This window comes from Centropristis striata, chromosome 24 (assembly GCF_030273125.1).
Source record: "Centropristis striata isolate RG_2023a ecotype Rhode Island chromosome 24, C.striata_1.0, whole genome shotgun sequence".
NCBI lineage: Eukaryota > Metazoa > Chordata > Actinopteri > Perciformes > Serranidae > Centropristis > Centropristis striata.
In genome coordinates, this window is record NC_081540.1 from 15096161 (window position 1) to 15168249 (window position 72089).

General features: G+C 35.4%; 3 protein-coding genes across 3 annotated transcripts in view; 2 read left to right on the forward strand and 1 right to left on the reverse strand.

Moving 5' to 3' along the window:
• Positions 1-3837: 3837 nt before the first annotated feature.
• Positions 3838-28113, forward strand: LOC131962834 (protein EFR3 homolog B-like). Its single transcript, XM_059327923.1, has 22 exons — positions 3838-4174; positions 12663-12739; positions 13759-13886; positions 13969-14119; positions 15028-15149; positions 15652-15822; positions 17244-17339; positions 17414-17492; positions 18959-19094; positions 19181-19333; positions 20130-20241; positions 20328-20379; positions 21089-21261; positions 21426-21501; positions 22134-22295; positions 22378-22509; positions 24212-24279; positions 24480-24613; positions 25236-25327; positions 25464-25512; positions 26352-26458; positions 27721-28113. Exons 1-22 carry the CDS (start codon positions 3925-3927, stop codon positions 27853-27855), a joined length of 2655 nt encoding a protein of 884 aa, XP_059183906.1. The 5' UTR covers positions 3838-3924; the 3' UTR covers positions 27856-28113.
• A 1263-nt stretch (positions 28114-29376) lies between these two features.
• LOC131962835 (pro-opiomelanocortin-like) lies at positions 29377-31022 on the reverse strand. The gene is made up of 2 exons (XM_059327924.1): positions 30909-31022; positions 29377-29778 (listed from the first exon to the last, which is right to left on the reverse strand). Exons 1-2 carry the CDS (start codon positions 31020-31022, stop codon positions 29377-29379), a joined length of 516 nt encoding a protein of 171 aa, XP_059183907.1.
• Positions 31023-71011: 39989 nt separating this feature from the next.
• The window catches only part of gbx2 (gastrulation brain homeobox 2), a 3610-nt gene continuing 2532 nt past the window's right edge, over positions 71012-72089 (forward strand). The window contains exon 1 of the mRNA XM_059328152.1: positions 71012-71600. Coding sequence (XP_059184135.1) covers positions 71081-71600 — 520 coding nt within the window. The 5' untranslated portion in view covers positions 71012-71080. The remainder of the gene's footprint in view (positions 71601-72089) is intronic.

Here is a 72089-nt window from a genome sequence, read left to right on the forward strand (position 1 = left end):
AACACATGTGACACCCTGGACATCATTCATTCATTGGTATCATTTGTATCATTATTGTATTGGTATTATTTATGTAATTAACTGGGACACCCCCTTAAATGTGTGAAGACATATCAGGCTGACAATAGCATAATGTAAACAACACTGCCAGAGCCGCAATGAGTTTGTAGTAGGTGTGTGAATGATCAACAATCTATATCATTGGCAGAAATAGAGGGCCCCGAAATTGAATGTTGCTTAGGGCCCCATGGAGGCTTGGGCTGGCTCTGTACACACACACAAAAGAGGCACATATCACACATCATTCAATTTAAGACAGTGGGAGTTAATAAAGGGCAAATTAAATAAAAATTAAATTTAATTAAAAGTTCTTACAGGTCCAGACTATACTTAGATATTGATGTGAACTAAAATACAAATAGCAAAAAAAAGAACAAATAAAAAAATGAAAAAATAAATACAACTACTACTACTACTACTACTACTACTAATAATAATAATAGTAAAACAGCAAAAAATCCTGATACACGCCACAATAGCAGTGTCGTCGGAGTACTTCTGGATGTGGCAGGACTCAGAGTTGTATTTGAAGTCCGCTGTGTACAGTATGAACAGGAATGGAGCCAGAACAGTGCCTTGTGGAGCCCCTGTGCTGCTCATTAATGTCCCAGAAACACAGTTCCCCAACCTGACATACTGTGGTCTTCCTGTCAGGTAATCTGTGATCCAGGAGATGAAGGAAAGATCCACTCCATCTCTGGCAGCTTGTTTTTGAGTATGTTGGGTCGGATAGTGTTGAACGCGCTTGAAAAATCAAACTCTTGTGCAACTAAGTAAATGTTCATTTATATTATATGAACTGGTAACGTGTGCTCGTATATGTTCAATGAAAAAAGCAGCCTGAGTTTAACTGTGGACTCAGCAAATATTATATACAACTCTGGTTGTAATTGTGGTTGCTGTATTATTGTAACTAATTTTAAATGTTTCCTGCCTTTTTTATATTTTTATTTAAGTTTTTTTATTTTGCTTGTGTATTTATGGAAACGATAATTAGACTTTCAAATAGAAAAAAAAAAGATTTTATCGGTTCCCATATTCATTAACTTTGCTATTTTTATGTTTTGTTTTTTTAAATAAATATTTTTTTTTATTTAGCATTTCTTTTATTATTTATTTATAATGTCATTTTAGGCGTAGGAAAAATAATACAAAAATAAACTGATACGTTTAAAAATACATGCGAAATAAAAACAAAATAAAAGCAGTAGTAAGTTTGGAAAATTATTTTAAAAATATGTGAAAGAAGTAATTAAGATCATTAATACAAAAGTGGGGAAAAAAGAAGCACGTTAGACATAAAGATCAATTTATGTCACTTTCTCAATTGATTAATGCTTACATTTATTTTTAATCCTATTATTGGTATATTTCATTTATTTATTGAGTCTTTTTTTGGCAGCTTTAATAAAAATTAAATAGGAAAGTAAATGAATAGGGGAATTAATATGTTTTATTAACTTAAAGAAGAAAATTAAAACAGAGATGTAAATTTAATCAATTCATCTTTCACTTTAATATCATTTTTGTACATTTAATGGCATATTAATGTATTCATGCCGTCACTTTTATTATTTTTTTCCATCCAACCTCCATCCCTAACTTGCATCCACATGTGAGATGATTATTATTAATGAACATTTCTATAAACGTAAAGAATGTTTTTGCTCCAACAACATGTGCAGTGGTATGATGTGAGAGAGTTCAGTATCTATCACATGTATTGATTATTGATCTGCGCTGGCAGGACAGGCCAGGCTCAGCAGATGTTACATAAGCAGCTGTCTGTCTGTCTGTCTGTCCGACTGTCTGTCTGTCTGACTGTCTGTCTGCTGGAAGGGAAACAGCTGTAAGAGAGCAACACTGGAGTCGAGCAGGTAGGACATCTGTTTTATTCTCTGATGCAAAGATTTTCTGCTATTTCCTTTTTTTCTTTTAATGTATGTTCATTTCAGCATTTTATTCAATAGCTTTAAAAACAAGTTACAGATTAATTATTATTAAAACATTTTTGCATCATCTAATGAGCAAACTTACTCTGCAGTAAGTTCACTAAGTTCAATTAAATAAATAAAAATGAAAATTAAACAGCAGAATTAATACAATGGTAAATTAATGTCAATTTTTTTCATTAATAAATTATGCCTACATTTTTTTTTAATATAATTTAGGTACATTTTATGGAATATTTATTTAGTTTTATTTTGGCATCTTATATTTCCTCTTTAGTATGGAGGATGGAAGCTGCCAAAATAAAAAATAAACGCCAAAAAATAATACAAAGTAAATGTTGGCATAATGAAATGCTGAAGTGTGATACAAATGTATATTTTGTTTTTATTTCCTTTGTTTTGTTATTTTCCTTAGTTTTAATTCCCCTATTTATTTATTTATTTATTTTATTTATTTTTGAATAATTTGAAAATGTATTTGTTCATTTTTTTTAAAGTATGTGTTTATTTCTTTATTATTTTCCCATTCTTCCCTAAAACTATTTATTTCTGTATTTTCTTTATGCTGTCATTCAAAGTGCATTTAAAAATGAAATAAAATAAATAATATTGCAAATATATATTAAAAAAATATATTACTGAAATAATAAAAATACATGAAGGAATAAAAAAGGAATATTAATTTATGTTTCATTTTAATCAATTAATTATTGCTTACATTCACTTATTTATTTTATTAATTATTTTTTATTATCTTAAATTAAGTATTTTATTTGGCTTTTTAAATTTTTTAGATGAAAGGGAAAATAACATATTCATATATGAATATATTTAGAAATATATTAGAAATATGTACAAAATAATGCAGAAATAAGTAAATTTAACAAATGATTAAAATAAATGAATAGAAAATAATTATTGTAATTTTATCAATTATTTAATGACTTCATTTATTTATTTATTTTTGGTATATTTAATGGCATATTAATTAATTTATTGAGTTTTTTTGGCAGCTCATGTCCTCTATATACTTAAGTAAAATACCCTAATATTTTTTTGCTGGTTAACATGTTTTGTGTCATTCTTGACTTGAAAAAAAATGAATTTAGCTGCTGGTGTGAAGCTGTTGATCACACCACATGACTTTCATCAGCAGACGGAGTTGGCTCGGGACTTTTTCCTCCAAGTTGGATTAAAAGTTAAGCTTCAAAGTTCATTCTTGACCTTTGGAATGGCAAAACAATCTTTTGTCTTTTGTGCAGAAAGCCACACTTATAATGACATAATTCATGCAACAAAAAAATTGAATTGCTCTGATACATTTTATTTTTTAATTTTAATAAAATAGAATCAATATATACAACTCTTGAATGTTGAAAAAAAAGTTTGCTTCACATATTCTACATATTGAACTATTTCCATGTTTCCAGCCTCTCCTGTCCTCTCCTCTCTGCTCTGTGTAAACAGATTTTCAGTAAATATTTGTCACATGACCGTTGGTCTCAGCAGAATCAGGAGAAGCAGAATTTTATATTTTTAACAGGAGCTGGTTGGTACAAAAACTTTATTTTTGGACATGTTTTAAATGACACACTTTAAATTATAATTTTGGTGGATTTTTGGTGATTTTTTAAAAGAAAACATATGTACTGGAGTATTATATTGTCATATGTATGCAGTGGCAGTCATTTTACTACATTCTACGCAGTTTAATGTATCTTTTTTGTACTTCGAGTAGTACTTGTAGGAGTATAAGGGGTTAAGATGGAGGAATGTGCAGTCAGGAGGCTTTTCCGTCCTGCTACTTATTTCACCCCCTCTCACTTCTTCTTCTTCTTCTCCTCTCAGTTTGTTGGCGGTGTGAACTCCTCGTCCGTCCATCCCATCATCTGTCGCCCAGGTTGCTACAGAGATGCCAGGGACTCTCCCGAGGTTTCCCAGCATGCCCCGAGGCATCAACCCTCCCAGTTTACCCAGAGGCCTCACCATGCCCACTCTACCCAGCTTGTCCAGTTTACCCAGCATGCCCCGGGGCATCACAATGCCCAACCTGCCCAGGGGGATGTCACTGCCGAGGGTCGTGGCCATGTCCACCGTGTCCCGAGCTCCTCGGAGGCTGCTGCAGGACTGCTGCTCTGTGCTGGACCACCAGACACCCGGAGGTACGACTAGTTAACACCAGTTAACACCAGTAGTGTGGGGGAAAGTTACTTTAAGACTAACTAGTTTCTTGACTAAGTTATTCCCCCAACTTAAAAAGTAGTTACTTAACTAAGTTGCAAACCATGACAAGCACATCCAAAAATGTTTACTAGCCTTTCTGACCTTAAAAGTTAACTTGTGATGCCCAAATTGTGTACTAGTTAACTTGTCATGACCTTTTGAGCTTACTAGTTGTTTGGCAATGTTGAATATGTTTACTAGTTCAACTTTTGAAAGCCAAAATACTCACTAGTCAAGGCAAAAAAGTTGAGTAGCTAGCTAGTTCCAGCTTATTTTGAAATTACAAGTTACACTAGCAAGGCTCAAAGTGTGTGTACCTGTTAACTAGTTAAAGCCTTTTTGACCTTACTAGTTAAATTGTCTGTTTACCAGATAACTAGTAAGAGCCATTTTGATCTTACTAGCTAACTTGTGAGGCCCAAATTGGTTACTAATTAACTAGTCAAAGCCATTTTGACCTTACTTGTCTAATTACTGAGTCTCAAAATGTTTTTTGTTATATTGTCAAAGCCTTTTTCAATCGTTTGCGCCTGTTTTCCAGTAAACTGGTTAACTGACAATTTTGAATATGTTTGTAGTTTAACTCGTCAATAGTCAAGGCAAAAAGCTGACTAGGTAAGTAGCTAAAGCCTATTTGTTAAGGGTGTTTCCACTACCGCCCAATACACGGAATGAGGCGGGTCTCACTCACCAAAACGCCCCTAATATGAATATGAGCCGTCCTGGGGGGTCTTTTAACAGGACTTTTTTTGTCCCTGTAGAAGAGCAGGGCCGTTTTTCTCCCCTCAAAAAAGCCTGGTTGCTGATTGGATAGAACACTAAGCAGGATGTAGTAGTAGTACTCGATGACACAACAACACGCGCCATTTGTAAAAGCAGGCAAAGTAGTGTTGCCAACTTAGCGACTTTGTTGCTATATTTAGGGACTTTTCGACCCCCTTAGCGACTATTTTTCAAAAAAGCGACTGGCGACAAATCATGAGACTTTTTCTGGTGTTATTGGAGACTTTTGGAGACTCGTTCTTACTCTTCTTAACTTGCGGCCCGTTAAGAAGAGTAAGAACGAGTCGAAGCGGCACAGTCCTCCTGCAGCAGTCTCTCTCAGCTGCAGCTGCAGAGCTGGAGGGAATGTTAACCCCTTAGCATCCAGTCTACAAATTGCTAATAGGCTAACACTTAGCTCTGTAGCAGTACAGTGTGTATGTGCTGCTGCTTCAGGAGGTGTTCACTTAGCGATCTCTGTTTGTTTACAACAAGCACCAGACACTCTGCACAGTTAGTGATACCAGTTAATTCACTATCACTATGTTTATGATCAGCGGAGACGCTGTGCATAATTAGCCATGCTGCTTTGTTTATGATCAGCTGATGACGTTGTGCACAGTTAGCGTTGGCGGCCACAGTTGCGTCTCCCGTGTTTAATTCGTAGCGATGATTGAAAACCATACGTCACCTCCAGAGTCTCTAAATCCCTCTGGGGGCCTTTTTGTAATGGAGACACGCAGAGTGAGTGAATATTTGAGAGGGCGTGGCCTGAGACTTTCCTGGTGGACACTCTTCCCCCTAAAGGAAACACAGCTTTAGATGTTAATAGTTACACTTGTGCCGCTTAAAACGTTTACTAGTAAGTCAGTCAAAGCCTTTTGACCTCACTAGTTAACTCGTGAGGTTCCAATTGTTTGCTAGTTAACTAGTGGTGTTCATAATATCCGATAGTTATAATAGTGAGACACACATTCAATAAACTAGATAACTAGTTTAGTTTGTCACGACTGCTGCTAGAACTACTGCTGCTCCTTTTGTTTCTAAAAGAAAAAAAAGTTAAAATATTCAGTTTTTCTGCAATCCTACAATGTTATTTAGCAGACGCTTTTATCCAAAGCGAGTCTGAGTCCATTTAGGTCACTGAGCAGTCAGTTTGATACTTGTCGTAGTCGTCAGTGTAGATCAAGAGTGAAGGTGTTCAGTTAAGAGTTGGTCTTCAGTCTCTTCTTAAAGATTGAGAAGGACTCAGCAGAACGGATGGAGTTTGGAAGTTCCTTCCACCACTATAGAGGAGGAGAGTCTGGTTTAGAGGTGGTACAAATTGAGAAGAGAAGGGAGCCGGGCACTGATCCTTGAGGCACCCCAGTGGAAAGGTTCTCCCTTCCAAGATCTCCCTGCTAGGTAGAGGATTGATTTTTCAAATGATTTAAAAACTATTAATTAATCATCCAGTCCAATAGCGATTAATTTCTGCGAATTGATACATCTGTAATAATACTGCTGGTTGAAGTAAATGTAGTATTTCCCCCTGAGTACTTTTGCTGCATTAAGTACTACTGAATCAGAGCCTCAGGGCTGCAGGTTGCTGATATGTTTTTTTTTCTGTTTCTGCTGGAATGATGAATAAATCCAGAGCAGATTATAGAGCGCTGAGCTGCTGCACATGTCCGGGCTCACACACTCACACACACACACACACACACACACACACACACACACACACACAGGTTTCAGATTATTAATACTTCTCCTTCATGCTTTTTTGTTTTAACGACAACGAAGATGAAAAATAGAATCTTCATAATGTTTTTATTCTGACATTTAATCAGAACATGTTGAACTGATGGTAAATGAAAGGAGGTTGGCTCAGTGTGTGTGTGTGTGTGTGTGTGTGTGTGTGTGTGTGTGTGTGTGTGCAGAGGATTAACCACAAACCTCGGTGTGTGTGTGTATGTATGTGTGTGTGATGAGGTGACAGTGTGGATGTGAGCTGCAGGAGTCGTCCTCATGTACGGTGAGAAATATGAATGTTTATTATTATTTATTTATAATTTTTGGTATTTTTCCGAATGTTGCAGCTAAAATAATGTAAATATTTCAAACAGATTTAAAAGATATAAAATGGTTTTAACTTTTTGTACAACTAATACAGTCAGTATAAAGAAAGGTCTGTGGTTTTCTCGTGCAATTGTGTTTACAGATTAGAAATATTAAAATAATGTATTATTACTATTTCACTTATGTAAATATAATAAATTATTATTATTATTTTATAAAATGGTAAATACAATTATCAATAATAAATAAAATATTGCTTTTAGCGCTTCAAGTAATGAACGATGGAAGATGCCAAAATAAATAAATAGATGAATGAGTTTGTGGATTAATTATTATTCCATTAAATGTTTAAAAAAACATATTAAAATAAATGTAAGCATTGATTTATTGAAAAAATATGGCATATTTTTAAAAAAAATTAATTTACTCCCTTATCTATTTAATTACTAATACATTTAAAAATATATTTACTTTGATTTTTTAAAAATTCTTTACTATATTTATAACTTTTATTTAGTTATTTTTTAAATAAAATAAAAATATAGAAAAATATGGGAATAAATAAGTGGAAAATGTAAATTGTATGGAGGATTGAAACTGCCAAAATGAAAAACTATGAGTGGATAACTAATGACTTCATACTTCAATAAATATGCTGTTAAATGTACCAAAAATATATGTAGGAATTAATTGATTGATTAAATGTGAAATAAATTTTAACTTTTAACTTTTAGTCAACTATTTATTGATGTATTCTTTTTTGTTTTTGCATATTTCCTTTATTTTGTCCCACAAATTTAGAATTGTATGTATGCATTATTTTCTTGAAATCTATTTTAACTGTTAGATGTTTTTAAAGGGGTAGTATAGAAATAAATAGCCTCAGCTCTTTCTTTCTTTCTTTCTTTCTTTCTTTCTTTCTTTCTTTCTTTCTTTCTTTCTTTCTTTCTTTCTTTCTTTCTTTCTTTCTTTCTTTCCGGGTAATGTGCTGCCCACTGCTCCTTGCATGGTGTGTTCACTTGTGTGTAAAAAGGATGGGTTAAATGCAGAGGTTGAATTTCCCCATTGTGGGATTAATAAAGAAATCTTCTTCTTCTTCTTCTTCTTCTTCTTCTTCTTCTTCTTCTTCCTTCTTTCTTTCTTTCTTTCTTTCTTTCTTTCTTTCTTTCTTTCTTTCGTTCTTTCTTTCTTTCTTTCTTTCTTATTTTACCTTTATTTTTATTATTATTATGTTTTAATTTTTTTATTTAATTTTTGTTATTTCTGTATTTTTTATTTGCTCGTTCATTTACTTACCTTTTTAAATTTATTTACTTCCTTTTTTTACTTTTACTTTTAATTTTTAATTTTGGTACATTTACTGGCATCGTCATTTATGTATTGAGTTATTTATTTTGTATTTGTTTTTTTATTTTTGCAGATTCCATCTTCAAAACAATTTTTTTCTATATTATTTTTATTTATTTATTAATATAATTTTTCTTTAACAAATAATTAAACAAAATGAAATAGGATTTTTGTTATTATTGTTTTGTTATTTTTCTAATTTAGCAAATTCAGCTAATTTATTTATTTATTTAGTCATTTGTTTATCTTTTTTTAATTTACTTTTTGGCAGCTTCCATTGAACTGTTGAATTATTATTATTATTATTATTATTATTATTTTACCTTTATTATTATTATTATTTTGTTTTAATTTCTTTATTTAATTTTTGTTATTTCTGTATTTTTTATTTGCTCGTTCATTTACTTACCTTTATGAATTTATTTACTTCCTTTTTTTAGTTTTCCTTTTAATTTTAATTTTGGTACATTTACTGGCATCGTCATTTATGTATTGCGTTATTTATTTTGTATTTGTTGTTTTTAAGTTTTGCAGATTCCATCTTCCAAACAATTTTTCTATAATATTCTTATATATTTTTTAATATAATTTTTCTTTAAAAAATAATTAAACAAAAAGAAAATATTTTTTTTTTTTAATAAATGAATGAAGGAGCAAATTCAGCTAATTTGTTTATTTAGTACTTTATTTACCTTTTTTTCAATTTAGTTTTTGGCAGCTTCCATTGAACTGTCAAATTATTATTATTATTATTATTATTATTATTATTTTACCGTATTATTATTATGTTTTAATTTTTTTCATTTATTCTTGTCATTTCTGTATTTGAATGGGATTTGAACCTGAATTTTTTAAGCCCCCGCTAACTAAACAACAACAATATAAACACGTTATGCAACATGCCACCAGAGGATTAATGCTTAAGACGTAGTATTACTGCTGCTGCTGCATTGTAGTGTGTGTGTGTGTGTGTGTGTGTGTGTGTGTTGGCAGTGGACCATTGGTAGATCTCCTTTAATCTCCAGAATCCATCACACTGAACATGGAGATGAAAAATTGAAGAAAATTGAGCAGAAACCAGATGAAAAGCTCAAGGACTCACTGCTGCCCCTGTGTGGCAGAAACACTCATTAATTTATTCATTTATTTTAAACTTTTCCTTTGAAATTCCCTACCTTTGTTATCATTTAATGTACCAAAAATAAAAAATAAAAATATATAATAATTATTGACAATTATTAATTCAATAATAATTAACATGTCTAACCATTTTATTACTTCCCCGAATTAGTTCCTTCCTGATTTCCCCATTTTATTCGCAGAAAAAACCCCATCAAAAAACAGTAAAAAAAACAAAAAATCTATCACAAAAAGATATATCAATAAAGAAGCTTAATAAAACAGGAATATTAATTTATTTCCCATTTTATCAATTAATTAATGCCTAAATGTATTTTATTATTATTTATGGTACATTTAACGGCAAACATATTAATGTATCCAGTCATGTATTTGATTATTTGTTTATTTTATAAAACTCCCCCCATTATTAATGTATTTATTGAGTTATTCATTTAACTATTTTGGATTTTTATTTATATATGTAGCTTTTTAATTCATGTATAACTTATTTTTAACCCTCTGCGCCCGCTTTTAATTTACTACCCTTTCAGACCCTTCAGGATGAAAATGCTCACTTCCAAAAAAACGCGATAAAAACTTTACAGATTAATATTTTTTTCTACTTTTTTTCTGCAGAAACCTCTTTAACAACTTCTGCCCTGCTCAAAACTACCAAATGTTTAAACATTTTTGGCATTTTAACCCTTTAAATGCCAGTTTGATTGCATGGTGTCACTGATGTTTTTTATGGGGAAAAAACACCAAAATGTAGTTATTTTCCACATAATAAATCATTTTTGGCTGATGGTTTTGATCAGGACTGAAGTTGATTTAAAGATTTAATCCAAAAAAGTTGAAATATATATCTATATCAGTATTGATTTTATAGCGTTATCTAGAAGTGGACATGTCTGCCATCTAGTGGCCAAAAAGAGGTTTTTACATTTTAAATCTGACACTACACAAAAGCTAAAAATGTATGGAGTAAGACCGCTGTCAAAAAGATGTGTCCATGTTATAAGCATTCGTATTTGTAATGATAAACATTTGTGTGTAAATAAAAAAGTTGTACCCAAAATTCTGCTGTCACACACATGAGTCTGATAAATTATTAGGGTTAGGATTGTTTTTATGTGAGTATGAATCTAAAAGCTGTGAGTGCAAAGTCTTGTGAATACAACTCTAATTTCTACGACTACGAGTCTTCACTGTGAACACAAATTCAAGTTTGTGGGTACGAGTCGAAAAACTGTTGAAATGACGTCACAGGCAGGTCACAGGCAGGTCACAGGGGAAAGCAATCGAACCCCGAAAAATGCGCCGAAGGATGGCTGACAACATGGACACCGTCGGGGAAGCATCATCATCATCATCACAGGTAAAGTAAATAACACATCCAACATTTATTTATTTTTATTTAGTTGTTTATTTCATGAAATTGTACTGTTTTAAATAATATGAAGTTTATGGACGTTAAGACATTCTGCTTTAACTTACAAGCTAACCACATGTCAGTTGCTGCTTGTGTAACCAAACAATAGAATTAGTCAGAGTCCTGACAGCAGTTTACTATCAATCCAGAATTTATTTATTATATACGTGTATATCTGAGATCAGACACACAAGTGTGGTTTGCATGGGCCCAGACTAGTAATATTAATTAATAATTTAATAATTGATATTTGTTGTATTAACTTGCATGCTAATGATTGGCATACATTATTTTGCTAAAAATACAAAATTATTTTTTATGTCTGTCCAGCCTATGTGGGATAGAGTACTGTATGTTGGTAAATTACTATGTTAACAGTGGCATTTAGCCTAATGCATCAAACTTGTTGTTTACAGGGACCAGTAGCTGCTCGGTTATTGGAACGTCTGAAATCGAGGATTACAGATGTGTTGAATCAACCACACTTGAATTTGGACTATTTACAATACATTATAAATCAAGAAACATTCATTGTGACGGCTGCCTCCAGTACTTTAAACATCCCAGCTGAAATTGTGGAGTGTCTTTTATCCCTGCAAAGTAAGATCCACGTAGATCCTCCGGTCGTTAGCTTGTAAGCTAAAGCAGAATGTCTTAACGTCCATAAACTTCATATTATCTAAAACAGTACAATTTCATGAAATAAACAACTAAATAAAAATAAATAAATGTTGGATGTGTTATTTACTTTACCTGTGATGATGATGATGATGATGCTTCCCCGACGGTGTCCATGTTGTCAGCCATCCTTCGGCGCATTTTTCGGGGTTCGATTGGTTTCCCCTGTGACCTGCCTGTGACCTGCCTGTGACGTCATTTCAACAGTTTTTCGACTCGTACCCACAAACTTGAATTCGTGTTCACAGTGAAGACTCGTAGTCGTAGAAATTAGAGTTGTATTCACAAGACTTTGCACTCACAGCTTTTAGATTCATACTCACATAAAAACAATCCTAACCCTAATAATTTATCAGACTCGTGTGTGACAGCAGAATTTTGGGTACAACTTTTTTATTTACACACAAATGTTTATCATTACAAATACGAATGCTTATAACATGGACACATCTTTTTGACAGCGGTCTTACTCCATAAAAATGCATCAAAATCAATTTTGTCACTAATCTTTGACATATCCAAGGCTGTGATAAAAACCAATGCCCTAGCCAAAAATTATTTATTCTATGGAAAATAACTAAATTTTTGTGTTTTTTCTTTGAAAAACAGTGACATCATTTCATCAAACTGGTATTTAAAGGGTTAAAATCATCAATATCTTTGAATGTTTGGTAGTTTTGCGCAGGGCAGAAGTTTTTTAAGAGGTTTATGCAGAAAAAAAGTGGAAAAAATATTGATCTGTAAAGTTTTTATAGCATTTTTTGGAAGTGGACATTTTCAGCCTGAAGGGTGTAATATAGAGCCATTAGAAAAAATAAAATCTGAATTTCAAAATATATCAAGAAAAAAAACCTTCTTCCAAAAATCATGTCATTTGCAGTATCACAGCCAAAATTATTGCCAAAACAAAAGTGAAAAATGACAAATATGGCTGAAAATGTCCACAGTGGACCCAGAGGGTTAATATGATGAATTAATAGAAATAAATATGAAGTGTGTGTGTGTATGTGTGTGTGTATGTGCAGGTCTGTGCGGTTGCTGCTGGGCGTTGCGTCCTCGCTACAAGCGGCTCGTTGATAATATTTTCCCAGAAGACCCTGAGGTGAACACACACACACACACACACACACACACGCACGCACGCACGCACGCACACACACACACACACACACACACACACACACACACAAAGCAAAAGGGAAAATAATAAGCAAAGGATTACAAATGAATAAGTAATTTATATTTTGTTTATTGTATCTATGTTTCCACATTTATTCATTTTATTGGCTTTTCTGAATATATACACTTTTTAAATATTTTTATTCTTCTATTTATGTCTTTATATTTCCACATTTATTAATTTTTTTTTGTCTTTATGGTTCAACATTTTTAATTTATTTTTAATTTATTGGCCTTTATATTTCAAAATTCCTAAATGCATTCTTCTTATTTCCACATTAAAACATTTTTTTCCTTTTCTTTGTTTTTCCACATTTTATAAATGTATTTTTTTTTTCTTTTTTTTTCTTTATATTTACATATTTTATAATTTTATTTATCTTTATATTTCCACATTTCTTAAATGAATGTATTATTTTATATATATATGTCTTCATATTTCCACATTATTTTTCTGAATCTTTTCTTAAGTTTTCCACATGTATCATTTTTGTTTATATTTAATATATTTACACATTTTTTTATTCATTCTTTATATTTCCACAGTTATTTTATTTTGTTTGTCTTCATACTCATATTTCTATTTCTATATTTTCCATGTTTTAATTTACTTTTTTATTAGTTTGTTTGTTTTTATTCTGGTTTAGGTTGTGTTTCTTTTACAGATATTTTTATTTATGGCACTACTTTCACACCATAGATGTTCAGATAATAATTATAATTTGATCAGACTAGAAAGGAACATTAACATAAAATATGTTAGAACTGATACATTTGTGAAATTTAGAGATTTTCTGAAACATAGAAATTTGAATTTGTGGTTGGTGGCTAGATTAATCAATTTACATCTTATTTACTTCACTGTGTGTGTGTGTGTGTGTGTGTTTGTGTGTGTTTGTGTATGTGTGTGTGTGTGTGTGTGTGTGTGTTTTTTTTTTTCAGGATGGCTTGGTGAAAGCTAACATGGAGAAGCTGACGTTCTTTGCTCTGTCAGCTCCGGAGAAACTCGACCGGATTGCTGCATACCTGTCAGAGCGGCTGACTCGAGAGCTGAACCGCCACCGCTACGGGTCAGTACGCACAACGTCATGACAACACACACACACACACACACAGTCATTTGACCTCCTGCTGACCTCAGCGTGTCTCCAGGTATGTGTGTATTGCGATGGAGGCGATGGAGCAGCTGTTGCTGGCCTGCCACTGTCAGAGCATCAACCTGCTGGTGGAGAGTTTCCTCAGCACGCTGCGTCTGCTGCTGGAGGCCGACAGGCCACACCTCCACATCCTCGCCACCAGCGCCGTACGTACTACACACTAAATGTATCAAAATATATTTAGACTGTAAATATTCTCTGCACATATTTGCACAATTTGAATATGAGCCGTCCTGAGCGGTCTTTTGACGAGACTTTTTTGTCCCTGTAGAAGAGCAGGGCCGTTTTCCTCCCCTGAAAAAAGCCTGGTTGCTGATTGGATAGAACGCTAAGCAGGATGTGACATAGTACTCAACGGCACAACAACACACGCCATTTGTAAAAGCTGGCGAAGCAGTGTTGCCAACTTAGCGACTTTGTTGCTAAATTTAGGACTTTTCAGACCCCCTTAGTGACTATCTTGCAAAAAAGCGACTGGTGACAAATCCAGCGACTTTTTCTGGTGTTATTGGAGACTTTAGGAGACTCGTTCTTACTCTTCACAACGAGCCGCGGGGCCAGCGGCTCTTTTTTAAGGAGCTGCGGGGGGCGGTGGCTCGTTAAGAAGAGTAAGAACGAGTCGAAGCAGTCTCTTCCAGCTGCAGTCACAGAGCCGGAGGGGATGTTAACCCCTTAGCATCCAGTCTGCAAATGGCTAACAGTTAGCTCTGTAGCAGTACAGTGTGTATGTGCTGCTGCTGCAGGAGGTGTTCACTTAGCGATCTCTGTTTGTTTACAACAAGCACCGGACACTCTGCACAGTTAGTGTTGCCGGTTAATTCACCATCACTATGTTTATGATCAGTGGAGACGCTGTGCATAATTAGCCATGCTGCTTTGTTTATGATCAGCTGCTGACATTGTGCACAGTTAGCGACGGCGAACACAGTTGCGTCTCCTGTGTTTAATCCGTCGCTTATTTTTTTTTTTATTGCAGTTATCATATGTTAAACTCAGATTACTTTAACAGTTTCCACCTGGATTCATGATTAAGTCACTGTTTCCCTTTGTGCAGTTTGTGAAGTTTGCAAACATCGAGGAGGACACGCCGTCGTACCATCGTAGCTACGACTTCTTCGTGTCCCGCTTCAGCCAGATGTGTCACTCTGAACACGAAGACATTGACACGCAGAACAAGTCAGTCTGCTCTCAAACCGACAGTTGTAACACAAGAAAATACACAACTTGAATTTCCCTGATCAATTATATTTTTCAAAATTGGAAAAAAATTGAATTTATATGTACAACACTTTTCAAAGTGCCCACAAGTGTCACAAATGTTGGTGGAAAAAAAGTTTGCTCCACATATTCTACATATTTAACTATTTGCATGTTTCCAGCCCCTCCTGTCCCCTCCTCTCTGCTCTGTGTAAACAGCCTCTCCTGTCCTGTCCTCTCCTCTCGGCTCTGTGTAAACAGCCTCTCCTGTCCTCTCCTCTCTGCTCTGTGTAAACAGCCTCTCCTGTCCTCTCCTCTCTGCTCTGTGGAAACAGCCTCTCCTGTCCTCTCCTCTCTGCTCTGTGGAAACAGAGTTTCAGTGAATATTTGTCAGTGTTCGTCTCAGCAGAATCAATCATGTCTTCACAGTCGAGCGCGATATGAACGTTTTTGTTTTTTGTGTGTGTGTGTGTGTGTTTAGGATCCGTGTGTCGGGGATCCGTGGTCTTCAGGGCGTGGTCAGGAAGACGGTGGACGATGAGCTGCAAGTAAACATCTGGGAACCTCGTCACATGGAGCAGATCGTCCCAGCTCTGCTGGTCAACCTGCAGCAGCGCACACACACTGACAGGTACACAAAATTCTTTTGTTTGTGCTGTTCTAAACATATTCAACGCAAGAGAAAATAATGCATACATTTCAAGGAGAGTTCAAATTCTGAAGACAATGCCTGTTTTTACAGTTTCATTCCATGATAAATTAGCCTGGTATTCCCATGCTGCCTTGCACGCTCGATTTCGTTTTGGAACTGCGAGGCGGCATGGTGTCCATGGCTGAGTCTTCGCCCTGCTTTTGGTATCCAATCACAGAATGGGGAGGGACGGCAAGACGATGACGCGTACTATTGGACAGATGGAAGCTTGTAGTTTGCTTACGGATCCAACATGGCTGCAGCAGACGCCAAGCTCTCTTTGGATCTAGCCTTAGACAGAGTTCTAGATAGTTTAGAGCCAAAGTTTATTATGAAAGAAGAACAACGTTTGGCTTTACACTCCTTTATCACCACCAAAAAGGATGTTTTAGCCTTGCTGAGAAACAGGATTTAGCAAAAGCCTAATCTACCAACTAGCCCCGTTAGTTGCTAAGCTAATGGGGTTTAGCGATTGGCTAAGAGCTACGTTCAGACGCTTATGATAGACATTCGTAGCACCCAATAAACGGCTCTGGACGATCGTTAACCACGCCTCCTCTACGGAAAAATTAATAGGTGGTCTCCAGACTAGATCTCATTTGTGATATAGTCTGGTGTTAGATAAATAATGAATTTTTGGCAATTTCTTTAAAGAAAACATACTTTTCAAATCCACTGGCGGGATAACTCATTATTACACATGTTAGATATTTATGTTTCTGATGTTTTTAAATTAAATTGATGATTTTTCTTAAATGATGTGTATGGAGTTTGGTTGGTGACTGGTGTGTGGATTCCAACATGGTCTCACAGGAATCCGAAATAGCCACGATTTGCTTAACTCAAAATCCGTGGAATAGCCACGGAATCACTCAAATTTCCGTGAAACTGACACGGATTTCGCTACAATGCAAGTTAATGACAGTCATATCCCGTGGCTATTCCAACATACAAAGTGATTATGTACATTCACTGAGTGAATATTTAGAAAATAAAACATATATTTCTCGCTAGAAATGTGATCAAAATCCATTTTTATGCAGAAACTAAGTCAAAATATTGATTTTTTTTCACTAAAAAATGAGAGAACTGTCCGCCATGTTTTTTGTTCTGACCACCGGGACCTTGAAAGTCTCGTGACTTGGAACAAACCAATAAGAAAAAATATTCATGGAATAGCCACGGGATATGACTGTCATAAACTTGCATTGTAGCGAAATTTGTGTGAGTTTCACGGAAATTTGAGTTATTCCGTGGCTATTCCACGAATTTTGAGTTAATCGAATCCATGACTATTTCACAGATTCCTGTGGGACCAGGTTCGTGGATTCACGTGTTTGAGTGTCACTAAGGTGTGTAATGGTGTGTGTTTGTGTTTGCAGTGAGTCTCCAGCAGAGCAGACTGAGGTGTGTTTCAGGGAGCTGTTGGGACGAGCTGCTTACGGACACATTACCAACGCTATCAGACCTGTGCTGATGTAAGACACACAGCTGGTGGTAGAGCAGGATCAGTGTGTGTAGATATAGCAGCTGATCCTCTGTGTGTTTTCAGGCACCTGGACACTCACAGTCTGTGGGAAGGACGGGTCTTTGCTGTCCAGTGTTTTCAGATCATCATGTACTCCATCCAGGTGAGTACAGGTACATCTCAAAACATTAGAATATTGTGAAAAACTTCAATATTTTTTGTCAATTATTTCAGAAAGTGAAACTTGTACATTATATAGATTCATTACACACAGAGTGAAATATTTCAAGCCTTTATTTCTTGTAATTTTGATGATTCTGGCTTAGAGATAATGAAAACACAAAACTCAGTGTCTCAGAAAATTAGAATATAACATAAGATCAAAAGACATTTTAAACACAAATGCCAAGCTTCTGAAAAGTCTGTTCATTTCTATACATCAACACTTGATTGGGCTCCTTTTGCATGAATTACTGCATTAATATGTTACAGGCCTCAAGCATGAGTAACCTGTTTACAGATAAATATGCCTGTAAAGATTCAGGAGTTCAGTAGTTGTTGTCATTCAGCAGGCTGTCCTCTGTCTTTATTAACAGAATATATAACTTTCGTCGTCTTCTCATTTTTAACAAATTTCACATCTTTTTCATTTAAACTTCTTACTCAGTTAATTCACAAATTTGCCCTTCACATTACAACACAAAAGGATGTTTTTAACCACTGAAATGACATATATTATCATATGAATTACCAATCTGTTTTAAGTCACACAGTACTATTACCAACATGGTTGTAATCTTCAGGTCTTTTATGGCGTTTACCTGCTCTAGTTAGGGCCTCGGGGCAATCGCACCGAGCACTGGTCCCATACAGCATGACTTGGCAACGAGTGTAATCCTGAACTCGATGCTTCCAAAGGGCATTCCATAAACCAATGGGTGACGTCACTGTGACTACGTCCATTATTCATACAGTCTATGGTAGGATGTCAGCAACCAGCACAGATTTCTCTACAATCTGCCCTAAAACTGATTCATGAAGAGTGAACCTTGTGGGAAATAGCACAGATTTTTCAGGAAAATTTCAGCCTCTCTCCACTCTAGCTGTGATGTCACCCACTCTAATATGCACCAATCATAAAACAAAGAAGCACAAAATGGAAGTTGATTATTAAAGTCCCAAGTCTTGTGACCTGTTTAAACTTTAAATACTTTTCCTACGTTAAAGTATACCCAAACTGAGGTGTTTCTGAGCTCTTTTCACGTCGATCTCCCATTCATTTCAATGGGACTTTTTATCAGACCTCTGTTGTTGTCGCATCCTCTGTGTAAGATACATTTTTACTTTAGTTAAGTTGTATTTATTTATGATTTGCTGTCTTTGCATTTATATTGTATGGTATATTTTGTTCTTGAATGACTGTGAAACTGTAGTTTTGAAAGGCACTATCGAAATAAAGTTTTTATCATTATTGATATTATTATATAATGTGTTGTATATAACTGTATTTCAAAAGAGTAGGAGTAGGGACATTATCTTAAACAAAAAGAAAACTTTTCTTTTTCTTAGTTGTGCTACAGCTTATCTTTACTTTACTATAACATGTATGCTGAATCCTGTCCTCCTCAGTCCCAGCACTCCCACCTGGTCATCCAGCAGCTGTTGGGTCACCTGGACGCCAACAGCCGGAGTCCAGCTTCAGTCCGAGCCGGGATCGTGGAGGTTCTGTCTGAAGCTGCTGTGATAGAAGCTACGGGATCTGTGGGTCAGTCAGTGATCATGTCTCTGTATCTGTATCTGTATCTGTATCTGTGTGTTTCTGTTCAGGATAACTGTGTATGTGTCCTGCAGGTCCCACAGTACTGGAAGTATTCAACACATTACTGCGACAGCTCCGGCAGAGTGTCGACTACCAGCTGACTGGATACTATGACAACGCTGGAAAACACAAAACCACCTCACCTGAAGAGAAAACACTGCAGGACGCTGTCATTAAAACTATTGGTGAGGCTTTTTTTCTCTTGTCATTTAACCCTCTGAACCCCAACCCCAGCCCAGTTCCAGGGCTTTTTTCTTTGCTCTTTTACATTTTGTCACTGTCGCCTTCGATTTATTGCAATATATAAAATCTGTAAGTCCTGCAGCTCTATGGCAACAGTACAATCATGGCTAGAAGTGGGAATTACTGAAAAAAGTATTTTGTGCAGAATAACAGTTATAATGATTAAAATCTAAAAAAAGGTTAAAAAAAAAAAAAAAAAAAAAAAAAAAGTTTAATTTGTATATGGAATTTCTTTCCCAAGTGCCCACACACAAGTGTCACAAATGTTGGGGAAAAAAGGTCACTCCACACATTCTACATATTGAACTATTTCCATGTTTCCAGCCTCTCCTGTCCTCTCCTCTCTGCTCTGTGTAAACAGCCTCTCCTGTCCTCTCCTCTCTGCTCTGTGTAAACAGCCTCTTCTGTCCTCTCCTCTCTGCTCTGTGTAAATAGCCTGTCCTCTCCTGTCGTGCAACACTTTTTTCTTGGACACGTTTTAAATGAGAATAAAGTGATTCTGACAGAAAATATTAAAATGTTAAGCCTGGTTTCTGGTTACTTTTTCTTACGGAAACGCTTGTCAGACATGATCAATTCAAGGATCGTCGGAAGGTTCAACTCCGATGATTGGGCCTGTTTCTACAGTTTATTTCTATAATAAACGCTGGGGGGTTTGGCAAGTTTTTAAAAAGAAAACATGCTTTCCAAACATGGGCTTCAAAGGGTTAACAGTTTAATGTATTTTTTTCCGTCCAGGATCCTTCGCCAACAGGCTTCCTGTCTACCAGAGGTCAGAGGTCATGCTGTTCATCATGGGGAAGATCCCTGTTCCTGGTATCTACCCCGCTTTGGGGTCACCCAACGCAGGGTACGACCAACATTACATGTTTTTAAAAAAATGTGTTTTTAAACTCCAAGAAAATGTGTCTTAAGGTGTTTCCATCTGTGTCTCAGGTTTGAAGGCAGCAGGATGATCCAGGTGATGCTGCTCAAGTCTCTCCTTCAGGTCAGTGAGCTACTTCAACTGATATTTACCTTTAATGTGATGTTTAGGGGGACAGCTGGAGATTTGAGTCCCCAATAGATGTTTAGAGTAGTGTTGGATCTCTGAAGAGGCCTGTTGTCTTGGAATTGGGAAACAGCACTAGAATATATTAAGTTATTTTGGTTCTGACTACCAGTTTGCAAGACAATTTCTCTAACTGGTTTTGTTTGTCTAGTTTTTTTTTGTTTGTTTTGATCTGATAGTTTGGGCAATTCTGGCAAGGATTGAAAATTATGTTGCTGGAGAAGGGAAAAAATAGAAAGTCGAGAAAGACGGCTTGGAGTTGAGGAGGACAACTTGGATTTTGACTTTTATCAGTTGGCCTGTCTGTAAAGAGGTCAGAGTGGATCTTTCCTTCATCTCCTGGATCACAGATTACCTGACAGGAAGACCACAGTATGTCAGGTTGGGGAACTGTGTTTCTGGGACATTAATGAGCAGCACAGGGGCTCCACAAGGCACTGTTCTGGCTCCATTCCTGTTCACACTGTACACAGGGGACTTCAAATACAACTCTGAGTCCTGCCACATCCAGAAGTACTCCTTCTGGATCTGGAACACTGCTATTGTGGCGTGTATCAGGAATGGACAGGAATCTGAATATAAGCTTCAGTTCTTTGAAATCCTTGTGTACATTTAAAAAAAATCAATTTTAATATTTCCTCTTCAGGTATCTGAGCGTTATGAAAGCACTAACCTGTTGACGGCGTTGCCCTCGTCTTTCTTGGAGCCTCTGCTGTCCTTCACACTAATGGAGGATCCAGAGATCCGTCTGCTGGTCCTCTCCATCCTCACCTCGCTCATCGATAGACACCACAACACCGCCAGACTCACTGCTGCCAGGTAGGACACAGACCATGTGACCAGAGATGCTTCCTGTGGTCAAGTTGTAGATTTCTACTGAAGTAAAGGGGCAGAAAGGTGTTACTGCAGACACATCTGCTTGTAGGTAGGATGTCTTTTAGTTTGCACTTCTTTATTTTCTCAAACTGTCCTTTTGTTGACAGTGTGACGTTTGACGTCTCCGCATTGGAGCTGAAAGAGGACAGATGCTCTCGACAGGACAACTTGTTCATTAGGAAGGTTAGACTCTTTTCATATGGTCACCATCATTGACTGCATGTCATAATTTAAATGTTACTGAAAAACTGAAACAGACAACTGTAGCTGAGCTGCCTTTCAGGGAAATTTTATGCATTTTAAATATTTTGATTTTTAAAATAAAAAGCAGCATTTAAAACAGGATGGAGTGAGCAAAATATTGAAAAAAAGACCTCAAAATATCAGCTAAAGAATGTGCAAAAAGTTGATTAAAGAATGTGCAAATGGCGATTAAAGAATGTTCTAAATATTGACTGAAGAATGTGCAAAATATTCACTAAAGTATGTGTAAAAAAATTTACTTCAGTATGTGTAAAATATTCACTAAAGTATGTGCAAAATATTTACTAAAGTATGTGTAAAAAAATTGACTTAAGTATGTGTAAAATATTCACTAAAGTATGTGCAAAATATTCACTAAAGTATGTGTAAAATATTCACTAAAGTATGTGTAAAATATTGAATAGAGAATGTACAAAATATCGAATTAAGAAGGTGCAAAATATCAATAAACCAATAAACGTGCACAATTCAAATAAAGTTTGTGTAAAATATTGAGTGAGGAATGGCATTATCTGTGAATGTGTTGTGTGTGTGTGTGTGTGTGTGTGCAGCACGCTCAGCGTCTCTACAGGCATGTCTATCTCACCTGTAAGGAGGAGAGCAGTGGGCGGGGCCACTACCTGGCCCTCTTCACCCTATTGGCTGTCATCAGTCTGGAGCTGGCCAATGAGGAGGTGGTGGTGGATCTCATCCGACTGGTTCTCGCTCTGCAGGTCAGCACAACTTCTGTCATAATATTTATAATATCAATGAGCTGTTCTCTGATTAATTCCTCTCTTGTGATTGGCCGGTCAGGAGCTGGCGTTGTCCAATCAGGAGTGTCTGTCTGTGTTTAACCGATGTGGTGTTCAAGCCGTCTGCGCCGCCTTCCTCCACCTGTTGTCCCAGCTTGGTCCACCACCACCTTTCCACCAACACGTCACACAGGTGTGTGTGTGTCATTGGTCAAAGTACTAATAAACACACTGTCAGAATCAGAATCAGAAGCCTTTATTGACTAACAAGTACTAGTACAGATGTAGGCAACCTGCGGCTCTGGTGGCTCTTCAGGCCATCTACAGTGGCTCCTTTTTTTCTCCTAGATTTGCCACTTTTAATCTCATAAATCTGTGATTTTTTTCTCCTAGATTTGGCAATTAAATTTCATAAATTTGCGACTTTCATACTTGGCCCTAATTGGCAAAATTTAGAGGATTAGAGGATTTTTTTTTACATTTTAATTTTAATTTATCGTTGATGTAATTTGTATTCTTCAGTTGTAAAAATGTGATTTGTAAACAGCAGTAAAACATTTTTTAAAAACATTTTAGTCAACTAAAATGTGCATCACAGCTTTTGAACGTCTTTGGCCTGACGCCTTAACCTCTAAATTTAGCCAATTTCCAGTCCTGTTTTGAGTTTCCCTCACCTTCAACTTTTCTTTCTGGTTTTGACTTTTTTCTCGTGACTTCGACTTTTTTTTCTCATTTTTACTTTTTTTCGTGACTTCAACTATTTGCACTTGTTTCCTCACTGCATTCTGACAAAACCATCTTAATAACTGCTCATTGTGACCTATTAGTAATGTTGGTGACTAATTAGGCTTCAATTAAGGCTGTTTTATCTTAGTTGTAAGGCAAAAAAAAATTGTGGCTCCATTCTGAGATTTTTTTCTCTTTATTTGGCCAACAATTGCTCTTTGGTTAGTAAAGGTTTTACTAGGTTTTACAATGTTTTACAATGAGATGTATACATAGAATAAAGTTCTGATGACGTCCTACTCTGATTTCAGCTTTTTTTTATTGTTTCCACTCAAACTGATAGATTTACACTTTTTTCTCTTGACTTCAACCTTTTTCTTCTCATTTTGACTTTTTTTTCATGATTTGGACTTTTTTTTCTCATTATTTTGACTATTTTCTCATTATTTTGACTATTTTCTCGTTATTGTGACATTTTTTCGTGACTGACCTTTTTTTCTCGTTTTGACTTTTTTTTCTCATTTTCACTTTTTTTCTCTTGACTTCAAGTATTTTCTTGTCATTTTGACTATTTTATCATTATTTCGACTTTTTTTTGTGACTTCGACTTTTTTCTCGTGGTAATGGCTCTTTGGTTAGTAAAGGTTGTACTAGTACAACGACATGTATGCATAGCTGTGTATGAGTAGGAGTTTGAGTGTGTAAGCCTGAGACCCGCCTTTGCCCAGTAGCTAATCAGTCCCCGTCTCAGCTCGCTGGAATGTCAAAAAGCGATAGCATAGCGGTTGCTATGGAGACAGCCTTGCTTAGGCCCCAGACAGCAGCAGACAGTCACAGGTGTCTGTAGGAGGTTGAGGGGGGCAGGGGAAGTAGAGTCTCACTGCAGTGCACATCCAGGGGAATTTATTATCCAGTAACAGCCTTGAGCCAGGGCTGTTTAGGGGAGTCCAGATAAGATTGGAATTTTGGCTTAGACAAAAGTGGCAGGATGCAATTTCCTGCTAGCCATCTTGTCCATATTGTCCATACTGGTCTACATCGATCCAGTTGCTTTTCCAGGGTTTAAAGTGTCAAAGTCAAAAGTCTGGCATTTTAAAATGTCACTAAAGTCAAACTAAAACTGTCATTTCTCCTTAGTAGACGTATAAAGTTAATGTTTGTGTCTGCAGGTGATAGAGAGTCGTCATGGCAACGCTCCACACCTGCTGCCTGAAGAGGTTTTCTGTGACAAACCGAGGTTTGTATGTAATGTTACCAGTCCACTTTCTGCTTAAGTACTAAGAAATGTGTACAGGGTTTGGTTGGTGGCTTGACTTAAATGTCTGAATGTGTGTGCATGTGTGTGTGTGTGTGTGTGTGTGTGTGTGTGTGTGTGTGTGTGTGTGTGTGTGCATGCGTGTGCGTGCGTGCGTGTGTGTGTGTGTTTGCGTGTGTCAGACTGCCAGAAGGTGAGCTGAAGGTGGACGAAGCCTTTTTGTTCATCCAGTCAAAGATCTGCGAGGCTCTGACAGGGAGCAGCTACAGCGCACACACTGAGCGCTTCAACACGCCTTACACACCTCAGATAACAGGTAACAGCCCACAATCACAGCACATATGTTGGTCAATAATTTGTACATAGTTTTGTCAATATTTTACACATTCTACAGTCGAAAACTTTAGTTGATATTTTGCACATACTTTTGTCAATCATTTGCACATTCTTTAGTCGATGTTTTGCACATTCATAAGTCATAATTTTACACATACTTTAGTTTGTATTTTGCACATAGTTTAGTCAATATTTTTGCACAGTTTAGTCAGTATTTTGTACATATGTAAGTCAATATATTGCACATTCTTTAGTTAATATTTTGCACATACTTAAGTCAATATTTTGCACATTCTTTAGTCAATATTTTGCACACACTTTAGTCAATATTTTGCACATAGTTTAGTCAGTATTTTGCACACACTTTAGTCAATATTTTGCATACACTTTAGTCAATATTTTGCACATAGTTTAGTCAGTATTTTGCACACACTTTAGTCGATATTTTGTACATACTTTAGTCAATAATTTGCACATAGTTTAGTTTATATTTTGCACATACTTTAGTTGTATATTTTGCACCTTTTCTGTGCCCACACTGTGCTAAAGAATGTGCAGTGTCCCTTTTATTCAGCCTGTGTTTCTGTGTGTTTGTGTTTTAGATGAAGACCGTCTGTCGAAGAGGAAGAGTATCGGAGACGTCATCTCTCTGCAGATCGACATGGACCCAGAGTACTGTCCTGATACAGAGCAGGTACTGTCTGTCTGCCTGTCTGACTGTCTGCCTGCTTGCCTGCCTGCCTGCCTGCCTGCCTGTCTGTCTGTCTCTCTGTCTCTCTGTCTGTCTCTCTGTCTCTCTATCTGTCTGATGGTGTCTCTCTCTCCTGTAGAAACCTCAGACGGAGCAGATCACCTTTGAGACACTGAAGAACGCCATAGGTGAGTGGACAGATTTCTGATCAACAGATTCAGTAGAATAAAGTTCTGATGATGTCCTACTCTGATTTCAGCTTTTTATTTTATTGTTTCCACTCAAACTGATAGATTTACACTCTTTTCTTTTGACCTCAACTTTTTCCTTCTCATTTTGACTTTTTTTTTCATGATTTGGACTTTTCTTTATCATTTTGACTTTTTTCTCTTGACTTCAACTTTTTTGTCATTATTTTGACTGTTTTACTTTGACGTTTTTTCATGACTTTTTTTTCTCGTTTTGACTTTTATTTCGTGACTGGCTTTTTTTTCTCATTTTCACTTTTTTTCTCTTGACTTCAAGTATTTTCTCGTCATTTTTACTATTTTCTTGTTATTTTTACTTTTTTTGTGACTTCGACTTTTTTCTCGTGACTTTGGCCCTTTTTTCGTGACTTCAACTTTTTTTTATCATTTTGACTTTTTTTCGTGAATGGCTTTTTTTTTATCATATTGACTTTTTTGCTCTTGACTTCAACTTCTTGTCATTTTGACATTTTTTTCTGATTTTGACTTTTTTTGTGACTTTGACCTTTTTTTCTGATTTTGACTTTTTTTTTCTGATTTTGACTTTTTTTTCTGATTTTGACTTTTTTTTGTGACTTCGACTTTTTTTTCGTGACTTCGACATTTTTTTCTCATTTTAAAGTAAGGAGATTATTGAGATTCTGCAGCCCAATAAGATAAACATAGAGACAGACTCAAAATGAAAATTATCAACATTATAATATGCATTCAGGTTAAATATGGTTGCTGCAGATAAAGAATTGAATGAGCGATTGACTTTGAGCTGACTGTGTCATCAGAAGACAGAGGGAGCGTGGAGGAGGAGGAGCGGAGGAGAAGGATGCAGCTGGTGGAGCGCTTTCAGACGGCGCCGTTTGAAGAAATCGCTGCTCACTGCGGTGCCCGGGTGAGTGACCTCTGACATCACGCTCAGCCAATCACAACACTTTCTACACAAAATGAGAGAGCATTGAAAGATTTCTCATTTTTACTATTATTGATTTCATTTTTCTCTTTATCTATTTCAACAAGTTTTTAGTTCTATTTTTTCTTCTTCTTTTCTACATACATATATATATGTATATATATATATATATATATATATATATATATATATATATATATATATATATTTATATGTTTTAGGCAAGGCAAGGCAAGTTTATTTGTATAGCACAATTCAACACAAGGTAATTCAAAGTGCTTTACAAGTATGTTTAGTGTTATAATAATAAAAAATAAAAAGAATAATAAGCAACATAATAATTATTATTTCAATTATATATATATATATATATATATATATATATTAGTCTTATAATAATAAAAATAAAAAAATCAGCAACATAATAATAATTATTTTTCTATATATTATTTATACATATATATTGCACATACTTATCTATATCTATATCTATATCTATATCTATCTATATATGTATATATATATATATATATATATAATTTGCACATTCATAACTGATCATTTTGCACCTACTTATTTTGTATTTTGAACATAGTTTAGTTGATATTTTGCACATTCATAAGGCATAGTTTTGCACACACTTAAGTTTGTACTTTGCACATAGTGTTTATATATATATATATATATATATATATATTTATATATATATAATATATATTATTTCTTATTATTTTTTTTCTATTCTATTGATCAATGTTTTATTGTTATTTTTATAATATATTTTGTTATTAATCTATATATTATTGATTTCATTTTTCTTGTTAACAATTTTATCCTGTTTTAAGTCAAGCATTTATCTTTTCTTTCACACACACACACACACACACACACACACACACACACACACACACACAGACACACACACACATATAATTGTATTTATTATTTTTATAATAATTAATTATATTATTATAATTATTAATTATAATTGTTATTATTGATCTATTTTATTGATTTTATCTTTCTCTGTCTAGTTCATCTTGTTATTAGTGTAGCTTTTATCTTTTATTTTTCACACATTTATATTGAATTCTGTTCCATCCATTTTAATTATTCATTTTATTTTATTGTAATTAATTTGATCTTTTTTATATTTATTCAAAAAAATGTATTGTATGTATTTATTTTTGTTGTTTAGTCTTATTGTCAGCTTGTCAGAGTGTAAATAGTGATAATCTTTGCAGACGTCTCTGCTTCAGTCCAGACTGGAGCGAGTGTTGGACGTGATCATCCGTCCTCCTCCGTCTCCGTCCGGCGTGTCTCCGCCTCGCTCCACGCCGCTCTACGAGATGAAGTTTCCCGACCTGTGTGTCTATTAAAAATTCAGCTGTAACCTTAAAGCACTTCCCTTAATAATGTGATGATTCCCCACAAAGAGGTAGGAGTGGAGATTATTCAGGTTAGTCGTATTATTATTCATAAAATATGTAACATGAATCATGTGTCGTCCCTTAAAAGTTCATTTCATTTTTGGATTTTAATGACACATTAAATGACACGTTGTTCACAAGTGTTTTCTGTTTTAAATATCTGTTTCACAGCAAAAAATAATAAAATATTTAACTTAAAATAACATTTTTCCGTCTGCTCTCTTTTCCCAAAAATGTGTTTGTTTACAAAACTCAAAATTAGGAAATTTAATTTAGTTCTTTTTTTAATTTTGTAAGTTTATTTATTTATACTTTAAATAAATCAGAATATCATCTGAAATTGAGTTAATGATTATTTCTGTTTTTATTTGCTCCTTTATTACATATTATATATTATTTTACTTTCCAATTAGATTTTCTCTTTTAGATTTTTTTCCATTTTTTAGATTTATTTTTTAACAAATGTTGAAATAAAAGGGATAATATTAAATATGAATCTATTGCACATTGTTTAAGTAAAAATATATATATTTTAAACAATCATAAACAATTTAACTATTCATTAACATACCTATTTTATTTCTCTTTTATTTATTTTTGTTATAGACAGAAAAATAATATCGATACCTTAAAAAAAATTAATGATCTGGAAATAAATAAGTCTGCAGGGAAATTTTAAAAAATCTAATTATGAAAAAAGTAAATAAAAGTGAAACTGAAATGGTAAAGTCAATAAAAAGACAAATTATTACAAAGGTAAATAAATAAAGGAGCACATTGAAACACAAATACACATTTATCTAAAATTTTTATCAATTAAATATTCTTAGTTATTTGCTATAGAAAGAAAAATAATATTGATGTAAAAAAACAATAATCCAGCAATAAATAAGTTTGCAGGGGGAAAATAGGGAGAACAGTATAAAAGGAAAATATGACATGAATAAATACATGCAGAAACAAATAAATAAATACATTTAAAAATTAAAAAAATTAAAAAGTTTGTTCACAGATCTTCGACTGAAGCAAAATCAAAAACTCAAGAAGTCTATTTCACGTAAGTCACTCATTATGGAATTATAATTATGAATAGTTTTCTTTTCTCTATTTTTTGTATTATTTTATTCATATGTATTTTATTATTTTATTGTTGTTATTACAATAGTAATAGTAATTTTAAAATTATAATATTCATATTTTATCGATTTTATTTTTGTCTATTACATGTAGTTTTGACATTTATTTTTATAGCAGTTCATATATATCTATGTATATATATATACTTTTATGGTTATTGTTTGTTATGGTTATTGTTATAATAATAATAGTGGTTATAATAATGATGATGATTATTATTGTTAATTCCAAATAAAAACCATGTCTCTTTTTTTGCTTGCAAATAATTCTTTATGTTTTTGCCCATTAATAAGTATCCAAACATTTTCTCTCTCTTTCAGATCTTTTGTCTCGTCACTTCGGCTGCGGTGCGTTTTTGTTGATGACGTTTCTGAAGAGCGTGAGCAGCGGCCTCTGGCTCTGTTCGTCCCAGCTCTTCATGAAGCCACCGTAGCGTTTGCCGCCCAAGTGGAAGCCACGCGTCTTGTCCTGGAAGCCACCCAGGAGCTCCTCCTCCTTCCTGCGCCTCCTCATCTTCCCGGGGAACGCCTCGGCCGACTCCTCCTCCATACCGTTGGAAGTGTAGACGACCGGGCGCCGTTTCTGGCCGACGGGCTTCCCCCAGCGGAAATGCTCCATGAAGTAAGGGCGTTTGGGCTGATGGGAGGAGGAGGAGGGGCCTAATGGAGGTGGAGCTTGGAGGTGGGCGACGACGGGGAGGGCTGCCAGCTGGGGGCGACAGAGCTGGATGCACTCCTGCTGGAGAAGAAGAGCAGGAAAGGTAAGAAAAAAATAGTAAACGCAAAATTCATCAATCAATCAAGCATTTTTCATACATAGAAATGTAATACAATGTGCAAAAAACATAAAAACAAGCAAACACCCTCAGCCCCTGACCCTCCATCCACGCCACGCCCTCTCAAATGTCCGTTCACTCTGTGTGTCTCCATTACAAAAAGGCCCCCAGAGGGATTTAGAGACTCTGGAGGTGAAGCAACTGTATCCGCCGTCGCTAACTGTGCACAACGTCAGCAGCTGATCATAAACAAAGCAGCATGGCTAATTATGCACAGCGGCATAATTACGGCTCCTTAAGAAGAGTAAGATGGAGTCTCCAAAAGTCTCCAATAGCACCAGAAGAAGTCACTGGATTTGTTGCCAGTTGCTTTTTTGGAAAATAGTCACTAAGGGGGTCTGAAAAGTCAGTAAATATAGCAACAAAGTCGCTAATTTGGCAACACTGCTTTGCCGGCTTTTACAAGGGAAGGAGGAAGCTCCATCTCAATGTGAGGAAACGCTGGAGGCAATTTTGAAATTAATTAGTTAAAATAAATAAAAATAAAGTAATGTATGATAAAATAAGTGTCATAAAAAACAAAAGTAAATAATAATAACAATAAAAAGTAAAAATGATAGATAAAAAAGATTAAAAGAATAAATAAATAATTTAAAAGTAGAGCATGATATATATATATATATATATATCTATATATATATATATATATATACATATACATATATATATATATATACATATATATATATACATATATATATATACATATATATATATATATATATATATATATATATATATATACATATATATATATACACTAATAAATAGTAGTAAATAAATACATTTCAATAAAAATAAATAAATGTTGTAACACTAAGATGCATGAGCAGAAAAATATTTAAAATGGTTCAAGTAAAAGCCAAATTAAAAATATAAGTCTTAAGTTTGCTCTTTAATGTCATGAACATTTAATAAATAAATGTAGTTTTATGTTATTAATTAATTTAAGACATTTAAATACATTAAACAGCATATTACTTTAATTTTGGAGTTGATTTTTTTATTAATTAAATAAAGTGGTTGTTACCATCATGCTGCTGTCAGACTTCAGCTCGTGGCAGCTTGGATGCTCCCAGCACTGATTGACAGCTCCCCTGGCCCCGCCTACCACCACCGCCATTAATAGCCACACAGGACACATGCACCTGCTCTGACCAATCATAGACAACGACACAAAGTATTCAGTATCAACAAATACAGTATTTGCACACTATACAATAACATAAATTAATAGCTTAAATGTTTTACACATATTTTTTGTATTTAAATTCTATGATCTCTTTTTAATAATTATTATTATTATTTTTATTATTATAAGCTGCCAAAACCAAAAATGAATAAATAAATCATTCTATAAGCTCATTAAAATTCCATTGAATGCCCCAAAAATAACTTATTACACTTATTGCAAACATTATGACACAATTACAAAATTAATTTATGCATCTATTGTAATGTTTTAAGCTTCGAATTTTTGTTCAGACTAAAAATTGTTTAAACACTTCCAATATTACTTTTTATGGAATCATAAAGTTATACTTTTTCATTTATAATAGTTTAATAGTAAGTGTTGTTGTTATTATTATTATGATTACTATTTAATAATTTGTAAAATAAATTATATATTTTTGTACTTTTTTTTTTTTTTACTTATTTTGATTTGTAAGTATGTATAATTATTTATATTTTATAGTTCAGATACATTTAGCTTTGGTAAAAATATTTATACAATTAATTTAAATAATAATAATAATAATAATGAATGTTCTCACCGTGCTGTCCCGTCTCTTCTTCTTCTTCTTCTTCTCCTATTGCTGCTGTTTTCTTGTTGTCTGTCTGTTTTTCTGTCTGTTTTTCTCCTGTTCTGATGATTCAAATGACTTTTATACTCATTTTGTCAAGGACACACACACACACACACACGCACACACACACACACACACACACACACACACACACACACACACACCTTCCTCCTCCCACACACTCGTTCTTTTCCATGAACTCATTCATTCATTTCGGTTTTGACTTTTAATCAAATAAAAACATATATTTTTTAATTAAATAAATACAATTCAACAGGTCATAATTTATTATCTGCCTTTTTTCAGATTTGATTTGGACAACAAACTTAACGCAGACATATAATAAACACCAAAATGTAAACTGTAAGAAATGTATGAAATTTGTTTGTTTTGGATGGCAAAAAAAAACAAAAAATGTTTTGCTCCTGTTGGCAATGTAAGAGATACATAGACCCCAGTGTATAAATAAACAAAAAATACATATAAATAAATGCAAAAATATATTTAATAATCTATTTTTTTAACATTTATTTTGTTATTTATTTCTGTATTTATTTTTTTAATCATAATGTGTGACATTAGGAGCTATTTTACATTTTGACATTGCTGGAATGCAATTGTCTCCCAGAAATAAATGAATGAATGAATAAATACTTACAGAAATACCTCAATAAATGATAAAATACATGTAAATTTATAGAATTTCCATTTCTTTTTTGTATATATATATATATATATATATATATATATATATATATATATATATATATATATATATATATATATATATATATATATATATATATATATATATATATATATATATATATATTATATATTACTATGAACTTTTCTTTAAGTCTCTAGCTCCACTTTAGAAATGTTTATTTAAAAAAAAGGTTTCTTATGCTGGGCTTACACCAAATGATTTTGGTGAAGTCTTTAGTAAATCTATGAGTTTTACTGGAGTCACAGCGTTTGATATTATCTCAAGTCTCAATGACGTAACACAACATGGTTTTATTCATAATGATTTTGGTTATTATCAAGAATGTTTCCATGACTCTAGATGTAAAAATGAGCAAAAAAGGACACAAAATTATCGAAGTTGGCACAAAATGACCAAAAATAGATGTAAAAATGACCAAAAAAGGAAAAATTATCGAAATAGACACAAATTAACCAAACATAGATGTAAAAATGATTTAAAAAGACACAAATTGACCAAAAAATGCAGTCATGGAAAAAAGTATTAAATCAATCTGCTCTGTTTCATATCAGTCTTCTCCTAGTCTTGGTTTGGATAATATCAAACGTGTTATTGATATTATCTCAAGTCTCAGTGACATAACACAATCACCAACCAATAGATGAGCAGGGAAAGGTCTCCGGTTCCAGAGCGGCCAGTAAAACCACTTCCACAGGAAAAAGGAACATCACAATAATGCCTCAATAAAAATATAGTGATGTCATATATTTAGATGTTTCTTAGTAAAGAGAACAGTAAGGAGAGCCAGTTAAAATGTATCAATAAATGTATACATAAATAAGCAATAAATAATGGATGATTAATGTGTGATTAACTAAATGAAAGTTGATGGAGCTGATAAATATAATTATTCAATTAAACATATTATAATAAATGTATATGATGAATTCATTTCTAAATGTTCCTTTCCTTTATTCTTCCTTATATCTATTTTTACTGTAAAATAGTCAACTTTTCATGTGATAACAACAGAAACCCCTTTTTCAGCTTTGTGAGGGGCATTTTGTGACGTCTTCTCTTCTTTTTGTTGTTGTTTTTTTCAACACAAACCACTGAGTCACACACTAGAGCAGCTGGAGCCAAAAGCTGCTTCTCCGCCATTTAGTCAGTTTTTACTAAGAGCATGATGAGGAAAACTGCTAAAAGAATCTAGTTGTAGTCTGTAAATAGTGACCCTGAAAGATTGACAGTCTGTCTAAAATCTCAGTGTGAGACTAAAAACTCTAAGCTCTTGTCTTTAGATGTGAGCAGGTGTGACACGATAATTTTCCAGGAGTCTTTTCTAAATCTTTTCAAAGTCTTCTGGTGTATAGGGAACATTACATATTAATTAAAATACATATTTCTGTTTACTTTTTAAAAATGTGTTTATCTTAGGATTTATTCCCCTTTTTATTTGCTTTCCTGTTAATTTTTTACTTATATTTATATATCCTGTGTTGGAACAAAGCTGACAAAATTTAAATAAATAAATAAACGACACAATGTCAATTACTTGTAATTAAATGTATGGAGGACTGAAGCTACAAAAATAAAAGACTCAATAAATAAATGTTACTAAGTGAATCAAAAAAAATTGGGGAATATTTAATTTAAAAAATGTGACACTAACTTATATTTCTGTTTTATTGTATTTTTCGGTTGTTTTCATATTATCTTTAAAAAAACAATTTTTATATTGGTGTTTAAAATGAATTAATTGACTTAAACGAGTTAAATCCATGACATCCTGTAAAACTACGCATGTAGTGATGATATAAATAGTTTTCCTTGTTTCTCTGAAGGGTGAAGGGCCGCTTTTATTTGTTAGATGGAGGACGGCAGGTAAATATAAACCCATTAGGCTGCACTCAAGGCCTTGAACCTCCATTCAAGCCATTACACACACGCACGCACGCACGCACGCACAAACACACACACAAAAAGCAAAAACATTTTAATGAGGGGAAGCATATTATTCTGCAGCTGCAGCCATTAAATCAACTGTTTGGTTCAGCTTTAATGTTTACTGAGCACTTTTAATTACACTTTCTGCAAAGACAGCAGAAAATGAGACTAAACTGACAAAAACCACACGAAAAAACCCACGACAATAAACCAAATAATGTTAATGATTATAAATCCTGAATATTCTAAGCAACAGTTAACATGTAATAAAATGTTTTTTACTCTTTAGTAAATGTAATATAATATAATATATATAGAAATGAATGAGTTGTTGATTTATTTTCACAAATTTTAAAATGGCTAAAATTATTCATGGGATGTGCAATCATTTTAAAAAGTCATACTTTAGCATGTCGAAATTTTTCAGAAAAAAGTCATAAAAATTTGCCCCGATACGCTCAAAATGGTCTTATTATAGTCTGTTGATACACGTGGGAGATTGGCTTTTCCAGAAATAAAGAAAACACCATATTTTGAGATGTCCAAAAATGACCCCCTCAAAAAAAAAAAAAAGTCTTGTGTTGACTTTTGTCAAAAATTGTCAAATTTTAAAATGCCCAATTATACTGTAGTAGTATAGTTTTTCCAAAAATACTGAAAAAAAAACAATACAATGTGATGTCTAAATAAAATTGAACCCTTCGAAAAATAATAATACTATAATATGTCAAAATTTTTCGGGAAAAAATCATTCAATTTTAAAAGGCCCCGGTACTCTTAAGGTGGTCTTGTTATAATCTGTTGATAAATGTAGAAGTATTGTTTGTCCAATGATAGTGAAAACCGCAATATTATGGGATGTCAAAAAATGACCCACTCAAAAATGTCACACTATACTTGTTGATTTTTGTTGATAATAATATCTAGAAAATGATCTAGAAAAAGCTCTAAAAAGGATCTAGAAACATCTAGTAAAGGATCTAGAAAAAGCTAGAAAAATGATCTAAAAAAGGATCTAGAAAAATCTCTAAAAACTATCTTTCTCTAGATTTTTCTAGATCCTTTTTCTAGATCCTTTATCAAGCTTTTTCTAGATCCTTTTCTAGATTTTTCTAGATCCTTTTTCTAGATCCTTTTTCTAGAATTTTCTAGATCCTTTTTAGAGGTTTTTCTAGATCCTTTTCTAGATTTTTCTAGATCCTTTTTCTAGATCCTTTACTAGATCCTTTTTCTAGAATTTTCTAGATCATTTTTAGAGGTTTTTCTAGATCCTTTTCTAGATTTTTCTAGATCCTTTTTAGACCTTTTCCTAGACCCTTTTTAGAGCTTTTTCTAGATCATTTTCTAGATTCTAGAAAAAGGATCAAGAAAAATCTAGAAAAGGATCAAGAAAAAATCTAGAAAAGGAGCAAGAAAAAGGATCTAGAAAAGGATCTAAAAAAAAGGATTTAGAAAAAACTTCTAGAAAAATCCAGAAAAGGGTTGGTCTTTTTTGAGCATCCCATGAATTGGTGTTTATCTGTCATTTCTGTAGATATGTGTATCAGCTCTAATATTTATCAAAAAATGTTTTTGACATCTTTTGACATTAATATATTAATTAATTAAACCTGTCATAACAGATTGAATTAATTAATATTCCAGCTGCCTCTCAGATTAAGTTTAAGCTTTTTTTCATTTAATGAACTTTATTGAAAAAGGTTGTACATACAAACAATTGTATATAGAACAGCAGACAGGTGCTCCAATATACATGTATCACATGAAATAAAAAAAAATGAAAAAATAAATAAATCACAGTAAATTAAGGTTATTATTAGTAATGCCAGTAAGCTTTAAAAAGTAGGGAGGATCATAAAAAATGAATAAATAAAATGACAGGAAAGGGGAAAAGAAAAAAAAGGGAACAAAATGTAAATACATTATTCTTCTTTGAAAAATCTCTCGTACATATCTGTGGATGAAGAGCTTTGTTTCGTGTCAGTTAGTGTAAGGGATTTCATTAAACTCATGCTTATGAAGTTGGGTGGAGTTTTGGAGTATTTGCGTTTGTGTATGTGAAATGTGCCATACAAAATTAATAGGTTTGTAATAAAGGAGATGTCATTTTCTCCATGGACAAAATACACTATCACACTTCTACAGTCAATTAAGATGTTTATCTTGGTTTTACACACTAAATATTGTTCCAGTTGAGTGCAGAAATTGATAGACTGGGTACAGTGGTAGAATAAATGAGTTAAGGTTTCTGGTTCCATATTGCAAAAACTGCATTTGTTTTCAATATTTAAAAAAATAGGTAAATATAAATCTGTTGGATATATAGTGTGTAAAATGTTGATGTGAACCTATTTTATTTTATTGGAAATACAATACTTATAAGGCAATGTCCAGGCCTTCTTCCAGTCAGTGTCCATAAAGATGCTATCCCAATATGCTGTCCCTCGTGGAGTTATTTCCCTCTTTTCATAAAAAAGTGTTACGTCTAATGTTTAGGAAAAAATTATATTATAATTACCATGACAATCAAAATATACAAAAATAATGTTCTTACCAATCCACTTCTGTTTAAATATGGATTTTTTTCCTGACAATGATATCTTCATTATTCCATATTATGGCTTTGTGAGGGGAAAAGTTGCAGGAATAGCACAATTTCCACACTAAGAGCGCCTGTTGGTAGAATTTTGATAATTTTAAAGGTAATTTGGTAACATTGAAGTTACAGGTGAGTAAAAAAAATTTAATTTTAAGCTTTCAGATGATGGAGAACTCTCTGTGACATCTCCTGTTGACCTGATCGCCCCCCCTTAATATCCACAACCCACAGTTGTCTATAAAGGGGGATGTGTTTCTGCTTTTGAGCAGAAAATCTGGTCCTACCTTTCCCTGCCGGTCCATGTCTCTGGATTTCTCCCTCAGACAGTCAATGGTGTGGAAAAGACTCCAGGAAGTCCATCGAGTTTCTGTTGGTCTCAGAATCAGAAGCCTTTATTGTCATTGCACAGAGTAACAAGTACTAGAACAACGAGATTAGCCATCAACCCGTCCAAAACGTATAAAATACACATACAATATGACAGAGGTGGACAGGACAGGGAGACAGAGATGAAAGAAAAGAAATACAGCAAAACGCGAGGAGAGGAAAGGAGGAAAAAACTATTAAAAAAACCCCGGCAACATAAGCACATACTCCAGGGAAAGTAGAGTCTCACTGCAGTGCTCAACCAGGGGAATTTTGATGATGGTCTTATTATAATCTGTTGATAAATGTAGTAGTATTGTTTGTCCAATGATAGTGAAAACCGCAATATTATGGGATGTCCAAAAATGACCCACTCAAAAAAGTCACACTATAGTATGTTGATTTTTGTTGATAATAATATCTAGAAAATGATCTAGAAAAAGCTCTAAAAGGGATCTGGAAAATGATCTAGAAAAGGATCTAGAAAAATCTTTTTCTAGATCATTTTCTAGATTTTTCTAGAGCCTTTTTCTAGATGCTTTTTCTAGATCCTTTTCTAGATTTTTCTAGATCCTTTTTATTTTATATTTATTCTACACTCAAAAAAATAACTTGTTCCCAGAACGAAATAAAAGTATGGAAATAATTTCCACCTAAATAAAATGCTTTCATTTAGCGAGAAACAGTTTTGTTGAGTGAACAAAATGTAAATATGTCGGGTCAACATGATGTATTTGCGTTCCTGTTACTTAATTACCAGGGTCAGTCCAACTAGATTTGTAAGGGTAATTGTAACATACTAACGTAATTTTCTTGGGCCATTTAAACTTGTATGACATTATTAATAGTTACTTTATTTAATACGGTAGTTACAACTACTTTTTAAAATAGTGCAGTACATGAATTAATTGTGCTGAGCCAACAAAACAAAGTTAGGTTGACGTGGTTTAGCCTGAAGGATTACCTTTATCATATGAAAATGAACATAATAGTAATAGTAATTATTCAGGAGTATTATATTCAGCAATTTAATTAGGTTGTTTTAAGTGTTGCATTTTATGCTAAAACTACATGTTTTAAAACTGTTCGACTAAAAAACATCATTTGGTAACACTTTCTATGAAGACATCTATCTATCTACATCTATAGTGCATTATGAGCAAATTCATAGTGAATTATAATGCTCATTATAATCAATCATAATGCATTATGACTGCATTCATAAACACACATAAAGCTTCATGATGCACTATATCAACAGTTATAAATATAGCTTATAATGACTTATAAATCCAAGTGTCTTATGAGTGCTCTTGACTGGTTATAAACTACAGGCTGACTGACGAGGCTTATAATACATTACAACTACTCATACCCCTCTATACACACACCTCAACAATCAATTGTTATAAGGACTCATAGGATGCCATAAGTATAAATAAATGATCAATGTATGCTTTAAGTAAAGTGAGGTTCATATAGACGCATCTATAATGTGGTATAGCTAATCATGATGTTTCATTGTTGGCGTTAAGTAAAGTGTAACACATTTTCATGCATTTAAAAGAAGCTATGCTGCATCATAAGTCATTTCGTCAGATACCAAATATAGAGAATTACACTAAGATTAGGAATGTAACGGTAAAGCTCAGTTTCAACCTGTAGGGGGCAGTCCACGTGCATATTTTGTCCACAAAATGTACATTTTTAAGATTCACAGATTTGGAGCTCAATCGATCACCAACACTACTTAATATAAGGGTTTACATATGAAAACTTTGGTTTTGGGATTTAATTACAGTTTAAGGAATAAAACAAAAAAAAGAGAGAAAAAGACAGTACATTTTTCAAGCTTTATTTCAATAGTCAATCAATTATCAACCCTTATATCTACGTATTAAGTAGTGTTGGTGATTGATTGAGCTCCAAATCTGTGAATCTTAAAAATATACATTTTGTGGACAAAATATGCACGTGGATTGCCCCCTACAGGTTGAAACTGAGCTTTACCGTTACATTCCTAATCTTAGTGTAATTCTCTATATTTGGTATCTGACGAAATGACTTATGATGCAGCATAGCTTCTTTTAAATGCATGAAAATGTGTTACACTTTACTTAACGCCAACAATGAAACATCATGATTAGCTATACCACATTATAGATGCGTCTATATGAACCTCACTTTACTTAAAGCATACATTGATCATTTATTTATACTTATGGCATCCTATGAGTCCTTATAACAATTGATTGTTGAGGTGTGTGTATAGAGGGGTATGAGTAGTTATAAGCCTCATCAGTCAGCCTGTAGTTTATAACCAGTCAAGAGCACTCATAAGACACTTGGATTTATAAGTCATTATAAGCTATATTTATAACTGTTGATATAGTGCATCATGAAGCTTTATATGAATTTATGAGTGCAGTCATAATGCATTATGATTGATTATAATGAGCATTATAATTCACTATGAATGCGCTCATAATGCACTATAGATGTAGTCTTCATAGAAAGTGTTACCCATCATTTTATTTAGAAGCTACATGTTAGACTAAGGAGAAGGTAACAGACACCCAGTTTGCTTTTTTTGAGTGTATATTCGTTCTGTTTTTCCACTATCCTTGTTTTACTTCTACCTCTTTCTGCCACCCACTTGCTGCTGCAACGGGACAATTCCCCCCATTGTGGGACTAATAAAGGTTTTTCTTATTTTATCTGTAATATGGTGTTTTATTTGTAATCTCTGGATATATTATGCTATATGTATCAACAGACTTGAATTGGGCCATTTTAAGCATTTTTAGGCATTTAAAATTTCCGTTTTTATGACATCAAAATACTATAGTATGCCTTTTTTTTTATTTTTAGACATCCCATATAAGGGTTTTTTGTTGCTATTTTTGTAAAAAATTTCCCCGCGACACACTTTCAAAGTTTACATGATGAAAAAGAAATAAATGAATAATACTTTTGTTTTTAAATAGTTGGAGGCAAATCAATGTGGGCTTGATTGCAGAAGGAAAATAAATAACAAATAAAAAGTTTTAAAACATAACTTTTAAATAAAAATAAAAATAAATTATATTTATATCTGTTTTAATTTCCTCTATCGTTAATTTACATTTCTATTAATTCCGCTTTTTTATTTTCAAACTTTGCTATATCATTTTTATTTAAATTTATTTTCCCTAAACTGATTTTTCATTTTCAAATGGATTTTTTAATATATTTCCTGTATTGTTTTCTCTTTGCATTGTGTTATTTTATTTAAATCTGTATTCTTTTTCATTTCTATAACAGCTAAAAAGAATAAACGGGAACAATAAACACTTGGAAAGTACATAAATACTAAATAAATAGGATAATTAATACAAAGCAGAAATATCAATATTATATACATGACATAACAAAGGCAAAAAATAAATACATTTTTAAATCTAATGCAAAAATAATGCATGAATAAATAAAGACATACATATTGAAATTCATAGAAACAAATATTGCATTGTTATGTTACATTGTTTGAGTGTAAAGCCATGCTATTGGTGCCGACAGACACCAGAGGGCGCTGTCTACTGGTTAATGTGCTGCAGAGAGACAGCAGCAGGCAGCAGCTGCCAAAACCAATAAAGAAGACAAGACACTGTTATATTACTTCTTTGATCGAGTATTGTGTTAATTATTATACTAATGTTGCTGCATTTTAAGTCTAATTTCTCTTTTATAGTTTTCATTTAATGTGTTATGTACCTCTAATTCCTTCATCATCATTATTTTCTCTATTTTTCTGACTAATAAATATAAAGGACGAGAAATGGCATGAGTAGAAATTAATGAATAAATAAATAAATAGATACATAAATACATAAAAAATGGAAATTCTATATTTTGAAATGGAAATTCTATATTTTGACATTTATTTAATGTTTATTTAGGTAATTGTGTATTAATTTATTTATTCATTTATTTCTTCATTTTTCATGTATTTAGTTTGGTATTTCCACATTTATTTTTACATTTCCATGTGCATTTTCATTCAAATTTAGTTATTTATTATGTATTCATTTCTAACTTATGTATTTCTATATTTATTTATTTATTTTGCGAGACTTTTGTCATCCAACAATATAAAAATGTAAATTAGCCGTGCGGTCCTAACATCACTCTGAAGCACGATTAAATTAAATAAATACAGAAATACCTAAATAAATAATGAAGTAAATGTATTTATTTTTCCTTATATATATAATTTATTTATTTTTACATTCTTTTATGAAATTTCTTATAATAAATAATATAGTTAATCTAATTTTCATAAAGAGGAAATTCAGAAAAAGGTGAATAATGTAAAATATTAAGTACACAAATAAATAAAAATATACATGAAAAGTGTTTTTTTTAAATTGGCAAAATAATTAAAATGTAATGGGATTCCTGTATGAAAACAAAAATAAAAACGTATTATTTTTCTTGTCATACATTTCAAACCTTACGAAATATCCCATGTTTTCCAACAAATGTCTGAAAAACACTTTCACTCTTTGTAAAACTGAGATAAAATTTCCCATTGAAAATAATGGAAAGTCAATGTGGAAAGAGCTCAGAAATGTGTCACTTTGGGGCTGTGCCAAATTGTTATACTTTAACGTAGAAAAAATATTAAAAGTTTAAACGGGTCACCAGACTTGGGACTTTATTGGGCCAAATAGACATTTTGACAAAACCTCAGTTCCCGTTGAGTGTGAGTCTATAAGTTTATAATGTGTTATGTGTTGTGTTTGTAACGGTTTTAGACTAGAGTTCAGTTCAGAGTTAGAGTGGATGACATCACAGCTAGAGTGAAGAGAGGCTGTGAAATTTTCTGAAATTTTCAGGAAAAACCTGTGCTAGTTCCCACAAGTTTCACTCTGACAGATTGTAGAAAAATCTGTGCTGGTCGCAGACATCCTACTCTGGAATCAATGGGAATTAAAGATTTGGCTCAGTGAGCCTGAATCTGACAGATTCTAACTAACTCTAATCAACTGTCCCACAGAGACTAATGTTAACTGGGACCAGACATTTCTAGAAGAATCAGAAAAACCACTGAGGTCTCCCCCAAACAGCCCTGGCTCAAGGCTGTTCTGGATAAAATTCCCCTGGTTGGGCACTGCTATGTTATCACTTTTTGTCATTCCAGTTAGCTGAGATGGGGACTGATTAGGTGCAGTTCAAAGGCAGGTCTCAGGCTTACACACTCGAACTCCCACATATACAAATATGCATACATTCCTTTCTTTCATCTTTGTCTCCCTGTCCACCTCCGTCATATTGTATGTGTGTTTTAAGTATATGTTTGGACAGGTTGATGGCTAATTTCATTGTCCTAGTACTTGTTACTTTGTGCAATGGCATTAAAGGAAAATCTGATCTGATGGTATCAAAGTGAGGAAAGATGATTATAACTGATGGGGTGGAGTCACCGGAGGGCAGAGTAGGAGATGTTGAGGACAGCTACAAGTACCTCGGGATCCCAAAAGCAAGGAAGTCAACCACAGTGAAATACCTCTAGAGGGTCCGGCAAGTCCTGAAAAGTCAGCTGATTGGCAAGAAAAAGGTAGAAGCCACAGATAACAAGACAAGGAAGCTGCTCACCATGCATGGAGGGTCTCTCCCCAATCAGGCACCCTAAGCAGAAAGAAGGAGACCAAGGAGTAGTAAGCAACAGTCCAGAATGTAATAGCAGGGTTTAGGATGCAAGCTGGAACAGCGTACATGAAGGCTGTCTCCACTACCGCCCAATACCCGTAATGAGGCGGGTCTCACTCGCCGAAATGCCCCTAATTTGAATATGAGCCATCTAATCGATCTTTTGATGGTACTTTTTTCGTCCCTATAGAAGAGCAGGGCCGTTTTTCTCCCCTGAAAAAAGCCTGGTTACTGATTGGATAGACCGCTAAGCAGGATGTGACGTAGTACTCTCACCACGCGCCATTTGTAAAAGTGTGCCAACTTAGCGACTTTGTTGTTATATTTAGCGACTTTTCAGACCCCCTTAGCGACTATTTTTCAAGAAAGCGACTGGAGACAAATCCAGTGACTTTTTCTGGTGTTATTGGAGACTTTTGGAGACTCGTTGTTACTCTTCTTAATGAGCCGTGGGGGTCGGCGGCTCGTTAAGTTAGCGATGCCGGTTATAATTCACGATCACTATGTTTACGATCAGCGGAGATGCTGTGCATAATTAGCCATGCTGCTTTGTTTATGATCAGCTGCTGACGTTGTGCACAGTTAACGACGGCGGCCACAGTTGAGTCTCCCGTGTTTAATCCGTCGCGACGATCGAAAACCATACTCCAGAGTCTCTAAATCTCTCTGGGGGCCTTTTTGTAATAGAGAGACACAGAGTGAGCGGACATTAGAGAGGGCGTGGCTTGAGACTTTCCCGGTGGCCACTCTTCCCCCTAAAGGAAACACAGATATGGAGAGGCACAACCAAGTAGCTGTGATAGTGTACAGGAACATTGAAGGTTGTGTAGAACAACAGGGCCAAGGTCTTGTGGGACTTCAGATTCCAGACTGACAAACAGTTAGTGGCTAACCAAGCAGACAGAGTGGTGGTGGACAAACAGCAGAAGAGGGCAGTAATAGTAGATAGTAGATACCAGCTGACAGCAACACCAGGAAGAAGGAACACGACAAGACAGAGAAGTACCAAGAGTTGTTGCACACACACACACACACACACACACACACACACAGACACCGCATAAACATTCACCATGGAGGGTTAGTTAGTTTTGTATGTAGATATACACATAAAACTAAAGGTTAATTTGTGTGTGTGTGTGTGTGTGTGTGTGTGTGTGTGTGTGTGTGTGTGTGTGCGTGTGTGTGTGTGTTCAACTTCTGGATTCAGGACAGCATACAACACACGCTCACACACTTGCACTTCCTGTCTGTGCCAAGGAGCTGCTAATTAGCCTGTGTGTAATTTTCATTGTCGCCAATTACAGCCGGAGGGTTGAGGTGTGTGTGTGTGTGTGTGTGTGTGTGTATGTTTACACATTTACACGTTTAAACGAGCCAGCCTGCCAAGCGGTTGACCCACTTCCCAAAGGAAGTCCCAGAGGACCCCCATGATCACATGACCTGCTCTTCGTCTCCTTTTTACACTTGAGATGTTTAAACCTGAACCTCGTTGATTTATTTGTCCTTTAATTCCTTTGTGCATTAAACTGCCTCCTACAAACTACACTTTTTTGTTATAATTTTTTTTATTTTTTTATACTTTAAAAAAATATATATTATTGTGAAATCAAGCTCCAAATAACATATCTACATTTATTTATGTATGTATGCATTTAATATTATTATTATTATTATTATTGTTATTATTATTATCATCATCATTTTCTGTTATTATTTTTCAAATTAAAATTATAATTATAACTTAAATATGAGATTTAGATTGATTTATTTCTGTTATTATTATTATTATTATTTCTGTTATTATTATTTATAAATAATTACAAATATATAGATTAACATTATATATTATCATTTTATCATAATTATTATTAATTATGTATCCTAGTAAGTAAATAAAAAATATAAAACATAAAAAAATAGATAAAAAGTAAAAATAAAATGAGGCAATATAAAGAGAAATACAATTATAAGTAGGTACATTTAAAAAAAAAAAGAAAGGAAATATCAAGAAAAAAAAGAATACATAAGTAAATTGAAACTTTGGAAATATTAAGAAAACAAAGAATAAATAAGTTTAAAAAAATGTGGATATAAAAAGAGAAATAAATAAAAGAATAAGACTAATTTTTAAAAAATGATTGTGATTAAAAGAGTGAGATTTCTTTCCGTTTCTGTCCAGGTGGGCTCACAGAGCGGAACAAACTCTCACCTTTTTCTGCTCCTCGCTGTTAATCTAATTATTCGCCAAGAAAGAAAGAAGCCCCCGAGCAGGAAGATGCTCCAGTTGTGTTCCCAGAGGGATAAACACACACACACACACACACACACACACACACACACACAGATATATACAAATGAAGTGATAATTAGTGGATGCACACACACTACACAGCCCTCTCAGCGTCTTTGTTTCCTCCCTAAATGTTTATCATAAATGGACGTCATATTTAAGTCAAACAGTTTTGATCCCTGAAGAAAAAACTCTGGTTCACATTCAGTGTTTTGCTACGGGGCATTTTAAATATTTTACTCTGAATAAAATGTCCCACGGTGACGAGACTTCATAGAAATCCTGCATCTCTAATTTCTGCCAGCAGACAGTTAGCTTAGCTTAGCATAAAGACCTGACCCTCACTAACTGGGTCACCATTCTGTTTTTGACCCTCATAACACAAATCCACCAGGTCTCAATGCCTGCTACTTATTTTAATAATAAATACCAAAATCAAAACCTGTGGTAATAATAATGATAAAAAGAATACAAATAAAAGAATAAATACAGAGAGAGAAAAATTGAAAATATTAAAACAAATACATTATAAAAGTTCAAACGAAATGCAGTAATAAAGAGAGAAATTAAATATGAATAAATACAGAAATAAGAATATGTGAGTATATATATATATATATATATATATATATATACATATATACATATACACTATGGAAACAAAGGAGAAGCAAATAAAATAATAAATACATAAATTAAAAAAATTGAAAATATAAAAACTAAATAATGATAAATAAATAATAATAAATAGAATAAATAAGTAAAAATAAAATGTGGAAATATAAAGAGAAACAAATACAAGAATACATATGTAAATATAATAATGTTGAAATATAAAAAATACATTTTAAAAAAGTAAAAATAAAATGTTGAAATATAAAGAGAAACACATAAAAGATTAAATACATAAATAAAAAATATCAAAATATATATAAAAAATGACAAAAAAGAAATAAGTAAAAATAAAATATGGAAATATAAAGAGAAAGAGATCAAACATCCAGAAATAAAAATATTATTAATTAAGATTAAAAATGAATAAATAGAACAAATAAAAATACACTGAAAAATTATTACAAAAGAGAAATAAGTTAAAATAAAATATGGAAATATAAAGAGACATAAATGAAAGAATAAACACGTAAATAAAATAAAATGTGAAAATATAACAACAAATAAATTAAAAAGTAAAAATTAATTGCAGTGATAAAGACAGAAATAAAAATTAATAAATACAGAAATAAAAATATGTGAGTAACTAAAAGAAAAAACGACTAAAAGAATTAATACATAAATAAAAAAATGTCAATTATTGAGTAAAAATAAAATATATAATATATATTAATAATATAACATATAATAAGATAAAAAAAATATAAATAGAACAAATAAAAATAAATTGAACAATGTGGAAATATAAAGAGACAAATAAAAGAGTAAATATGTAAATAAAAGAAAATGTGAAAATATAAAAACAAATAAATAAAAAAATGAAATGCCCACATCAAATACTAAAACTCTGTCTCTTGCTTTCAAAATAGCACCTTCCTCCACAGACCCACAGGGAAAGGTCCAGTATCAGTACTATACAGAGTATAGTAGAGTAACAGACCCTCAACACAACTTAAAACACTAAATACAAAATGTAAACAAGGAGATAAAAGTGAGACTTTCTGCTGAATTAATCAACAAAAGGAGCGGTTTAAAATGTATGTGCATTAATATTGTGATTATACATTGGCTCTGTCTCCCTGACGATGATGGGCCTCTGAGCTCCTGTTCTACACTCATTATCTCTGGGCCTGTGGGCGTCCCTGCTGGACCACCACAGTGACATCAAGTCCCAGAGACCAACCCTCAGAGGAATCTCCCACTCTTTAACTGTCACACTGAACACACCACGCTCTGACCTGTTAAATATTCCCCCCTCATCAGAGCACACAAACATGCAGCTATAAAAGAGTAAACGTCCTGGAGGAGGTTTCTCCTCCTTCACTGTGAATGTGAGTGGAGGCTGACGGATTGATAGTCCGGCCTTCAGCTCAGGGACGTTTCCTCCCGCTGCATTGTAACCAGCTGCTCCTCGCTGCACTCACACTCTCTTCAAATCATCATTCTGAAATGTGGTCCAAACCCTCTAAACCTCCTTAAAATCTTCCTCCCAGTCCTGCTTTTGTTTAGCAGATAATCAAGCTTAAATTTCTGGGACTATACTTCCCATAATGCTTTGTGCTCTATTAACCCTTTATCGGGCGAAGAACTATATTTGGTAACTTTAGTGGATATCTAAATGGGGTCCCCGTGTCTCTCTGTTTGGTCGTAGAACCACATCGACTTGTACTATGACGGCATATTAAGGCCAAGTATGAATACAAATCCAAATACAAACCGGGGGGGAGTTGCAAATTAACTAGATTAAAGTGGCAAATCTACAAGAAAAAAATGTGCAGATTTACGAAATTTATAGTGGCAAATCTGCTTGAAAAAAGTTTTACGAGACAAAAGTGGGGGAAAAAAACTACTTTTTTCTCACAGATTCACCACTTTAAATCTCATAAATCTGCACATTTTTTCTCGTAGATTTGACACCTTAACCTCGTAAACTTTTTTTGTCAAAATATTACCCCCTCCGCGGGTCCCTATCTTTTTTTTTTACACATTCTGGCAGTATGTAATATCCTCCAATATTCTCTAGGGTAGAAATTTGGAATTTGCAAGTATTTCAATGAGTGCCCTATTAAGGGTTAACCCTCTGGAGTCTATGAAACCACCTGCACATTACTTCTTCATGACACGAAGACATAAAAATGAAGCAACATTGAGCCTTGCCATCAGCTTCCCTCTCAAGTTCTGGCTTGAAACGCCATACCATTTTTTTTTATGATATTCGGCCAAGTAAAACTGGAGATAATGTCAAATATATTTAGTATAAAAATATAGAATTAGATATTATCCTTATTTTACCTGTTTACCTGTGTTCATACTTGCAACATGTACATTTCTGTGTGTGAAACATAAATTTCAAGATCAGATTTTATTTTCTCTTTTGTTTCTTTTGTGTTCAAAATTTTGATCAAGTAAGTCAAAGTTAAACATTAATTATCAAGACATATAGGTGAGGCAACGCTAAAAAAAACTGATACCAACATGGCATGGTGAAGATTTTTTAACGGACATAATACCCCAAGACTTCACAGGGTTAAGAGTATGCAGAATTATCTGTTAGCAGCTCCTGTTTGCAGTGAACTCATGGATGTACATGTATTATAGAGAGTGTCTTTTTCTGTGATTCCAAAGCAGATTTTCAGACCACGTTTTCCAAGTCCCTCCCCCCTCTTTCTAACTTACTTCTGTTTAATATAATCTGGTTTTTTTTATTGTTTGATTTGTTCAATTTAATGCGTTAAAAAATTGACACATTTTAATCACACTTATTTTTGCACGGCGGAACGTTTCTCACTGGATGAGTTTCAGGCGGACCGATTATACTGGAGCACCAACTAGCATTCATGAGTTCAGACAACAACAAACCACAGTGAACATGAAGGAAGAAGCTGATGAGATGCTTTGGTTGGCCCCGTGGATGATGGGACATTTAGTTACTAAAAACCAACGGATGGAAGCGTCGATAAGAGCATGGTTGTGTTGCTATGCAACAAGGAATTCACATATCACCGCAGCACATCCAGCCTCAACTATCACCTCAATGCTAAACATATAGCAGCTAGCGGCTAGTGTGGTAGCTCGCGTGGATTGTGTTTTACTTCAAAAACCAAAGTATTATAGTTTACAGAAGGTCTACCTACCTATAGGCTACCTGAATTTATGAAATATACTATATTTCTAAATATGCTATTGCTACACTTAATGGCAAAAATTGCACTGGTCTGTTGGACTTGAACAAAAATACAAAATATTTTTGTTGCTTAAGCTTATGTATTCAGTCATTTTTCAATGGTATGCTAAAAATCCATGTGAAAAAAATTACTTCTCACTGTTCTCAGGTCAAATATTTATATGTGATTAAAATGCGATTAATTTCAATTAATTAATTACAAAGCCTCTAATTAATTAGATAATTTTTTTTAATCGAGTCCCGGCCCTAATAAAAACACTAACAAATGAACAGAACATTGATAGTCAAGATAATCACACAATCACACACAATTTGTGGTACTTCACTCCACATAATGCACCATTAAAAGTAAGCAGGATTAGCCGTTAGCCTGAGTTTGTGATATATGTGAGTCCTGACCCGGGCTTCTGTTTTTGGGAGAAGACCCCGGGTCTGTGATTAACCCCCGGCTGCCCCGCTGGAGCCGTGACCTTCGCCGGCCGGGACGCCAATCAGCCGTGGCTCAGTGCGCTGTAATTGAGGGGGACAACAGCTGCCTTTTAATGGCCCCTTCACCTGTTTTCAGCAGGACGGACCAGTTAAGTTAAAGAGGTGTTTAACTGGGACTCTAACTGCTCTGCTGGATTCCCCTCCAGTCACCAAAACAGGATAATCCACTATCTGACCTCAGTGCTTTTAAATAAGACATTTATTATTATAACAATATTTTGAAGAGTATCTTGTTTTGCTTACACAGGAAAGAAGCATTTGTTGTTTCACATATTTGATGTTACTATAATACAAAAAAAATATATGGGTCAATGACGTCATCTAACCCAGTGTCAGTTGGTGTAACCAGTAATTTTTCCCAATAAAAATCTGATTATATACAGGAAAATAAATGTGACCTCAAATGAGAAAAAAATACAATCCACGTTTACACTGCAACACTATGGTATATAACAAATTTTCACATAATTTGTCAAAACTTTTTTTTTAAATGCTTGTATTTAGAATATGTTCTGATCAATATTGACAAAATGTGTAAATGTAGAAATACCAACACAATTTTTTTAATTTTATGTTTTTTAAAATTAAGTAATTATATGTATAAGTCCACTTAAATACAATGCAGGTGGATGAAGAATTTAATATTTATCATTTTTTGTGCATACACCATTTGACCTCTTGCCAACCCTTATTTGTCACTGACCCATATACACTGTAAAGAATTGACTTATTTTTACAGTAACTTATTGGAAGCAATTAACAAGTAACTTACTGTAATTATTATTTACTGTAGAACTACTGTTTTTTTATTCACAGTACTTTTTTTACTGTAAAATAAAAAACAAAACACTGATTTTTAAGTTGTGTTTACAGTACTGATTTGTTTACTGTACGAATAAAAAACAGTTAAACATTGTGATTTTTAATTGTACTGTATATTGCAATACAGCACAGTAAACAATGCTGTTAATTTGATAATAATTTCATCATTACTTTTTATAGAAATAACTAGTAAGTAATTACTCGATACACTAAAGAAAATAATATTAATACATTTACTGTTTTACAATTGATTTCCATACTGTGTTTTGAATAATACAGTAAATAACTGTAGATTTAACGGTTATTATTTACAGTGTACATAAGGTTATGTAAAACTGTTAAGTCATCCTAAAACAGCAAAACGAAGTCAATTTCTTTTTGAAAAACCTTTAGGTAGAAGCTGCAAGTCACACTAACTAATTACACAATTAGAGACAAACAGAAAAAACATTTCTAATATTGAGTAATTGTTTATGGTCATCTATATAGACAAAAACACAAATATTTGCTGCTTTACTCTGTCTTACACCTTAATGAAGATTTGGAAGTTGAAATGAGAGAGGAGACTTTTCAATCCTGGGCCTACTCTTTGTTTCAGGGACTACACTACCCACAATGCCTTGTGCACTATTAAAAGTATGTAGAATTATCTGTCGGCAGCTCCTGTTTGCAGTGAATTCATGACTTTATAGACAACTATCATTGGATAACTGCCATACCATAGACTGTATATGAATAATGGACGTAGTCACCGTGACGTCTCCCATTGGTTTGTGGCCCATTGGAAGGATCGAGGTCAGCATTACACTCGTCGCCATCTTGTGTCTCCATCTACACCTCAACCTGACTGAGAGAAGCTGCTGCTAATTCATGTTAGCATTAACTGGGATGTTAGTTTTGGCTAGCAAAAAAAGAAAAACAAAATGTTTGTTACTGACCTCAGAAAACTGAGCAGCGACTCCTTGGAGTGTCTGTTAGTCCAACCAAATGCTGAACAAGACATTTTTACTGAACACAACGTTCAAATAAACTGTCATTAAGTGAAAATACAGTAGAAGGGTCAAAGTTATGAGACCAAACTGCTAAACGTCCTTTTTTATATCTATATGTTATATATCCCTTTATTGACACGTTGCCGTGGATACGCATTGTTCTGCTTCTCTCCTGATGACGGCTCGCCTTGTTAGTGACCTGTCAATCAAAGGTAGCCCCACCCCAAATCATATGATTCTTTATCTTCTATTTTCTTCTAAATGGGGCCATTATTTGAACTATTGACATCAAATTGCCATGAAGAAGATTTTTTTTTACTAGTGATTGAGACTATAGTGTAGATAGAGGTAAATCAAGTGAGAATTTTTCTCATTTTGCACTGAAATGAATGGACAGAATTTTTTTGGGCCAAAAACTTAGCGCCCCCTGCTGGACTTTTCAGTAGAATGCCGCTTAAGGCACTTCCTGGTTTGCCTCCCTGCTCAGACCTGGAGGTTGCCGCCTGTGTCATACTAAAGAAAACCTAAAAATGTCATGTTTCTCAGGCAAGTTCTGCAGCATCTTTTTTTCTTACATTTCTTGGACTATGCTTCCCATTAAGCAACAGTAAAAGTGTGCACAATTAGCTGCTAGCAGCTCCTGGTGGCTGTGACTTACAGATAACTATCACTGGATTACTGTGACACTGAAGAAAACAGCAGATTTTTCAAGCAACTTCTGCAGAGTCTGTTCTACTATATTTTCCAAGTGGATTTATAGTGTTCTGCTGCATTTTTAACTCTTCTGTTTATCACGCCAGAGTAAAGCTTTATATGTTCCTAAACACTGCAGAAAAACTGTGACCCTGCAGGAGGATCTTCATCTGTCAGAGGGAGCTGTTGGGGGGAGGAGAGGGACTCATGAAATTCAACATGGACTCCGGCTGACCCCCAGAGGGAAGCAGCATTAGCACATTTACTGGGACAATAAACACAGTTGACAATAATAAAGATTCAGTGTTTTGCATTTCAAAGGTCAACGACCTCATTTACAAGAGGGAAAACCACCTCTGAGTCTTAAATAAATACATTCTGACTCAACATCTCTGATTTTTAAAGTTAAAGATAAGGAACGTTATTTCATTGTTTTCCCGCTTCTTTTCTTCTTTTTTTTTAACTTTAAATGTGCGCTACACGTTTACCACTAGGTGTCACACTTGACTCAGCAGCGTGAATTTGTGTTTTAATTTTTAAGCTGTCTCGTTAAATTTAAATCAGAAATTTAGACGTCTTAAAGCTGCGTAACAGGACGTACAATATTTATTAAAAAACAACTGACTCTGTGATGTCATATCAAAACCAAACAGCTTTTAAATCATCTTTTACTTTAACTGTGTTTGGGACGTGCTAGGCAGCAGTACGGGGTCCCACAGGGCTCAGTGCTCGCTCCCCTCCTATTCTCTCTCTACATCTGCATCTACATCTACATCGACAGCTGCCACCTCCACAAGTTCCCCGACGATATGCCATCACTGGAGAGGGGAACGAACGGGAGTACAGGGAAGTAGTCACTGACTTTGTTAACTAGTGTGGGAATAATCATGTCCAGATCAACACTAGTAAGACAGAGGAGATGGTTATCGACTTCTGCAGGAAGGCACCCCAGGTAACACGGTGAACATCCATGGTCTGGATGGTGATCACCTAAACAACAAACTGGACTGGTCACACAACTCAGCCGCCCTGTACAAGAAGTCCTCCTGCTGACATGCAATAATTTATTTAACCTATTTAACATTCTACAATATATTTTTCACCAAAATGCAATATCTAAAAAAAATGCAAAGTACTTTAAGGAAAACAAACAAACACAAAGAATAATGTCCTAAAACATTTTTCAAGTGAGAAGTTTTCTCATTTTGTACTGAAATTAATGGACAGAAATGTTTTTGCAGCCAAACTTAGTGCCCCCTGTTGGAATTTTCGGTAGAATGCAGCTTAAGGCACTTCCTGGTTAGGGCCGGTCAAACAACCAGTCAGGACGGCTCATATTCAAATTAGGGGCGTTTCGGCGAGTGAGACCCGCCTCATTCCGAGTATTTGACTATAGTGAAAACACGGCTAATAAATGCCAAACAGCAGGTATGTAGGTATGTGTAGAATGTATATATATATGTCTTATTTTTTTATATTCTTATTCTGTCTTCTATATCTGTGTCTGTATCTTGAGCTACTGTGATGACTACATTTCCCCACTGCTGGATAAATAAAGTCTGATCTTATCTTATCTTACTTGAATTTAAAATGCATTTGGGTAGAAATTGATTATTTGAAATTTGATTATTATTGTAATTTTCATTAATTGTCTGATTTCATTTTATCTTCTGAAATGTTTTAATCCTGCTACAGCCATGTAGTGTTGTTTTAACAGGGTTTATTTACATTATTATTATTATTGTTATCATTACTTTTATTACTGCCATTTATTTATTTATTGCGGTTGTCTTCTTTTTGTTTTATGATTACTTTATTATTTGTAGTATTATAGTTACTATTACTGTAGTTTATTTAAATGTATATTATATCTGTGTTATTTTTACTATAATTATTTTATTATTAATTTTATTATTCCTGCTATTCATAAAAATATTATTTCTGCTAATATGATTATTATAATATAATTTTATTATTTACTCTGACTACTTACCACCATCCAGCCAATCTTAATTTACACTAAATTAAAAAACAGGCCATTTGAGTGACATGTGGTCCAGATGTGGAGCTGTGGAGAAGTTGTTTAAATATCCACATCTGTCCCATTATTCACTCATAATTTGATGACGCAAAAGAGTCGTCAGAGTAATTAGCGAATGATTAGCAAATGATCTGGAATTGCTCAAAAATCTGACTTATTAGCATAACATTAATTGCTTTGTTTCATAAAAGCCAGCTGGCTAATTGTTCTCTGTTCCCCGAAACACTAATGGATCCAGACTGAAGGTGTGTGTGTGTGTGTGTGTGTGTGTGTGTGTGTGTGTGTGTGTGTGTGTGTGTGTGTGTGTGTGTGTGTGTGTGTGTTGCTGTTGTCATGTAAAACTGACTTAATATTAACATAATGTCATATATTTATAAAGTTGATTGTTTTTTGGGGTTATAAGTAGTGAAATCTATTTTATTTCTTCTTATTTCCATGATTTCCTGTTTTCTATGGAGGACAGAAGCTGCCAAAATAAACAAACAAATAAATGACTTATTAAATTAATTTAATTAATGTCATTAAATAAGTCTGATGCTGTCGCCGAAGGACCGGGGCTTGGCCTCTCACCAGGGAGCAAGGGCTCCGTGTCTTGACAGGATGGAGACTCAGTAGTGGGGGGGATGGGACAGTAGTAGAAGGGCTGGTTGGAGGCTTGGTTGTCTGAATGACAAAACTCTCTTAATGCCTCTCTTAATTTTCCCTCATTTTGTCGTGTTTATTTTTCTGTTTCAGTTATTCAGTAATTTTTGCGCTCAGGTCACGCGCAATTTTTAAACACACACAACTTAGTGCGATGAACAGGACCACAGCCAATCAGAGGCAAAGACCTGTCCAGGCTCTGTCTCTGATTGGTTCAGACCACGACATGACCATGAGTGTGTGAGTTTGGTCACAGGAGAACACAGAGAGATGATGCACTTGCGTCAGGTGCACCAGTGGACCTAAAGGGTTTTCCACTACAGCCCAATACCCTGAATGAGGCGGGTCTCACTCGCTGAAACGCTGCTAATTTGAATATGAGCCGTCCGGAGTGGTCTTTTGACGGGACCTTTTTTGGGCCGTTTTTCTCCCGTAAAAAAAGCCTGTTTGCTGATTGGATAGGACGCATAGCAGGATGTGACGTAGTACTCGACGCCACAACAACGCGCACCATTTGTAAAAGTCAGTAAAGCAGCGACTTTTCAGACCCCTTTAGCGACTATTTTTCAAAAAAGCGACTGGCAACAAATCCAGCGACTTTTTCTGGTGTTATTGGAGACTTTTGGAGAGTCGTTGTTACTCTTCATAACAAGCCATGGGGCCAGCGGCTCTTCTTAACGAGCTGCGGGGGCCGGCGGCTCGTTAAGAAGAGTTAGAACAAGTCGAAGTGGCACAGTCCACCTTCAGCAGTCTCTCCCAGCTGCAGAGCCAGAGGGGATGTTAACCCCTTCGTGTCTAGTCTTGCTAATAGGCTAACAGTTAGCTCTGTAGCAGTACAGTGTGTATGTGCTGCTGCTGCAGGAGGTGTTCACTTACCGATCTCTGTGCACAGTTAGTGATGCCGGTTAATTCACGATCACTATGTTTATGATCAGTGGAGACGCTGTGCATAATTAGCCATGCTTCTTTGTTTATGATCAGCTGCTGATGTTGTGCACAGTTAGCGTTGGCGGCCACCGCCAATGGAGACTCACAGGGTGAGCGGACATTTGAGAGGGCGTGGCCTGAGGCTTTCCCGTTGGCCACTCTTCCCCCTAAAGGAAACATGGCTCTAGAAATATTTTGGTGGCACTCTGGAGCCCTGTATTCTCAGTAAAGCCAATGGTGATGCTATAAAAATAGGTAATTTTGTTTCCTCTCTATTCTTCCATGTCAAAACCTGGTGCCTTCATTACCAACAATGCAACTCAACTTGCAGATGGCTGGGCAGGAGAATGCTGCTTCGCTTTTTTAGCACATAAATCAATATCACACTGATAAAATAAGAAAATGCACTTGATTTGTAAAACTCCAATAGATTCAGGGCACAATAATCTAAAATTACAGTAAATTAAACACACATCTTTATTAACATTACTCCAAGAATTATTCTTATAATGTTATTAATCGTTAATAATTTTTTTTTTTTTATTTCATCTTGTTTTGTACAATTCTTGTGGCAAGTCTTTTTAATTTAATATTGAAGAAAAGCAGCAAAGCTCACATCTAAGAGGAATAAACACAAACACACAAACGCTCCTGGAGACTTGCTGCTGCCAGTCAGCTGCGACCTTGACCCCGCCCTCCCTCATCGTGTGGACCAATCACCTCGCCGACCTTGCTGACACATGTCCCCGCCCCCCTGTCACTCATCATGTAGAGGTGACACCATATGAACAAATCAAACACACACAAACTGCTCCTCTAATGCCTCTGTCATTTCTAACATCTACCACCACGGTGTCGTGGCTTTGACCTTTGACCTCTGCACATGTGACCTCCTCCTCTCTTAATTTCAATTAAATGTTCATGTGAAGTCACGTTTACTGTTTTTAAAGGACCGGTCTGCTGTAATTCCATATTTTTTATCATACATTTTTAACTTTCTGAAAATTTCTAAGAATTATGGAGGATAGAAGCTGGCAAAATAAAAAATAAAAAAATACATAATAATATTAAAAATATATGTAGGCATTTATTATTGAATAAAATGTGATTTCTGTTTAAATTAGCCTCTTTATCATCGACCTTTAATTCACCCACTTATTTACTTTCCTGTTAATTATTATTATTATTTATTTATTTATTTATGATTTATTTTAAAATGTATCAATATTTTTTTTGCATTCATTTTTTTTTACTTATTTTTATTATATTATGATTAAATATATGTGTCTATGTATTTAGTTATTGACGCCGCCCAAACTGTATATATCTGTCCTTTTTGTTTTTGTATACATAATCTTTTTGCATTTTTTCTTAGGGACAACTTTTCAATTTTTAAATAAATAAATAAAGTTAATAAAAATAACTAAGAGGAAAAAAAGGTAAATAAGCAAATGAAACAAATAAAATGTAATGACAAATTTTATATATATAAAAAAAAGAATGCTTATATGTATTTATTTATTTATATATTGTTTATTATCTCAGGTACATGTTAATTAATTTATTAATTGAGTGATTTATTTAAATGTTTTTTTATTTTGGGAGAATATATGGAAGACGGAAGCTGCCAAAATAAAAAGAAATATTTTATAATTTTTCTTTTGATAAAAAAATAAATAAAGTAAATAATAAAGAAAGCAGCCAAGGGATGTTTCACTATAATCACTATAATATTGAAGTTTCTATTCAGTCATTGTGTTTAAAACTACAACAGAATGGCAGAATGCGAAGTCCCCCATACAGGAAGCTGGAGCTGCTGATCCTTCCTGCTTTGATCGGAGCCGGAGGATGAGGCGGCGAGTCGGAGGAGGCCGGCGTCGCGGCGCTGAATGATGAATTATGTTTCAAGGGTTTCACGTGGCGAGCTGGAATTCATGTCCAGCCTTAATAGCGCTCGTTTTCTGCCTTGTTCACTCCATTAGTGGCGAGCGGGGGGCCCCCCGAGTGGCGGACCCCGCCGCTAATTACGGTGTGAGGGATGATCGGCGAGGGCTCATTACCGGCGGTGCGGGCCGAAACATACTGTCTCTCTCCCGGTTAATGATGTTGGATCTGCGGCGAGGGGAGACGGGCGCTCGCCGCCTCATCAGGTGTCTGAGTGTCCGGGGGTTAACGTGGCCGTTGACTTCCTATCTGAAGCTGAACCGCCGCGGCCTCATTAACGCCGGCGATACACAGTCGCCACATTGGCGTTCAGATCACACGAGAAGTGGAGATAAAAAAAAATAATCAAGAAAAGTCAAAAAATTTAAAAACATTTTCTGTCAGTTCTCACAACCTGAAGGTGTCCGGAGTACGGAGGACAAAACAGGACAAAAACTAAACTATTTTTGAATTTGTTTTGAAATGCATGCATTGTTTTATTAATTTATTTTTTATTGTTTTAATTTTAGATTTACAACCAACTGGCAAAAAGTTGACCACATGACACATATTCCAGTTCCTACCAGAGCAAGGGCGTCCCTCTCTACCTCCTGAAGACCCAGCTCTTCAGAGAGGACCTTCTCTCCTAGCACCACACCTTGCTCCTGAAAGAATCTTTATGAGACCTTATTGCTGCACTAATGGCTCTTAGAGCACTAGACCTTCATTGTTTCTCTTTTCTGTAATCGCTTTGGTTAAAAGCGTCTGCTAAATGCTAAATGTAATGTAACATATTGAATGACAGACCATTCATTTGCACATTGAACAACAAATGCAAGAAGAAAATAAGAAAGACAAAATATAATAAAAAATAATAAAAAAATAATAAAAGCAAATTAAAAACAAAAATAGAAATGGATGTCACTTAAATGAATAGATGCATACATTTAAAAAAAACAGCACCGTGATGACGTCAATGAGGGCGGAGAGCAGGATGACGCCAAAGATGTCTGTCAGATTCAGATTCAGATCAGATTTCAGAGTCAGATTTGCCTTTATTGTCATTGCCCAGAGTAAAAGTACTAGGACAAGGAAATTACCCATCAACCCGTTTAAACGTATACTTAAAACACACATACAACATGACAGAGGTGGACAGGTAAAGGTTGCCGACCCCTGTACTAGGACAACGGAATTAGCCATCAACCCGTCCAACCGTGCTACTGTGTTTCTTTATTTCAGATTGATGTTAAACAAAAACAAGCAAACTCTGCCTGCAGAAGGTCCGTTAAAGTTATCGGAAATATTTCTAAATGTGGGACCGTCCCTTTAAGCAGTCATTAAGTCAAAGGCGTTTCTCTCCTGGAAGCCTCTCTGTCAGTCTCTGTGTCTGTGTTGAAACCCCTCGACTGTCGGCCTCATTACAGCCTCTTACCTGACACAATGAAGCAGAACTAAATGCTGCCTGATGCTCAGCCAGCGATCTGTCACAGCTCTCTCAGCCCAGAATAAAGTCTACAGCCTGAACACTGTGGAGGACCAAAGAATAAATACATTTAAAATGTTTTACTATGTTAATTCATGTGCACACTATGCACAGTGTTCATATATATGTATATGTATATTTGTGTGTGTGTGTGTGTGTGTGTGTGTGTGTGTATATATATATACACACACACACACACACACACACACACACAAACACACACATATATACAGTGTTCATATATATATATATATATATATATAAAAACACTGACAGTGTGTACATTAATTAACGTAGTAAAACATGTATATAACATACATACATATACACACATATTTATATATAGTATGTTACATAAATTTATATGCCATTAAAAATACCAAAAATAATAAAATTAACTGCTAAAATGTGAGGAACTAATCTTCATTCATTTTTAAATGTAGTTTAAAATGTAATGTTTTAATGTATTTATTTATTTGCATTATTCCTGTTGATTTCCCCAAACTTATTTCTTTCTTTATTATTTTCTTCATGCATTTCTTCTTCATCATGAAAAATGAGAAGTATCTCATTCAAAGTGTATGGAGGACAGAATGCTAAAATGAAAAACAAATTGATAAGTTACCCCATGCATAAAAGAATATGCCGGTAAATATACCGAAAATATTATTAAAAATAAATGTAGGGATTTATTGATAAAATGCGAGAAAACATTTATATATTTTTTAATATATTATATTTGCTTAAGATTGTTTTTATTACATTCATATGTTTTTGCACTTTTTCAATGTATTATTTTTTATTGTGCAATCTTCCCCCTATTTATTTCCCCCAAGTTATTATCTTCAGATTTTTTTTGACGACCCTGCTATAGTTGGATGTATCAATAAGGTGAGGAGGCTGAGTCCAGGGCTGAGTCCAGGGCTGAGTCCAGGGCTGAGTCCAGGGTGGTATGAGCAGACGTGACAAAGACAAGAGAATCTGGGGCCGGTTGCACAAAGCAGCTTAAAGTTAAGGTTTCCTTAAATTAAAACAGTTGCACAAAGATTTCTCCTTAAAGTTTCTTTAAGTTTTCCTCCTTATTTTGGTCTTATACTTAAGGAATGGCTTAAGTTGTGTTAAACAGTTGCACAGAGGACCTTAACAACCAAAGTGAGGAAAAAAATGTAAGGTACCTCTGACACTTAACCACAACATGGCTGTGTTTATGGCGATGGCGAACAATAAATAAATAATGGTGTAAGGATATTGTGTTTATTATGAATGACTTATGTAGCCCACAGAGATTTCTTTACAGTTAGTCTAACCTAATGACTAACTGTAACTAAGTTAACTTTAATAAAACGTTATTCCTTCCTGTTTTGTTGGAATCTTTCCTGTCATTAGTTATTTCTTTTTCGGCCACAAATTGTCAGACATTTTTGGATTTTTTGGATTGGACCGGTTTTCTTTTCTTCTCTTCTGCCATTTCAGCAACTTAAGGCCAACTTTGAGAAAGGAAAACGTATAAAAAGGTGCCAGTTGCATAAAAATTAAGCTTTGTGTTTAAATGATGAAAAGACAAATTCTTTTGTAAACTGAATAAAACAGGACCCAGTATAAAACCCTGTGGGACACCAGTTTGTATTTACATTCGCTTTGTAGTTTCTTAACCACTGAAATTAATTTGAAAAGAGCAGACAATAAAAACGCTCTCCGTGGAAACATTAAAAAATCACTACAGAGCTGGAATGACCTTAACTCTTTCTTTGACCTGGAAAACCTGTTAAGAGATTCTGTGTTAAGCAACTTCCTCAGCTAAGGAAAAGTGTCATACTTAAAGAGAAAACTTAAGATGCTTTGTGCAGCCCGCCCCTAGATATAGACCGTGGTGTAAAAAGAAAGAAAGGAGGACAGGACTGTTTCAGGGCACGATATATCCCTTTCAGCTTCTCACCCAGTAAGACATGACCCTCACAGTGCTCACAGGCTTGTCCAGGGGCGATTCAGCCACTAGATGATGTTGTTCTCAACTCGCAGTCGCCCCGGCTGGTTAATATGCTATTAAATGTCCCACCGAAATACTTTTACAACAGACTTAAAAACTACAGAAAAAGGGAATAAAATCAAATCAGAAACAGAAAGTAAACAGTTCCAGTTTCCCACAATGATGCAGAGAACACACCTGACAAGTAATAGAGAAGATAAAGCTTCTAGTGAGTCGGAAACAAGGCGTTCATTCATGTGGAGGCTCTCAGACGCGACGCCTTCACACTGCTAATGGACGCCGACCCGGATGAAACCAACACAGGCAGCTCTAACCCAATTTTAGCCGCCGTCTCTCCTCTCTTCCTATTTCTGTGATTGTACGAGTGGTAATTAAGGCCGTAATAATTAAATAAGTCTCTTTGAGCCGCGTGGAAGATCTAATTAGCTTGTCTGTCTGAGGGCTTCTCTTCTCACCGTCTGGACTCTCCGTTCAAGGATGTCTCTAATTCTCTGGGTTTGCTGCAGCAGGTATGCTTACCTGCATGTTTTTTATGGGCAGAGGTCAACAGTCAAGCTGTGTGTCTTGGCTTAAAGAGGGGGGAAGGCTGGTTTCTGTGTGCAACAGCAGTCATTAGTGGCTGCAGGCACACCTGCTATGTGGTTGGAAAGTTGATGGAAGCTGCACTGCAACTCTGTTTTTAAAAACTCCCTGTTCCAGCTGTCACTTTATTCCCTGCAAAAACCTCACAGGCCGTCCCAAAATAATGTTTGCTCCACATATTGTGCATATTGAACAATTTGCATATTTCCAGCCTCTCCTGTCCTCTCCTCTCTGTTCTGTGTAAACAGATTTTTTTTTGTGTGAATATTTGTCATGTGACCGTTGGTCTCAGCAGAATCAATCACGTTCATAGTGTTGTTGAGGAGCAGAATGTAATGTTTTAACAGGATCTGGTTCGTGCAAACACTTTTGGGCATGTTTTTAAATGACACATGTAGAATAAAATGATTTTGACAGAAATAATACAATTTTAAGCTTCGTTTTGTTTACTTTTTCTTATGGAAACTTTCATAACCGTTGATCCATTCAAGGACCGTCACAATGTTTAAACTTTGATGATAATACAGTATTTATAGTGTCTTTTATATGATCAATGGCGGAATTTTGGCGATCTCTTCAAGAAAGTTTTTAATGGTGTAATATGTAACTTTTCTGCATTAACCCCACACCCCGAGGACAGGTTTTCAAAATAAATTTCCAAATTGGCAGCAAGGAACTGTAAAAACAAAAGTAAGTAGCGCAAAATTCTTTATATATTTGCTTCTTTATTTATTCACCATTGTATTATTTCACATTGTCTCTACACTGTCAATTAATATGTGCTGTGTGTTAGTCTGAGTGTGGGTTTGTGTGCGTACGTGTCTATGTGCGTGTGTGTGCATGTATGTGTATGTGTAGGTACAGATGTGTATGTGGGGATGGGTTTTGTCATTTTTATTGTCTGTTTTTATTCTTATTTTTGTAAAGCATTTTTTGTTACATTTATATAAGCACTATATAAATAGTCACTTTAGTTAACTTCAGTTTGATTTGATTTGATTTATTCACTTTCCTGTCTATTTTTTGTTACGTTTATTTATGTATTTTCAAATGTATGCATTTACTTTTCACTATTACATTTATTTACATTTTCATTTATTCCTTATTATTCCCCCTTATTTGTTTATTTCTGTATTATTTTCTTCATACATTACTTTATGAATTCCTTCATTGTCATTGGGTAAACTTGTCAAAACATAAAATCTACAAATATGATGAAAAAATACATTTTAAAAAGGAATAAATTCAAATTAAATTATATTAAATGCAAGAATTAATACAACATTTTTAAATTACTAAAAATAAATAAAACTTGGAAAGTATATAAATACCAAGTTAAATTAAAAAAAAGAATTAAAACAAATAATTATATGACATATTCTTAAAAAAATGGATGCCTAAATTAATTTTTAGTATTCATTTTTGGTACAGTTAATGCCATATTAATTGGTTTGTAGAGTAATTTATAATAATAATAATAATAATTATTATTATTATTATTATAATTATATAATAATTATTATTATTATTATTATTATTATCAATAATAATAATAATAATAATAATAATAATAATAATAATAATAATAATAATATGGCAGGTTCTGTCCTCTCACAAAGCATCACAGTTATAAGTTTTACCATTTTGGTACAATGTTTTTGCATCATGTCTTTAGCCAAAGTTAACCCAGTAAAGTTACATTTCTCTATAATTTTCTGTGAATCTGCTTCAAAACAATTCAAAGTGACTGCAGCAAAGAAAAGGGTGAGGAGAAGAAGAGTCATCATGGGTAGTGTGTTAAAGGTGAAGAAAGAGAAGAAGAAGAATAACTGTCTCCACACAATCGACTGAACAGAAACAATCAGCGTTCATCTGCACGTACAACAACAACAGCACGATGTATGTTTTAAAAATGTTCATTGATCCAGCTGAGAACACTGATAAAAACTTCTGCTTAAATCAACTCCAAAAGTCTCTGAATCTGCATGAAAATCAGGACAACCTATCGAATAACACATGTATGCACATTTCTGTCACACCTATTAGTTTGCTAGTGTTTTTTCTTAAAAAACAAACAAAAAGGGGGCACATTTTTGTTCTTTTTTGAGTTGCAAAGAAACAGGACAAATTATGACCCCCACCGGCACATTTTTTCCACTTGAGTTGAGAAAAATCTGATTTCAGGGCTCGATACAAAGATTAAATGGAGGTTTTCTGCAGTGTAACAATCAATATGAACCTTGCTTGCTGCCAGAAGATACTTAAGAAATTCAATCCCTATCTTCCCTCATTGGATCAGCCATCGTCAGGGCTGGGGCGACCTCAGCGGCCAATCAATCGAGTCCCTTTCAGCTCTGATAATCAAAAATCCAATCGGTGCTCTAAATGTTAATTGATCTGAGCTTTGGGACAATAGCTGCTTCTTTATCTGCTGCTTCTTTTCTGCATGCTCTTGAGTTCACTGTATATAACAATATCAAATCAGGCTGCCGGTGTCACCCATGCCCTATATGGACGTTTCTCTTGGACCAAAGAAAAGTAGACTTTACTTACCCAGGGCTGTGATCCAGATTGCTCATCAAACACCTGAAAAACAATTAAAGAAAGCAATATTTAGCCCTCATATCCCTTTTTAAAAATACATTAATCAGATTGGTTGCAATGAGGAGACCAAACAAAAGTGATGGACACCAAACAAAAGTGATAGACACACAAAAAACAAAGTGAAGAACAGCAAACAAAAATGACGGACATTAAATGAATGCGACGGACACCAAACAAATAAAAGTCCTTGACACCAAACCAACAAAAGTGACGGACGCCAAACAAACTAAAGTGACGGACACCAAACAAAGTGCCGGACACCAAACAAACAAAAGTGACGGACAACAAATGAATGCGACGGACACCAAACAAACAAAGTGATGGACACCAAACAAAGTGACGGAGACCAAACAAACAAAAGTGACGGACGGCAAACAGACTAAAGAGACGGACACTAAACAAACAAAAGTGATGGACACCAAACAAACAAATGTTGCGGACACCAAACAAAAGCTACTGACACCAGACAAACAAAAGCGACGGACACCAAACAAAAGTGATGGACACCAAACAAACAAAAGTGACGGACACCAAACAAAGTGATGGAGACCAAACAAACAAAAGTGATGGACGCCAAACAGACAAAAATGACGGACACTAAACAAACAAAAGCTACTGACACCGAACAAACAAAAGTGACGGACACCAAACAAGCAAAAGTGATAGACAACAAATGAATGTGACAGACACCAAACAAACAAAAGTGACGGACACCAAACAAACAAAAGTGACGGACACCAAACAAAGTGATGGAGACCAAACAAACAAAAGTGACGGACGCCAAACAGACAAAAATGACGGACACTAAACAAACAAAAGCTACTGACACCGAACAAACAAAAGTGACGGACACCAAACAAACAAAAGTAATGGACAACAAATGAATGCGACGGACACCAAACAAACAAAAGTGACGGACACCCAACAAAGTGACGAAGACCAAACAAACAAAAGTGACAGATGCCAAACAGACTAAAGTGATGGACACCAAACAAATGTTGCGGACACCAAACAAAAGCTACTGACACCAAACAAGAGTGATGGACACCAAACAAATAAAAGTTGTTGAAACCAAACAAACAAAAGTGACGGATGCCAAACAAACTTAAGTGACAGACACCAAACAAACAAAAGTCGTGGACACCAAACAAACAAAAGTCGTGGACACCAAACAAACAAAAGTGACGCACACCAATCAAACAAAAGTGACGGACACCAAACAAAGTGATGGACACCAAACAAACAAAGTGATGGACACCAAACAAAGTGACAGAGACCAAACAAACAAAAGTGACGGACGGCAAACAGACTAAAGTGACGGACACTAAACAAACAAAAGTGATGGACACTAAACAAACAAATGTTGCGGACACCAAACAAAAGCTACTGACACCAGACAAACAAAAGCGACAGACACCAAACAAAAGTGATGGACACCAAACAAACAAAAGTGATGGACACCAAACAAAGCGATGGACACTAAACAAACAAAAGCTACTGACACCGAACAAACAAAAGTGACTGACACCAAACAAACAAAGGTGACAGACACCAAACAAAAAAAGTGACGGACACCAAACAAATAAAGTGATGGACACCAAACAAACAAAGTGATGGACACCAAACAAACAAAAGTGACGGACACCAAACAAAGTGACAGAGACCAAACAAACAAAAGTGACAGACGCCAAACAGACTAAAGTGACGGACACTAAACAAAGAAAAGCTACTGACACCGAACAAACAAAAGTGACAGACACCAAACAAACAAAGTGACAGACACCAAACAAACAAAAGTGACGGACACCAAACAAATAAAGTGATGGACACCAAACAAACAAAGATATGGACACCACACAAACAAAGTGACGGACACCAAACAAACAAAGTGACAGACACCAAACAAACAAAAGTGACGGACACCAAACAAATAAAGTGATGGACACCAAACAAACAAAGATATGGACACCACACAAACAAAGTGACGGACACCAAACAAACAAAGTGACAGACACCAAACAAACAAAGTGATGGACACCAAACAAACAAAGTGATGGACACCAAACAAACAAAAGTGACAGACACCAAACAAACAACAGTGATGGACACCAAACAAATAAAGTGATGGACACCAAACAAACAAGGGTGATGGACACCAAACAAACAAAGTGACAGACACCCAACAAACAAAAGTGACGGACACCAAACAAACAAAGTGACAGGCACCAAACAAACAAACAAAGTGACGGACACCAAACAAACAAAAGTGACGGACACCAAAGTGATGGACACCAAACAAACAAAAGTTACGGACACCAAAGTGATAGACACCAAACAAACAAAAGTGACGGACACCAAACAAACAAAGTGACCGACACCAAACCAACAAAGTGACAGAGACCAAACAAACAAAGTGACGGACACCAAACAAACAAAGTGACAGACACCAAACAAACAAAAGTGACGGACACCAAACAAACAAAAGTGACGGACACCAAACAAAAGTGACGGACACCAAATTAAAACAACGGACGCCAGACCAATTGATGGACACCAAACTAACATAAGTGACGGACACCAAAGAAACGAAAGTGACGGACACCAAACAAACGAAAGTGATGGACACCAAACAAAGAAAAGTGACGGACACCAAACAAAGAAAAGTGATGGACACCAAACAATGTGACAGTCATCAAACAAACAAAAGTGACGGACACCAAAGAAACGAAAGTGACAAACAGCAAATGAAAGCGATGGACATCAGAAAAAGTGGTGGACACCAAACGAACACAAGTGACGGACACCAAACAAACAAAAGTGACGGACCCCACATGAAATGCTTCAAAAACGGAATGCACAGATTTCTGAATGGTGCTGTTGCCTTTTTGTTTGTAAGAAAATGCACCAATTCAGTCTTATTTGTTCGGAAACCTTCTTCATGTTGTCTTTTTGTGGCAGAAAAAAATATTCGACAAGGGTCAATTTCCTGCTAAGGACATTTATACTCTCGCAGGTATTCATGAGGGGTTTTGTCGCAGCTCTGTCGGAGGCCTCAGACTCTCTGACAGCGCAGTGTGTTTTTATAAATGTGTGCGTGAGTAAATTTGGCGTGGCATTTAGAGGCTGATGAAAAGGTTGATACCGCCACGCTGCTCTGCTCTGACTGAATCGTGTCGAGCGGCGGCGAGGACGCCCGGGGGCGACGGCCCCTCCACCCCTCCGATGCATCTGTTTCCACCCTTGCTCTGCTTCTCAGCTGCAGCCGGCGGTTTCATAATTGCTTTTCCCGCCACATCCCCTCCACTTTACACCAGCAAACTCTTCGAGACTGTGCCATTTAGCTTTAGATTTAAATGCACAGGGGAGGGAGGTGTTTTTTTTTCTTTTTCTACATCAAATTGCGTCCCTGTTTTATTTCCGTAAACGCTCCTCAGCCATTCAGAGGCCTATTATCGCCGCTTGTTGCAGCGACTGATGATCCTACCAGGTAAGCAGCTCCTATTAGAGGAAGCTTCATTTAGTGTTACACTCCAACTTCACCCCCCCCCCCACCCCCCCACCCCCCCCCTCCCTCCCCCAGCCCATTATGGATGATCGCAGTGCTCGGCTTGCATGCAGGAAAGGTTTAATTAAATCATAGTCCAATCATAATCCATGTTGTTAATTAAACTGGATAATTTATAAGTACAAAAGAGGATATTTATTAGCTGCTCTGCGGTGGTGGCAGCGCTGTAACATGCACGCTCCCCGTGCACGGGCACTTACACTTATGCACCCCCCTGCCCCCTCCCCTGCCTTACAACCTTTTACTATTGATGCCCCCGCATGATTGATAATGAGACAGAGACTGCTGTACTATTTGTCTAATGGCCGTGCAATTAAATTCCCTTGTAAATGACCCATGCCTCATTTCATCCTAATCTATGGAATTTTGATTGAATTTGTCAGCCCTAATTGAAAAATACTGCTATTTAATGTCTGCATTGCAGTTGCAGATCAGGCCGCCTTTAATGAGATCGTGTCCCAGTGACCCTGAGGAGAAGGAGGCGGTGGGGGGTGGGAGGGGGGCGTCCATGCGTGCCCTTGACTCAGCCCAAGAGGGGAGGAGGTGGTCCTCTGGGACATCCACTCGGGGTCAGAGGTCACCGCTCTGGCTACATATGATGATGTGTCAGGACGACGGTGGCATTGACGAGGTTTGTATTAATTGATGAGGACGCCGTTACAGGATTCATTAAAATGGAGTTTGATGCCGGCGCAGGAGCAAACACTGTGATTTAAAGCTCTGCTGTGCAGTTTTGGAGGAGATGGATCGCAGGATAATCACACCGCAAAACGCTGGAACTCTCACACGTGACGGCATGAGGTGTGGAGAGGCGGCGGCAGGATGTTTTTTTAATTTAAGCTGCAAATAAAGACTCTGCTTGCTAAATCAGCTTCACGTGACACTAACTTTCTGTAACAAAAGAGTTTTAGAGTCTCTCCCAGTTAGGATTCCTTTCAGTGTTCATTGTCAGCAAATTATCCACAGAGGTCTCCTCCACTCTGAAACGAACACGCCTGCTGACTAAGCAGCAAAAACACTGAATAAAGCTGTTTGGTGGTAAATCAGTGTTTTTCTGGTGCAGTTTGGCACAGCGGCAGAGGGCCTGCTAACGTTGTTTCTCTCAAAACTTCAGATCCAGACATCTGATGACTAAAATCCTTCATCCAGTTAAAAAAACACCAAGATCTAAAATATGGAGCCTTAAAATGAAGTTTCTGTCACTGCTGCACAAAGAGGGTATAATGTCGACCACATGAAACGCAAACATTTGGGATAATGTAAGTGAATGTATTCTCTAAATAAAAACAGTCGCTGTTTTAAACATGTTGGTAACATTGTGATATTCAACTTCTTTTAAGTGAATATTTCTGCATCCTTGGGTCCCTTAACAGTCTGTGAGCTGCATAAATGGGGTCTGAGTGTAAAGCTGAGACTCTTGTGGATTCAGTGAGCTCAATTTCATTCATGTGTGATGATGTTAGTGAGTGAAACTTGAGCTCAGTGTATAAAATGAGCTGCTGTGACCTCTAGGATAATCACAGCCTCATGAAACTTTACAACCACAAACTAGAGACCTGGAGCATTCAGAGGATGGAGCGCTTTACACAGAAGTGCTACAATAAAATAAACCAAAATACAGAAATTTACAAAATGTCCATAGTTTTTGAAAGCAAATCACAGCATGGATATTTTTCTAAATGTGGGTTTCTGGATGGATTTTTCACCATTTTTATTAATTCTCGGCTGCTTAAAAAAGTATGCATTTTGCAGATGATGACCCACTGTCTCCTGCCAAATAGGGGGAAAGCAGGTTTGAGTGTTTGAGACCGAAACAACTTGTCTAGACTCGCCATGAAGAAACGCTGCTTCACAGCACTACAAGTGGTGAAAAACTCCATAAAAGGAGCCTTTAAATCTAAACATTTCCTTCACTGCTCTATATAATCTTGTTGGTTTAAGGACATTTTTATTCTGCAAGTCTTGAGTGTAAATGTGGATTCTTGACAGCTTTGTTTGTTTTTCCAATATCCTTTCAGTAACGTACATTTCCAAACCAATGTCCAGAATGAACACCCATATTGGAGGATTCTGCAAAAGCCTGAGTTCTACATTTTCATGTGGCAACAAAAGATATTGTGCTAACGGCAAATAAACTACAGTTAAAGAGCAACTGAACAGCAGAAACCTCCAGCAGTTTAGCTTGTCACCTGGCTGCACAGGTGAATTAACTACAGTAAAATATTACTATTAATTATTTAGTTACGGCTGCAGGATCCATAAATATAAACCTGGATTGGAAATCACTGGAACAGATGATTTATTTTACCTAAAAACGAAAAAAAATAAAAAATACATACATAAATTAAATCAAATATAAACTAATAATTAAAATAATTTAAAAAAAGTTAAAGAAAATAAAATGAATAAGAGACTTGATTCCAGAAGTTCACGGATGATTTTCAGAATAAAAGGCTGTTTTTCTTTTGGGCTTGCAGAAGGCACACACACACACACACACACACACACACACACACACACACACACAGAAGCGATTATTTACTGAATATATACAGCTTATTATTTACGATGATGTGTTTTCACATTCTTAAATGGCCTGTGGTCCCAATTTGTGTAATTGGCATTCATCCAGGGGACCAAAAGGCGAGCTGTGACGTCACCCCAAGTCAGCCAATCAAGGGCCAGAGCGCGGCGAGGGGGCGGTGCTCGCGCGGAGAAGGCAGCGCAATTAAACCGAGGGGAGCGCAATTTAAATCCAAAACATCTGTGGACGCGCGCAGGGCAGGAAACACACACATACACACCTACACACACACACCTACACACAGACACACAAGAAGTGTCAGCGGGGGACAGAGGCAGAAGTGTCCGCTGCTGTGGCTCTCTGTCCGGTCAAGTTGAAGTGGTCCTCGGTGCGTCAGAAGGACGCGCGCCGCTCCGGAGCTCTGAATGTTTTGTGGGGAAACTAAAATCAGGAGTTGAGGTTTTTTCTTCATCATTTGTGACTTTTCTTCCTCCGCTGCCGCACTGATGGAATGGTTGTGTTTAATGGGATTATCGCTCCTCTGAAGCCCGTCAGAGAGGCGCTGAGAGCCGCGGACCCACCGGGGCTCTGCCGTACCCCGCAGCCGCCCACAGCGCGCCTCCTCCGCTCTCCTCGGAGCCGCAGCGGTCGTTCATATGAGCGCGGCGTTCAGTCCGTCCTTCATGGTGATGCAGCGGCCACTCGGAAGCACCACCGCCTTCAGCATTGACTCTCTGATCGGGGGGCCCCCGCAGCCCAGCCCGGGACACTTCGTCTACACCGGCTACCCGATGTTCATGCCGTACCGGTCGGTGGTGCTGCAGCCGCCGCCCCCGCCGCCCCCCTCCCTGCAGCAGGGGCTCCCCACCGGGCACCACCCGCACCCGCAGATCCCCAGCCTGCAGAGCGGCTTCTGCTCCAGCCTGGCGCAGGGCCTGACGCAGGGCATGGCGCTCACCTCCACGCTCATGGCGTCGCTGCCCGGCGGCTTCTCCCCGTCCCAGCAGCACCAGGACGCGGCCAGGAAGTTCGGCTCGCAGGCGCTGCACGCGGTCTTCGATAAAACTCAGGACCTGCGGCTGGACGGGGAGGACGGGAAGAGCTTTCTGCAGGGCAAAGAGTCCGCGGCGCTGCAGGCTTTCCACGACACCGACACACCGGTGCAAACATCCACAGGTAGGCCGGCAGACAGGGCGCAGAGTCCGGCACCAGAGCCGCAACTTCCACCTGACACCTTCAACTGACGGCCTTAAAACGCACCAAGACTAGAGATTTGACTTATTTTATTTCATTTTAACTCTACGTTGTTTATTTCCCGTTAAATAATATTCTGCACACTCTCCAGATGTTTTATTACACAAAGTAAGAACAAAATATTTGAGAATTTGACATTCAAGATAAACAATTCAAATCTCATCTGCAGGTTTTGTTAAAAATAAAGTAGTGTATGAAGACTAAATTATTACAAGAACTATTTAAATAGATAAAAAACAGCTGATTCCCAGAAGAGAAGAATAAAATATCAATAACTCTAAAACACAAAACTTAATAAAAAATACTTTTTTATTCATGGAAATGAACATTTCATCGCATAAACTTGTGGAAATGTTGCAGATTATTTGAGATTAAATAATATTTTTGCTGATTCTAGATGATTTAATGTCT

What these genes read in the sequence shown, in the direction of transcription:
- LOC131962834 (XM_059327923.1), top strand. Translation starts at nt 3,925, where the DNA reads ATGCCAGGGACTCTCCCGAGGTTTCCCAGCATGCCCCGAGGCATCAAC. An exon ending in TTTTCCCAGAAGACCCTGAG is followed by an intron (nt 12,740 to 13,758) that starts GTGAACACACAC and finishes TTTTTTTTTCAG; the next exon opens with GATGGCTTGGTGAAAGCTAA. An exon ending in TTGGGGTCACCCAACGCAGG is followed by an intron (nt 20,242 to 20,327) that starts GTACGACCAACA and finishes TCTGTGTCTCAG; the next exon opens with GTTTGAAGGCAGCAGGATGA.
- LOC131962835 (XM_059327924.1), bottom strand. Translation starts at nt 31,022, where the DNA reads ATGTGTCCTGTGTGGCTATTAATGGCGGTGGTGGTAGGCGGGGCCAGG. An exon ending in AGTCTGACAGCAGCATGATG is followed by an intron (nt 29,779 to 30,908) that starts GTAACAACCACT and finishes CTTCTCCAGCAG; the next exon opens with GAGTGCATCCAGCTCTGTCG.